The 57135-nt window shown below is 36.2% G+C and overlaps 1 protein-coding gene across 1 annotated transcript; it reads right to left on the reverse strand.

Moving 5' to 3' along the window:
* Positions 1 to 22223: 22223 nt before the first annotated feature.
* On the reverse strand, positions 22224 to 28950 carry LOC132112046 (G-protein coupled receptor 26-like). Its single transcript, XM_059519640.1, has 3 exons — positions 27468 to 28950; positions 23934 to 24047; positions 22224 to 22872 (listed from the first exon to the last, which is right to left on the reverse strand). Exons 1-3 carry the CDS (start codon positions 28136 to 28138, stop codon positions 22608 to 22610), a joined length of 1050 nt encoding a protein of 349 aa, XP_059375623.1. The 5' UTR covers positions 28139 to 28950; the 3' UTR covers positions 22224 to 22607.
* Positions 28951 to 57135: the final 28185 nt, after the last annotated feature.

Here is a 57135-nt window from a genome sequence, read left to right on the forward strand (position 1 = left end):
ATTTTTCACTACTGTTTTATAAAATTTATAGCTTGAAATAATTCAAATACTTCAAATTAGTGAAACAGCTTTAATATTTAGCTATAAAGAAACAAGAAAAATGATTTTTTTTTGTAGCTAGTTTTGGGGTCCTTGAAATATAAATGCATGATGATATTGCAGCTGCTCCCTCTGCCAAATAAAGACCTCAGCCCATTTGCATTCTTTTCTTCTTGTTTTTGCCCTTCTTCTACTAAATCTTTTTTAAATTGCATCAACATTTTAAGAGAGCATTTCTATTTCTATAACAGGTCAGTGCAGTTACTGAGTGGATTATTAGCCTTTTTATTTCACATAATTGAGACATTATATCTCACAAATAATACTTTTTTTCAGAATTGTCAATTGTTCGATAAATCTGACTCAAGTTAGATTTATCACATACATTTATTTTCTCAAAAATTCAGCTTTATATCTTATAATTGCAACTTTCTTGTAATTGTGACTTTTTTTCTTGTAATTGTGACTTTATATCTCACAATTACATTTTTTTCTAACATTTACTATGTTTTGTATGTAGCTGCAAATCTTACCTTGCAATTTGTGTCTTAACTTTATTCAGAATTCAAGGGTACAACATCATGATATATATATTGTGGAAAGAAAAATAGTTACTACTTTTAAAGTAATATTAGACCTTATTTTACTCATATATCTATTACTCATCTCTTCTGGTTTCAGGACTACAAACTGAACCACTAACTGAGCTTTACTCATTTAATGAGAGCTGGTGGAATAAAGATAGAGGAAGCCAAGAATATGTTTCTGATGCTTGCACACACGCTTGTAATGATGCCTGGCCGTTAGAATGTCTACCTACACATGTGGCCTGTGATAAAACTATGAGTCATTCATCATTGTCTTCTTGGAATTTAATCTCTGTCATAACCCCTGTATTCCCTCTTCATGCTGACGGGAGCTGAAAGGATAAAAACAGAGTGATATTTTAACCTCTCAGTAATAGACTGTTGTGTGGAGTCCTTGACATTAACGTCCATAACATAAATGTCAATTGAAAATGACACATTAAGGCTTTATCAAAGCTAATGCACTTCTGAGAACACCAGCATACCTGAGATGACCTCATACTAAGAAAAAGCTATTATGGGTTGGGGGTTACTGAAATTCATAAAGGTAAAAAGTTTTTTTCTTGATTTTGCAAGCTCTAATTTTGGTTGCTTTATTCATCCTGTGTAAAAATAACTTTATAATTTTAAGTTTTTATTTTTTTTTATTTTTTATTTATGTATTTTTTATTTTCTTTTTTATTGTAGAATATGTATAGTTTCGTTAAATGCTCTTAGGGGCAAATTTGATAAATATCCACATGTGGAAGTGTACTGTACAGCTGTATATTTTTTTCTGAAATATCTCTAAAATAGTCAGTACTTTTGGATGAGAAAATCTGATCACACATTTTCTACTATTTTTCATACCACTGTTGAAATGCATTTTTCATATTGCTCTGTTAGTGTGGTTAAAGGAATAGTTAACCCAAAGTGAATGGGGTGCTATCAAACTGAGAGTCCAAACAGCTCATAAATCAGAATAACATTAACATCTTGTAAAATGAAAAGATGTGTTTGAAATGCATCAAGCTGTTTTAAACTTCAAGTCATTGCTCCCAGTAATAATGAGCCTTCTATTCACAATATTGCTTTTTAAGGTAAAAAAGTAATATGATCTAAATCAGCAGAGAAATATGCACAGATCAAGCATCGTTTACAAGCATAAACAGCCCAAAACATGTTGGTGGATTTTGATGTGAGAGTACAACAGGGGATGGACTTTTTCTTGGGATTATTGAGGATTATTAATCCATATTTTTCCCAGAAGTGTAGGATTGATGTTGAAATGGCTTAATAATTTTCTTTTATACAAACACAGTTTTTCACTTCACAATGCATGAATTGATGAACAGGAGTTGTGTTTTCTCCAAATTTGTTCAGATGACAAATCAAACCTATCTACATCTTGGATGGACTGAGGATGAGTAAATTTACAGCAAATTAAATTTTTTGGGTGAACTATTCCTTTAATCTATTTTACTCTCACAGCAAACAGCAGTCTGCAAACTAATAAAGTTTCTGCAGCAGAGTCGCCTTCTAGAAACCAACATCATCACAATACTGAATTGCTATTACACTGACAACAAAAAATGTAAAAGTAAATTTAAGTGAACAGAATAAGTCAAGTGGATAGCTTTTGAGTATGAATAGCTAATTTATGAACCCCAGATGTCACAAAAAAAGCAAGTTACTAAATATAACAACAAAAGATGAAATGAACCTCAAAAACAGTGAAAAATTCAACCTTATATTAATTATTCATGCCACACTGCATGATGGGAACACTAAAAGTTCAAACTTTAATTTCTATAAGCTTTGAGTACTTATATAAAATTCACTCTTTTTTAATTCTTGTCTGAACTACATTATTTAATGCAGAAATTACTTTTTTTTGTCGTAGTATTTACTTTACCACAGAATCATTTTAATTAGTGTAATAATTTTTATTAGTGTAGGGTTCATAGAGCTTCAGTAGGCATCAGTTTTTTTTTACCAATGTGGAAAAGACTTTTTGCCATTTAGCTAAAGATGTGACTATATGAGACAGCAGGCTAAAGAAAGAAGTGAAGACACAATAACTAACCTTCATTAGAGTTTGAGCAAATGCAATCTGTTGAAGTTGAGCTGAGGTACGACTTCATTTCTGAGTTCATTCCCACGGCATCACTTTAATTAACCTGTTCCATTCTCATTTTCTGAGAGGCTTTGCAAAATTAAAATTAACCTCTCTGGAAATAAGAGACTGTGCACATATTAATTAACTAATCAATGTGACATCATCAGGCATCTGTTTAGAAAGCATGGGATGGAGACGTTGTACTTCTCATAACCTGACACTAATATTTAAAGCGGAAATTTAGTTTGTATGGCAGTGTCATTAAATGTTTTATTAATTTTAGTGTTACTTCTTACATTTAATGTGATTAAAAGCAGATTAATTTGTGCAATATCAAAAAAAGAAAAAAAAATGCACTCCAAAGGTTGCTTTTAGAAAATAAATATAACTCGTCTTTCAGTAAGTCTAAATATTAAAAAAAGAAAGTTGAAGAAAAGAACTACGAAAAACTTGCTGTCTGCTTTAAATATTTTTACCATAGCAACTGTCAGTATATACCCACATCCACCTCTTTTGTATATCTTTCACTTCGATTTCTCACCAAGCTCTAACTTTTAATGGTAACTGAACCAGATGACTGTGGTTGTTCAGTCATGAGATTTACTCACTGTTCCACCTTGATTTCATTTATTTACTAAAACCACACAACCATTATTTTTTGTTAACAATCTGAATGCCAACCTACTATGAGCATTGAGATAGAGCTGGCCGTCTGTTAGCATCTCAGCTCAGACATCAAACTGCTTCTCAGTTAATCACACAGGCGTATGACTCCTCAAATAACCTTATTAATGATCCGGTTAAAATAAACTCCGAGTTTTCTTCTTTCTATTCTAATCTTTACAAATCAGAAGCTAACGTAGACATTGCTGTTATTCTGTCTTTCCTTTCCCAATTAGAGATACCTAAGATAAGTCCTGATATAACCAACAGCCTCGATGAGCCTATTAGTCTGGAAGAGATAGCCTCTTGTATCCTAACCATGAAAAATAACAAAGCCCCTGGCCCTGACGGCTTCCCAGCTGAATTTTTAAAAAAGTTTTCCACTCAGTTATCCCCCTTATTATTAGATCTGTACAACCACTCCCTAGAACAAGGCTTCCTATCATCATCCTTAAACCAAGCTTTGATTTCCTTAATATTAAAGAAAGACAAAGATGCAAAATTTTGTGGCAGTTGCAGACCTATTAGCCTAATTAATAATGACATTAAATTACTAGCTAAAATATTGGCCAAACGTTTGGAAGCTCATCTCCAGTCAATTATATCAGATGACCAAACTGGTTTTATACTTGGTCGTCAGTTGTCTTCTAATATACGTAGACTCCTAAATGTTGTCTTTACTCCATCTAAGTCATCAAAGCCAGAAATGGTTATTTCGCTAGATGCGGAGAAGGCTTTTGACCGGGTGGAGTGTGATTATTTATTCATGGTTTTACAAAAATTTGGGTTTGGACCTAAAATAATTTAATGGATTCGTCTATTATATTCCACTCCATCAGCTTGTGTGAAAACTAATTCTGAAACGTCCCCTTATTTCTCTCTTTCTCGTGGCACCCGTCAGGGTTGCCCACTTTCGCCTCTCCTCTTTGCCTTCGCTATAGAGCCTCTCTCTATAGCATTAAAATCGTCTTCAGTGTTTTCAGGTATTTATAGAGGAGGAAGGGAGCATTGTGTATCACTGTATGCAGACAACCTCCTGTTATATGTCTCAAACCCTCTTAACTGCATAGATAGTATAATGCACCTGCTGAATGAGTTCGGTTTAATTTCAGGTTATAAGTTGAATTATGCTAAAAGTGAGTGTTTTCCCATAGGTGATTTGGCGAAACAAATTCCTCCAGCTATGCTCCCTTTTCACATGTCCTCTACAGGTTTCCGTTATCTAGGGGTTCATATTTCAAACTCATTCAAGTCATTGCGCAAAGAAAATTTTACTAAATTAGTGGACCGTATTAAAGTAGATCTTCAGCGTTGGAACAATCTTCCACTTTCTTTAGTAGGCAGGATTGAATCAATTAAAATGAATATTCTACCAAGAATACTTTTTTTATTTCAGACTATTCCTGTTTTTCTTCCTAAATATTTTTTTAAATCATTCGACTCCATTATATCCTCATATATTTGGGCTGGTAAGCCTCCGCGTGTACACAAGTCAACTCTTCAAAGAACTAAACAGGATGGGGGTCTCGCTCTTCCAAATTTTCTTTTCTATTATTGGGCAGCTAATATTCAGAAATTATATGCATGGTGTAATTCTCTGAATATTGATTGGTGTATAATAGAAACTAACTCCTGCTTATCATCCTCATTATTGGCATTAGTTTTTGACCCCAATTTGAAACGCCCTTCTAAATACACCACCAACCCAATTGTGCTCTCATCACTCAAAATTTGGAAACAATTTTGTCGTCACTTTAAATTAAACGCATTGTCCACCTTAATGCCTATTTGCAGTAACCATCTTTTTGTTCCTTCTACTAGGGATGGGCGTTTTCCACAAATATCACATTCGAATATTTGAGCTCACAAAAAACGAATATTCGAATATTCGTTTATTTGAATTAAGTTTGAGACAGACGTTGTTTTTCAGCAACATTTATTGTTTCCGTCATTTTGAACAAGCTTACACACAATAAGATTGAACATTACACATCGTGTTTTGTAGCTGAAAACCTTTAACAAAGCGTGCAAACAAACAAAAGTACAGATTAAAAGCAAAAAAAAAAAAAAAGTGAACCAAGAAAAAAAAAGTGAACACAGAAAAAACGTAAAGCAGCCTGCAGCAATTAGGCTATTGTAGAACGTAGCCTACACTTAACTTTGAAACTTTTAAACTGTCAGCAAATCTTTTTTGCTTTTTTCTATTGTTGTACATGTTCTTGTTAAGAAACACAGGCATGTAAACATGATCGGGGGAAAGTCGGCTCCTTAGTCCGTTAGCAATAAGGCCGGCCGCGGAGAAAACGCGCTCTGACGGCACAGACTTGGCGGGACTCACAAATAAAAGTGTGCTAAGCGAATATGTTTTGTGAAACACTTCGTGTTGTCGTTTCACCACTGAATGGGATCCTCATCTGGTGGAATACATGGCTCCAGCAAGAACTGTTCCCACTCGTCTCGGCTGGACTTTCTGTAATCATCGCTGAAGAACTGGCTCAGCCTTTTCCGATGAATGGGCACTGCATCCTCTTCATCGTTGGTGATGCACCACTCGCAACAAGGAAAATGTTCTAGGCTCTAAATGTTCAAGGGTCTAGGCTCTAGGGCAGACGTGAGAAGAGGAGTTTTCACTGCATTCTCCAAGTTAGCTGTGTTTATTCGTTACTGGAGAGATGCCGCAACAATGTTCTTGAATTCGGTCACTTTCTGTGATTTTCCACGGCATATCTGAAGTACTGTAGAAGACCGTAGTTCTTGGGGGCCGTTCACATATTGCGTCTTATGCGCGCTCAAGTTCGTTATTTGCAATGTAGGCGCGCGGTATGCACGCTCATAATGGAAGTGACGCGGTCGCGATGCGCACGCAGTGCGACACGCCCGTTTTTTCCAGGCGCGTCCGCACCGCATAGAGTTAAAAACATCTCAACTTTTCAGAATGGCGCAAGCGCACCGCGGGTCATGTGACAAGAACTAAACATTCAGCTTCATCCTTTCCTGTAACAACGTTGAAAGCTCAGCCAAGATGAAGGAACAGCTGATCATAGCTGTATATGGATTGCCATTTTGAAATAAATTTAGTAGCAGAGCTACTGAAAGCGATTTTTGTGCTGCAAATCCATTTATCCTTTGCTGAAATTTCCGCGTCTTCATGGAGAGAGCACGTCATTGTTACTTAGCAACGGCAGACGCCTCAGGAGTGCTTCTGCCCGAGCGCATTGGCAAGAAGGAGAAAGCGGCGCGCCTAGCGTTTTCCACGCGTTTTTAGGCGCGATATGTGAACGGCCCCTTATTCATTAATTAATTATTTTTTGCTTGCATATATCTTAAAATATGTCGTGGAGAATCACAGAAAGTGACCAAATTAGGTTTTATTGTGAACTTTTTTTTTTTTTGCGAAATTCGAATATCATTTTTATTTATCGAATTATTAGAGCAGAAGGAATATTCAAATGTTCGACTATCCATGCACACCCCTACCTTCTACTTTAGATTCAACTTTTGCACAGCTCAGAGAGAAGGGCCTAGTTCTATTTCATGATTTGTTTCTTGATGATCATGTATTTGCGTCATTCAACGATTTGATGAGTAGATTCAAAATATCTAGATCCAATTTGTTCCGCTACTTTCAATTGCGTGACTTTGCTAAAGCACACTATAACACCTTCCCTCACCAGCCAATGAAAACTTTAATTGAAGATATAATGTCTCTCCTGAAATTGCATAGTCATATCTCCTCAATTTATGACTTGTTACGATCTTCGCAATTCCCTCCTCTCTTTGCACTCAAGGGAACCTGGGAGAGAGAGCTGGGACTGGAGCTTGACGAGGAACTGTGGAATAAGGCTCTAGCTAAAATTAACTCTGTCTGCATTTGTGCTAGCTTGAATCTTATTCAGTTTAAAGTTGTTCACAGAATTCACTTCACCAAAGCTAAATTGAAGAAACTTTCTTTAATAGAAGATGATAGGTGCAATAGATGTTCACTTTCCCCAGCAGATCACACTCATACATTTTATACCTGTCCTAAATTGTATTCATTCTGGTCCTCTTTTTTTTCCTCATGCCCCCCTTCTAATTTTTCTTGGCTGAAAGACTTTAATGTCCTTTCTACACCTGGAAAAAATTAAACACTCCATCAGGGACTCTGTTAACTCATTTTATAAAGTGTGGAATCCTATTATCTCCTTTGTTGAGACAACACCTTCACTGGAGATTTGAATTATTATTATTATTTTTTTTTTTTCTCTCTCTCTTTTTTTTCTTTTTTTTCTTATTATTTTGTGTGTGTGTGTGTGTGTGTGTGTGTGTTTGGGATGTTTTGGGTTGGGTAGTGTTAAGAGTGTTCTGTATATTTGTATATTTGTATATTTTTTCTTTATTCATTTCTATTGATGTTAAAAAAGCAGATTGTGGTGTTTTTCATTTGTCATGCACATTGTCATTTAAAATTCTGCTTAATAATAAAAAATATATATAAAAAAAACAATCTGAATGCCAAAGAGAGCCTTTAAACTAAAAAAAAGCCCATCCATTTTTAATTCACTCCATTTATTTTTTATTTTTGTTGTATTTAGGAGCACCTGTCTAATTGACCATTATTCAGTGTATTAGTACCATGAGTCATGCAATGCAGGGGTTGGCTGTTGTCTTTTCAAGGCCAAGTGAAAGCATTTAAAGATGCGTTGTACAAAGGAAACTAAGAAATAGATATTGTTTTCTGGCTTCTTTAACTTATACCTTGTCATCGATGACTTTACAAACTTCAAAAACTAGTCAGTTGTCATAATGTTTGAATTCAGGGTTAAGGCCCGTTCACACCAAGAACGATAACCATAAAGATAACTATATTAGTATTTACACCAGCGGACGATGTTGTCTGTTTATTCTATAGCTGTGGTGTGGACTGTATACTTTTAAAAAATATATTTTTAAAACTATATCTATATCGTTATCTTTGTAATTATTGTCCTTGGTGTGAATAGGCCTATACTCATTTCTATTCCTTCCTGTGGAGTTCAGTTCTGTGCTGCAAAATAACTGGCAGCTAATTTCAAGTAAACCTTGTCTGTTTGGGTGCGTTTAATTAGTGGAACTAAACTCTGCAGAAAAGTCACTCTCCTAGAGCAACCCTGATTTAATCTGGTTCTCAATTATGATCCTGGGGTCCGTTCTTTGTACCTCGCTCAATACGTATGATATGATTTGACAGATGCCTAATATTTTAATCATGATAATTGATCTCTGGCTAATTTGTTTCTTCAAACAAGTTTGTGGATTTGATTAAAATATCTGGATTAAGTTTTCTAAGATTACTGCATGTTCTTGTGTTCATTATTTGTACACTTGAATCCATGATCAGCAATGCAGCGATTGGCTGGCGGCAAGATAGCAACGTGATGACATCATATAATTAAGCTCGAGAAAGCAAAATGACATTCAAGTCCTAGCTAACAGATAAATCTAATGTGTAACTGTTTGTTACATGATGTCCAATTTTTATTTTTCAGGATTTTTAGTATTGTGTATAGTATTTTTAGTGTCTTTATACTTTTCAGTGTAAAAAGTATTGTAATTATCAATTCATTTCATTTTGCCTTTGAAGTGGATTTGCTACTCGACATCATTAAATTATTAAGTTTCTTTTCCCCGTAAGACATAAATGACTATTCATATTAATTTCATATCATAAAAGCATTTTGAGATTTGAGAAGTCGTCTGCATTTTCCTGCGCTGCATCAAGCCACCCGCATAATAACTGTCACCATTTAAATTGATGCACTTCTCAGACAAGTTGTACGTGATTGTATGTATGACTCCAATACAATTATGAGATAATTGTTCCATCAAGGATAAATTCCTCAATGAGTAAAACTGTCCATGTCTACTATTACAGATTACACAACATTTTAATTGTTCTAAAAATTCATTTTAATCTTTTTTTTATTGTTATTATTATTATTTTTTTTTTTTTATTCAGTAGGGGTACACTTGTAAATAAATAGCAGTGGCTGGGACAGACTTGCAGCATCAACTTCACTTAAAATGATACAATATAATCCTGTGTTTGTGAAATATCTTATGGACAAATCATCAAATCGTCAACAATAAATCCAACTAACTAGGTATTCAATGTACGAAGAATTTTGCATATGTCCCTTATTTAACACACCTGATTCAGATCATCAGCTTATTAAAAGAGCAATCCATGAACTGAACCAAGTGTATCAGATAAGAGAGACATACAAAATGTACCCAGGACTGGAATTGGGAACCACTTAAATTTATTTTTTTATTTTTTTGAGCAGAGAACTTGTCTTGTCTACATTTGTCCTTGAGTTTTTTTTTATCAGTTAGCAGACTCTTTATCCAAAATACACCTATTATGGGGACATATTTGCTAATTTGCTGTTTGAAAGCCTCAGATTTATTTATTGACCGGAGAAAAAATTACTGTCTGAATGGTGTTAACGTCTGCAGGGTTTGACACAGCACATTCTTATGTGAAGAACTGCCTCGATCATTTTTATGCTGAAGGTCACAAACACATAACCACAAGCTCCATTCTCCTATGGGAGCCTTGTTGTGACATTTATAAAAATGAACAGCAGACTGTTATTCAGAAAACAGAGAGAACATTTTTATCCTCAGCAATGCAACAGTTCTTCATAAATTGATGTGTCTTTAATTGATGCGCAAGCATTCATCTGAGAATGATGGGAATTGCACCTGGGCAGGATGAGGGGACTGGGGTTAATTGATTTTAGGGGGCAGTTAGATAATTCCTGGCTTCTCTCGTTGGCATTCAGGAGTCGTGAATTTCAGCATTGAGTGAAAGAGTGATTCAGAGCCTTTGTTTGAACTCAGCATACAGATCTGAATAAGACTTTAACAAAAGCCAAACGGATCGTATAAAAAATAATGAAATTGTGATGGGTCTGAGCATAATTATAGTACAATCTTGATTAGTAGAATTTAGCCAATATATTTCAATACTGATTAAGTAACTCAAATGAGCGGTAAAACATTCTTCAACAATCCAGTTGCTATATGGAAGCTTGTTTCTGACAGTAAACTCTATCGGTTTATAGCTGTCTGCCTGTTTGGCTACGTTCACACTACAGGCAAATGTGGCCCAAAAAATCTTTTTGCTCACATTTGATGTGACTCGGATCTGTTTTTCTCATGACAGTGTGAACAGCACAAACCACGTGGAATGTGATCTTTTTAATTCTGATTTGTGCCACTTCCATGTGTGGTACTATATTGGATACAGGTCAGACATTTTGGAATAAGACCACAGTGTGAACACAGTGACTTTTACGTCACTATAGATCAATTTTTGTCACGATTCTGTGCTCATGGGAGTCACTTTAAAGGGACTGTAAGTAGGAATTACTCCCATCTAGTGGTGAAATTGTATTTTGCATTCAAACTAATTTTGCTCTCCAGCGCCTCGCTTTTTCAAATGCGCGTTGCATCTACGGTAGGCAATATGTACCAAAAAGCTTTGACAGGATGTCTTCTAATAGCACTTTAGTCGAGTTTTCCTTCAGGTGAACAGGTGTGTTATTTCAAACAAACTGCAACATGACAACTAACAAACGAATGTTACAGTATGAATTACTGACTGTGGAAAACATAAAATATTGTAATTAGTAGTTATGTCTTCTTTATTCGTTATATTTTCTGAATTATGTGCATTGTTAGATATCATCATCAGATGATTCAACAATAGGGAGAGGAAGAGGTAGAGGTAGAGGACAGAGAGGCAGTGGATCAGTGGATCTAGGCGAGGAGGTGGACGAGGAAGAGGAGAGCGAGAGTCAATACCACGACGACAAAGATGCCCGGCAGCTACGAGAGACGATCTTGATAGAATTGAAAGTTTACAAAGGCAGAGAAGAGAAGCGACCGAGGTTTGTACAATTTATGTCTAGCAATAGCAATGAATTTTCATTGTATGTACAGTTATATGCACGTAGCAAAATATTCACAACTTGAGCTAATGAATTGTTTTTGAAAAAGTAACACTGACTTACCTGTCGAGAAGAAAACAGGCCACTTCAGCGTCTCTTTTGAAATCTTTATCCAGCATTAGCTCTTTCCACCTAGAAAAAGCTTCCCCGACATTAAATCTTGTTTTCTGTAATCTACGGTCACGTTTCCTTTTACGTTCTATTTTTGACTGTTTTGGCGACGATGTTTTCTTCTCCTGTGGTGCGGCATATGTATGGTCCATAATAAGAATGCAATCCAGACTTTTAAACTTGCCGGTGCAGTTTCAAGCGCCTCTCACTGCTCTGCACCTGCGTTTCTGGCTCTGACCGAAAACGCGTTGTGGAAACGCGTTGGCTTAGTACTTTTTGTCCCTCTCTGCTATTATAGTTTTGCAAGATGGCGGAACTACATGGAAGCCTCCGTCGACCTACCCGTCCCATGTATATAAAGATAATAAATTTTTCATTTACGAGGATTAGTTGAAACATTGGCATAGGTATTTGTACACCATTGAGGGCATATTTATGAATAAAAATATTGATGTTAGATAATAAAATACCTAAAAAGTTACTTATTGTCCCTTTAAAGATTTTACATAGCCTTAAAGTTATCAAGACAGTTGCGTAAGGTATATACAAGCAAAACTCTGCTCTCTTCTGTCACTTCCTTGTCTTTATTTTTCATATTGCCTGCACATAATTTCGCTGGCTTCTGTGGCAGATCACACTATAAATAAACACATAATCACTCACTTTATGTCCTTTGTGTTTTCTTCCGAATGACAGCGAGCTGCACAAGTGTTGTCAAGTCCACAGTTTTCACACCGAATTGGGCTATTTTTTCATCGTTGTTGGGGGTTGTTTTTCAACTCTTTGGGTTAAAGCAACCCAACTAACGCGATATATAACCTCCAGAATGGGATTGGGCTAGTTTTGGACTAGTTTTGAGAAGCAATTGGGCAGTGGAAAATCTGGACAATGGAAATCTGATATTGGCCACATTTAAAACGACAATGTGAACAAAAAAAAAAAGAAAAAATCGGATCTGACCAAAAACTGAGCACTAAGGCTCGCAATGTGAATGTAAACAATTGTGTGTTGGTCGATCTATAGAGAAGAGTCAAAGAATGATTTAAAGCATATTTTAATAAATTGCTGTTAGTTAAATTCTATCAATCGGTTCTACCAAACAAATAAAGAGAAAATACTCATGCATATAGAGTACTAGGAAATATGAAGTAATTGCTACTGTTAAATGATACATTTTGTTTTTAGTGTCCATTTACAACTGTACACGGTTTAATTATTTAAAGCTTGCTGTCTTTGATACAACTCCAAATGTGTTTTTTCCAAAGAAACAAATTATATTTTCACATGTAAATCATGCAGGTTCCTGCTGCAAGTGAAAATGTCATTAGTCACCTTTATGGTATCTTGGCAGCTTATGACAGGAATGTTAAACAAGTCAATTATGCACAGATTTCCATTACTGCAGACCCTTAAGGCCCCTTACATAGTCAACGCGAGAAACGCGAGCAAGCAACGCGAGCGACGCGCTCCCTTTCATAGTCTAAACAGTGGATGCAAGCGTCACTGGCGATGCGTGTATGCAATACACCGTTCACGCAACAGGGGGTAGTAGAGTCAGGGTGATATTAGTAGAGTCGGGTCGCGTGATATTCAGATCACAATGGCAACTGAAGAGGAGTGTATTCTGTTGCTGATTTTACATCGGCGGCAACAAAGGCAACGCAGAGATAGGGCCGTTAAGTTCGCATAATGTTTCCTCTTCGCCCGCCATTGTATTCAAACCTTCTTCTTCTGTAAACACAATATACTTGAATTAATGTACTATACTTGCAATGTCGCCCCCACCGACAACACATAGTATTGCGTGCATCGGCGTGTCGCGTATCAAAAACTGGGACGACACTAAATGGCACTTTCCAACTCTTGTCGGAATATCTGCATATATGACAGATTCTTTTTGATTTGTAATCAGCAGTTTCCTCTTTTGTTCTCTCTCAGAGACCTGGTTCTGAGTCACTGGCCATATCTTAGATTAAATCTTCTGATGAGAGCTATTTCATTCAAAACTATGAAAATACTTTGTTCTTTCAGTGATGGTTATTTTATCAAGAGAGCTACATCAGCGGGTGTGCATGGTTCAGATGTAGTGGCTTCATCTAGTCTATACTGTCATGAGAATCAGCAAGTGCATGTCATTGCTTGAAACGTCATTGCTGACATGCTGCGGCAGATGCAATTATTTGCAAATTGGGATTCATATTTTCCTGTTTGATTAAGTGATTAAAGTGAGTGTTAATTAATATAGTCGCTCACACACACATCCACATTCACTTTCATGCACACACACACACACACAAACACACACACACACACACACACACACACACACACACACACACACACACACACACACATAAAACCTACAGTACACACACAGAAGGTTTAGTAATTATGAATCCTACAGGAGTCAGTCTAATGGCCACTGCTTTAGAATCTCTTCCTTTTCTTTTTCTTTCCTTTATATATCATTTAGCTAATTGCATATGTTTCACATTGGCTCTTTATGTTTCTTCTCTGATTTCTGTCACATTTTATCCTAAGTGAAAAACCCTTTTTGAGTTTTTAAATAAATTCTTATATGCCCACTACCTCTACAGATGCACAAATCACTTTTGAACCAAATATCTTGGGGCAAAAGGTAGAGCGCGAAACTTGTCACTTGAAAGCGAAAAACAGTGTTTGAGATTCATCTCAGCAGATTCAAGCAGCTGTAGTAATGTACTTGTGTTTGTGTTAGAAAAATATACAAGACATTTCTGAGAAAATATTCTACAAGTGTGCAACTCTCATTGGATGAATTCACGTACTGATTTGCGAATGTGCAAAATTTCTCCACGACTTCACATTTCTTGATGCAGGTGTGTAAATACGTTTTGCACCATATTCACTGCAGAAATTGTATCAAAAATGTGAGCGTACGAGTTTCTTAATTTGTGATTTGTAGAATAGGATTTGTGCACCTGCAATGAAGAATTTGAGAAGGTGTAACTGTTGTGTTGTGTTTGTGGGAGAGAAAAAAATAGTCTACAGGTTTGCAACTCTTAAAACATTTCTCTCTGTGACTTCAAATTTACTGATACACATGTGTGGCTTTTCTCTACAACTACAAATTGCACTGTCACAGGTGTTCAGTCGTTTTGAATCAAAAATACCTTCATAACCGGAGAATGAAGCCAAAATTTGTACAGTATGTGAGATATTTTGAAGAGAGGATTTTCAGACCTCAAAATGTTTTGTGCTCAAACATTTATTACTATCAATATTCAAATTAGTCTTTGCTGCTTAATATTGTTGTGGAAACCTTGTTACACTTTGTTTTCAGTATTATTAAAGTCCAGTAGTATTAAAGTCCAGGCTTATTGTAAAAGGTACTTTAAAACATCCTGTAGACCCTACTGAATCCTTAGAACAGTAGTTCATCTGTCATCTTTAAATATTTTAAGGTTTTGCCATACTGATCTTTATATGAATGAAAGTAGACAGTACAGTAAGTTAATAGATAAATAGTCTAAAATCCTCTTTCTCCAGTGAGTCTAACAAATGACTTAAAGGTGAAGTGTGTAATTTTTTTTTTGGATGCTACTATCTCCTCTCTTTGCTTAATATGAGACTGCTATACTGTCTGAAGCCTTTTTAATTTGATAGCCCCATAAAGTGCAAAGGCTTATAAAAGACATTAGAAAACCCTTCAAAGAGAATTGCACTGGTAAAATATCTACATTAATAAAATATTTGCCATTTTAAATTATGTTTGCAACATTCAAAAATATTCTGCACTAATTGATACTCACAAATAGAGAAAGCCTGATTGTGTGGATATGGCCAGCGCAATGCTACTGTACCTACTCAACTAAACTTTGTGCCTTAAATAGCATCTGGGATTAGATTTACTGTATCCCAAATCATATGTTAAAATGGGAATTTCAAGGTACTTGGTCTGCTCTTTTTGAAGGTTGGATCTGTGCATGTTTTTGATTTAATTAAATGTTATTGCCAAACCAGCCCTAATGATAGTGTAACCAAGCACAAAGGCTTTTCAGTTCCTATATTTTATTTACATTCTGTATTCAGTAATACAACCACTGGTCAGTAGTACTGAAGCTGAACAAAAACTCTGTAGAAAGATCCTCCAACCCAGTCTCACGATGGACATGGATTTGACCCAGTCAGACAGTCATGTGAATCTGAAGAGTGCAAGAGTGACCCTGCCTTAACCGACTCCTTAACCTCCATCATATCAAATTTCACCTCCCACGGGACTGTCAGGAAAATAATGGCTATGTGTGTGTCTGCAGATAATGAAAACAGGTTTTATGTGTTTTCAGAGCGTGTGTCACTGCAAGGCCGATTGTGAGTATGTTAGTGTGTTGTGATCCTTCCCTCAAGCTTCCTTCCAAGATTTAGGTGCTATTATTAGAGATTTTGACCGTATTTTCTGAACCCTTATCAAACATGGCAATCAAACACAATCATGCAAACAGCATCGCCACTATCACTTCCCTGCATGCATTATGTAATTCCCTCAGTCAGTGTGGATCATGGGGTTCATAAACTCCTCACTGCTGACCTCTGGATCTGGCCTGATGAAACTTTCATCCGCTTCACTGACTCTGACCATTTGGTGAGTCAATTATAATACCATTCCTGTATCTGTGTTTATTAAATGCAAAGTGATGAGCAGAATGACAGATGTTTCTATAACGACTCATACGAATAGATCATTAAAAGATGGATCAGATGTGTTTGTGACATGGTGCGACTTGTTAAGATTTGATCTAGTGGATGAACAAACACCTGTTCATCCTCATAGCTGAAATGTGTTGTTTGAGCTGCATAAGTTAACTTATTTCTCATATATTTACCTTAGGCATTACTTTCTTTTATAGTGCACTAGACATGTGCCAGTATTCGGTAATGCGATATATCTTAAATACTTAAAGATTTAGACTTAATAGGATATTTATTTTCAAACTTTTTAACATTTTAATCTAGACTACGACATACCGTAGATATTGTTTGAAAGTGTTTAGATTCTTTATTGTTCATTCACACTTTACATTAGGGCTTCATTACTTAACTTTAGTTAATTCATTAGTTAACATAAACTGCCAATGAAAAATTCTTCTGAACATACTTTAATCTTAGATATTCCAATATATAACACATTGTTAAAATCGAAAGTTGCAACTGTGTCATTTAATGAGCTAACATGAACTAAGAGTTGTATTTTTTTTTTTACAAAGATTTATAACTTCTGTAGCAAATGTAACTATTGTGAATGTTAATGCATTAACTAACTAATGAGATCTTATTGTAATGTGATACCTATTGCTCTTTATAGGTCTTTTGCATTAATCAGTGTTAAACTTTTAATTTTAAATATTTTTCTGTATTGCTTTATTGCATAGTTATTTTTGGTATAAGAAAAAAAGTTCTTAAACCTGTTATACTGTATTATGTAGTCTGTATTAAATTTGTAAAAATGTGAGTAAATTACTAAAGGTAATCATTAAATCTCAATTATCTGATTGGTCTTGTGGAAATGTGGTCTTTTTAAAGCATCTATAGATGCAAGCCACTACTATGTAGCTCGGTCCTACCCCTGGACATTTAAATTCATATGGTTTAGGTCCTTTTTCAGTCAAACATATAAAATGGCTAATCAGGGTCCTTGGTTTCACTTGAACAACTCAGCGGGAAGCTATTGGCAACTTGCATATCATTTCATAATGCGTACTTGTGAGGGAATGTACAGGGGAGGAAGGGAAAATCGCAATTATGGACCAAGTTTTGGCTCCTTCCTACTGGTCTTTTGGGTTGCTATGGAAACGATGAGCACTAATTGCTTGGATGCTGGGGATATCTCTTGAACAACCTATCAAGTTTCCGCGTAGGGGTGTGTGCGCGTTTGTGAACACTAAACTCCTGACAACTGGACACCACTTGCCAGAGCTATTTTAAACTAAAAGCAAAGTTGAGTAATGTTGGAAGAAGGTAAATTTTGTTAATTTGTATAGTGCATCTGATTGCAGCTTTAACTGTCGTGAGTAAATTACTTTCCTCAGATGACAAAACAAGTTCCTGCCAAAGTGGAACGAGAACCATGTGTTCATTTGCATTGACTGTACCTATATACTTGACTCAAAATCCACACTATTGCTATGAAAACATTTCCTTAAAGGATGTACAGGCTAGTACTCTACAGTACTATGTGGGAAGAAAACTTAATAAAACCTACATCAAATATGTAAAAGGCTATTATGAGCACACACAAACAGACGCTGCAATTTCTGTCTCTTTTGCAGAGTGTTTTCTCCCTGTGAGGAATTGGTATTTTTAGTCTCTTTTCTTCTGTCTGGATCTGTACTGTCCTTGGAGTGAATTGAGAGCAGCTTCTTTAAAAGACTTTTGGATTGTCTGTGCAGCAGACACTGATATAAGCTACAGTAGTACAAGAACATGTACTATGCAAGCTTTATTAAAATCTTAGTTTTCTTTGTTTCTAACAAACTTCACATAACATTTAAAAAAAAAACGGTTACAAACTTTAACTGAAAAAAAAGGATGCATAATGTTTCAGTGTCTTATTGGGCTATTTATTTATTTTTAATCGGTACAGGTTAGATTGACCAGTATTTAATTGTTAATTCTCATTTTCTCCTAATTTTACATTTACATCATCATACCCTTATTTTAATTAAATGTTTAAAAACACAAATAATTACGTTATCTGAAATCTGTTAAGTATAATCTTAAGCAAACCTCAAAATGCTGTACATTATTCTACATTATGTACTGTATGTGTAATGTAGTAACTTTATAGAATTTAAAATGATTAATTATAATTTTTAATTTTTAAAGTTTATTTGGACACTTTATTATTGTATTCTAATTTCAGCCATAAGATGAAAATAATTATGAGCTCATAGGTATTGGCCAGACATTTAATATCAGTGAATCCATATTAAAGTACTAAATTCTAGTATTAAGCATAGAATTACAACTTGGTAATACATTTTATCTGCATACTTTCTGATATAATTATAAATCTGTTAAATGTAATATTTAGCAAATCTCAAAATGAATTCATTTATATAAATACTGTACATTACTGTTATGTATAATTTAATCAATTCATTTATAGTATTTATTTATTTTAGTTCTGAGGTGTTTTGTTTTTAACTTTTAGACAAACTATTATAGAATTTTAAGGTGTATTCACACCTGTCTTGTTTGGTTTGATTGAATTGAACTCAAGTTCGTTTACCCTCTTGGTTCGCATCTTTTAGGCGGGTGTGAATACAGCAATCGCACTCGGCCGAAGCTGAAGAGGTGGTCTCGGCCCAGTTCAAAATGAACTCTGGTATGCTTGAGAATTTCTGTCCAATGAATGGATGACCTTAGCACACATGGTTTTGTTTACAAATTTCTGGTTTACTTCCAAAAAGGACAGTGTGAAAACGAACCACAGCAAACATAAGAAATCCACATTGTATTTGGTCTGGACCAAAGCAAGTGAACTAGTGGGCTTTCCTGGTGTGAATACACCCTTAATTTCAGCCATATGATGAAAATAATTATCACTTTATCTGTATCGGACAGAATTAAATCTCAGTGCAACCCAAAACAGAAGCGCCATCGTTCATGTTATTGCCCTAATTCAGATTTTCCTTTCATTTGTCCCGCTGTCTCCTGTTATCTCTTACAGACTCTTCACATTGGTTATTTCTCCAGGGATTTAGCTGTATTAGCTAAAAAAAAAACTTTAGCTCTGTTCATTTATAATGGAGCCCACAGCTGTCATTCTCAATATACCATAAGTCGGTGTATTTGTGTCTGCATTGATCACTCTAAATGCCCTTCTCATGTGGATGTTTCATGTTTCAGAGCCTTAAAAGATCCCAATTTCAGGTCCCAATTTCATTTTAGCAATTACAGCAAAGAAGATTGGTGGTCTGAGAACAAAGCATCACTGCATGATCTCCTGCTATCTCCAGACAATGATTTGATGTAGTCAGTAAGCAGAAACACAACATCATCTTTAAAAGATTGTGTTAACCACAAAAAAAATCAATCTTTAAATTGATTCCTTTTTGTTCTTTGAAGAACCATTATTGTGGTGTCAGAGGAGATGCACATCATTTAATCTTGACCATGTTGTGAAGCTGTGCAGTTCATGAGTGGAAATAAGACCACAAACTGACGTTGCTCTGTGTTTTCCTTCTCTTTTTTACCCCCCTCTGTCTGTCTGTCTGCTTGCTCAGTTTTTAATTGGGCTCACTGCGTGTGTCCCTAGAGAGTTCTGTGCTGTGTTTGTGTGGGTGAGTCTTGGAGCAAATTATAGTAATTTAGGAATTTCGACTTGTGTAACAGTTAAATGTTTGTACATGTATGTCCCTGAATTACTGTTTATAGTTTCAGTCTGCGTGAATGTATGTGTAGAATTGTGTGGTTTATTATTTCATCAAAGCTATAGCCCACATATACTGTTCATCAAAAGCTAATGGTGGGATTGAGGGTATTTTAGATGTATAACAGCAGGAACCTTTATGAAACAAGGAAACGTGTAATAACATGATGCTAAAGTGCCTTACAAATGAGGAACATCACAAGCAATTTATCATACTAGACCAAACAACACTTAGTATGAGACTCTAAGATGGAGCACAGAAACTAGAGAAGTGGTAAGTATAGAGAAAATTAAGTTTTTTTTCATATACAGAATTTATTTATTGCAAATGCTTTGGTTATGGTTTGTAATCTTGGGTTTAGTCATTATCATTTTCATGATAATATGTTGAACAATCTTTCAATTAAGCAGTGAAGAAACAAGTGTTTTTTTTTTTTTTTTTTTATTCCCAGTAAACTGTTAGAGACAACAGATTAGGTATTTTCTTTTGTGCCACTGGTTATCTTCGAATTAGACTACTCAAGTATTGTCAGTCTACTAAAGCTATAACTAGAGTATTGGCTGTTTATTAGTACTTATAAGAACATTAATTCCTTATTCTGCATAAACATATTATAGATCTCTTAACTCTTCTGCATACCTAAACATAACTACTACAACAGTTAACCTTACTTTATATCAATAAGCAGTAATTAGCAGTTTATTGAAGGAAAACTCTTGTTAATAGTGAATATGTGCTCCCTAATCTGAAGTGTTACTGAATATTAATATGTAATTCACACATAATATTTTAATGTTTTTTTTGTTGTTGTATTTTTTTTTTTTTTTTTTTTTTTTTTTTTTATTATAGTTACTAAGGCTGCATTTAATAAAAAAAAAATTTTGTCTGACATTTGAAATTGTTTGCTAAAACTGAACTAAATGTAACTGTATATGTCCTATAAGTGACCTACAATATACTGTATATATAAATCTATACACTATACAGTACATAAAAACTGTGATATTCTGAAATCTCCTTTTCTATTTGAATTATGTTTAAAATGTTATACACTGTGTGATGGCAAAGCAGACTTTTTTAGAAGTCATTACTCCGATCTTCAGGTTGACACCATAGACTGATTTCTGAAGGAACATGTCACATTCTAACCTTCTACATTGTCAACCTTCTACATTCTAATATGCTGAATTAGTGGTCATTAAACTTTATTATTATCCATGTTTAAAACAGTTGTGCTGCTTAATATTTTTTATAAAAACTGATATACCCCAACCAACACCAAATGCAGCAGATATGCAGAGCGTAAATTGGACTTTTTTGCTTGCATTTAATTTCTTCTGTGCTTTGTGCTCTGCAAAAATCTGTCAAACAAATAACAAAAAACACTGTGCTCTTTTCAAACGCACTGTTTATTGTCATCAGAGTCACAAAGATATTTATGTAGCAAAATTTAAAACGACATTATTTCCTGTTTAACAAAAATAGTTGTTTCTTCCCAAGGCTTTTCATTTGCACGAAAGAAAAACATACAAGTGTGATAATGTTCCCACTTCCAAATGTCATATATTCCCACACATATTCATACCGTACATACACACTACAAAAAATAAAACTACATATTTACTATAGAGTGACATTCAGATATAAATTACCCTGTAAAAATGATTTACTCTTTCAAAATACAAATGTATATGCATATATACAGTACATAGAAAAAAACTCAACAAAACGAATATGGAAAGAAAAATTTTGACTTTTTCCATTTTGCTCTTTTGCAAGTGGTTTTTTTTTTTTGTATCTTGTGGCCAGTGCTCCCACACAGAGAACATTAATTAAGTAAACCCATATGACAGCACTTCAGGCACTTGCACAATATTTTCACAGATAATTTTCAGAGGCAAGTACATCCAACATTTTCTTTTTAAGCTGCATTGTTACACTCTCAATAAATACGTTTTTTTTTTACCCTTTGGTTTACACAACACAATTTCTCTACAATTTTCTGCTGAAATGAGCTTGTTATCTTCATGAACTTCCTATAAAATTCAGCCTATGCAGGTTTGGTTTTAAATAAATAAATAAAAGGCACCATAAGACCCAAGGTCCACCCATTGCTTTTTAGCTTCATATCTAAACCCTGAAGAAACAATACATGCTACAAAAAAATCAAAACCACATGCCGTTGAGTTCCACTAAAACATCATCTAGAAAATATTGTTTCTTATTCTGTTTTGAAAAACTCACAATGCGATCTTGTTTTCTCACATTTGACCATGTTTTACAGTAAGTCAAAGCAGTCACCTATTCAAGTCTAAACCGCACTAAGTGCACTAACCGCACTAAGTCTAAACAGCACTTTATCACTATAACATAAGAGATAAATTAGACCAATATATATAAAAGGCCCTACAGATTCTCTTTGAATATTGGCTAACTAGCAGCTTTTGTGGATTGCAGCTTTACAGAAGTTTGATTTAAGAATCGATGAAAGAAAGAAAGAAAGAAAGAAAGAAAGAAAGAAAGAAAGAAAGAAAATAATTGAATAAATACTTTTATAAAAAGAATCTCTTTGCTACTAAATCTCTTGCTACAGTTACATCTTGAATTCTTTTTGAGTTGAGAAATGTCCCGCTGTTTCCTCTGTCTTCACTGATCTCTCTCTCTCTCTCCAGAGTCAGAGCTCTACCTTTGTGATCATTCATCTCTATAGCAACAGGAGTCCTCAGTTTGTAGGTCTGGTTTCGACTTCCCCATCTTTTATGATTTCCTTGGCCCTCCCAATCTTTCCATTTACCTGCTGATGCCCAGAGCCATTCGGGGAACTGCGTTTCAAGAGTCGATTGATGAGGTCACTGCAGGTCTTCCTGTACTGGTGTCGCAGAAGAGAGTAGACGAAGGGGTCACATGCAGCTTTGCTGTATGCCAGACACTTACACAGCACGCCCCAATATGGATTAAATGGCTCCGTCACAAATAGCTCCACAATCCTAAATGCATGACACACACATGGGCAAGATATGGAAGGTTATACATTTGTTTAGCAGAGGTATAGGGTGGGGGTGAGGGGACACTTAACAGAATGGGACACTAACAATCGATCATAAAAATGGCTTTTGATGGGGCACTGAGTAAGAAAAGCTGCAGCAAGAGTCAGGGATACACCAGTCTATCCTTCTATCTTCTCTGAGTTTATCCAGGTTATGTAACATGCCTGGTCAGAAGGCCCTTCTTCATTTTGGATTATGAGTCAGGTGGACATGCATGACCAGAGACATTACTACGAGAACTACAGGCTTCACATTTCATAACTTGTAGGATACTGTAGGGGAGACCAGGTTTTGAGAAATGTTTACAAAAAGAAAGTACTTGTAATCAGATTATATCACATTTTAAAATCCTTTATATATTTTTTATGTTCACATTTTTATGATTTTAGTTGATTAGCTTTTCATCAAACACAGCAGTTCCTTCACAAACCCCAGTTTGGGAAACCATTTTTATTTTTAAGCCAATATGGTACATAATAATTTTATTCAAATCTATGTGATAAACCAGTTAGGTCAAAATAAATCTAAATGTAATGAATAAGTAGACACATTATATTACCTAAAATGTGTAAACTAATAGATTTACATTATAGACTACAACTTTCATTAGGTACTTTGTAATCCGTCATGGTCGGCATTACTTATTATTTCAATCATTTAAATTATTACTATGTGTTTGATTTGATCTATATTACTGAAATTTTTCAATTTTGCTTTAAACACACATTGTTCATTATAGCTAAAAGAATTAGTACCATAAAAAGGTTTTAATTAAAAAAACTATTCAGTAATGTTCCATAACAAAATGTAAAATATGTTCTGAATGCCCCTGGTTTGCTTAAACAATACACAGTATCCTCCAGCTTATTAGTATTACATCAAGCATACAGCTAATAACCTCCAGGGATCTCAACCTGGCCAACAAATTAAAACTTTAATAACAGCATGACTGCACAGATGCTGAGTCTTCAGGAGCCCAGGGGAGAAAACAGATGGCTCACCTGGTAATGACATAAGGGGTGAAACAGACAACGAAGGTTCCAATGAAGGTACTAATTTTGCGGGTGGCTCTCTGTCTCCTCCTTTTCTGCTCTTCCAGATAGCGCTGACGAACACTGGACAAAAGTTATGACCTCAGTATTATGATATTATGCATATCAGACAAGCTCACTGGACTGAATTTTATCTAGCTTGAAACATATGTTAAATAAAACTTTATCCATGCACCAGATTTACATACTTTACCAATGACAACATTAGTAACCTTTTAAATATTCTGACAAAACATTCAAGAGCCCTAACAGCTGTTCCCACAAAGTGAGGATGTTTGCCCAGTCTGTTTCAGTGAATCATTGAAATGTCAGATTAACTTCATCACACCTGCAGTGGATTATTTAACACTTGCTCACATGGTCACATCAAACAGAAGTATGGTGTGATTGGTTGATTGCTATATCATTCTATAAAAAGCTTTTTGTTTATTTATTTACACAGCTGCCAGTCATTTTCCTTTCTCTTTGCATGTGTGGAGTGCTCTGATACATCCCCTGGCTGAACACCTGATGTGCTCATTACATGTGGTGTGTAGGGCTATTGTGATTTGTCATTGTTGGTTAATAAGTTATTGTAGACAACATGTTGCTATTGAAAGTCATCAAAGTGGTCATAATACAGTATAACAGGTTTAATAACTTTTTTCTTATAACAAAAATAACTATGCAATTAAGCAATACAGAAAAATATATTAAGTTAAATGTTTTACACCGATTAAGGTGCAAAAGAACTATGAAGACCAAGGTATCACTTTACAATAAGATCTCATTAGTTAACCTTAGTTAATGCATTAACATTTACAAAGAGAAATAGTTACTCTTAGTTCAATTACTCTTAGTTCATGTTAGCTCATTAAATGACACAGTTGCAACTTTCGATTTTAACAATGTGTTATATATTGGAATACCTAAAATTAATGAATGTTCTGAAGAATTTTTCATTGGCAGTTTGTTAACTAATGAATTAACTAATTTAAGCTAATGAAGCCCTAATTTCAAACAACATCTAGGGTATGTTGTAGTCCAGATTAAAATGTAAAAAAAAAAGTTTGAAAATAAATAGCCTATTAAGTTTAAATATTTAAGTATTTTACGCTGTGATGAACAACACAGAAAATCCACAAATCTTAATGGATATTTAAATACATTTTAGAAAGTAAAGCAGCTACTTTATATATGGGGTTTCCAGGGTAAGGTCTGCATTCTCTGCAGTTTAGCGCCATCTGCTGTCAGAGAGTGAATGTGCTTCTCTCACATGTTCCCCCATGTGCTTCTCATGCGTGCATGTTTACATCATCTTTTAAGCAGCATACAGCAGTGTTGTGCAGTTTTACCAGTTGATTGGGAAAAATATTCTTAAAATGCATTCCAAATTCGGAATAATTTGTAATATAGAATTATTCACGGTATTTAGATGTGTCCACGATAACAATATTGTGCATATTAATTAACGTGATATATCGCATTAACGAATACCTGCACATGTCTACTGACGAGCCTGTCCTCTAACAAAAAACGACCAAATAGGTTGTAGGTTTGTGCAAGCACCTTATTACCTATATTTACGTTTTAAAGTTAAGTGGCCTCTAGTGGGCGTAAAAATAATGACAGTATCACGTTGCATCTGTCGTCATGAAATGACTTATAACGTCATTACCAATCAAAACGCACGTTTATTTAAATGCAATGTGTGGGCTTTTTACACCAATCTCACAGTATTTCCTAAATATTATACTAGGTGGCTTATTCGTTCAAATGACCACACCTAACCCCACCCCTAAACCTAACCCTCACAGAAATCATGCTAAATTATGATTTATTGAGCATATACATTTTCGTGCACGTCCGTTCTCTGGGATCAAACCCATGATAGCATGATTACATATCAAGATATAACGCAATAATCTACCAACTGAGCTACACGAAACGCAAACCAGAGTGCAAATAAAAGAGTACAAAACATTAATATAAAAAAACTACCTTTTGCCGATAGGGGCGCAATTGTAGTATCGCTCTGATGGGTCTATTTCAGGGATTTGGACAGACGACCTATACGAGCGTATTGGTTGGAGGACAGGTTGCTAATGACGTATGTCTCTTGACTGTTGGCACGTGAGAGAGGTGTTTAACCACAATATTTGGTAAAAGAATACAAATGTCACATTGTATTATTTAAGGTCATCATTGATTGATTTAAAAGTAGGAATTGTTGATCACAGTCCTATTTGTTCTGTGTCATTGTACCAGTTACATTTGGGACAGTAATTTAGTTTGAGGGGTCCAGTTTGAGTTGCTGATGTATTTTTACAATCTGTCTTTATTTCATGTTGACATTTTTACATGGAAACTGTGAAAAGTCACATGACCGACCTGTTCAATTCTAGTTTGATCCATTAAAATATGATGCCTTTGTCAATGATCAGTCCGGTCTCTAAATCAAAGGACATGTAAAGTAATTGCAACATTTTTTTTCAGCTCTGTCTGCCACTATATGTTAAATTCATTAATTTATTTCGAATATGTAGTTTGTTTCTGTGATATATCCACAGAATAAAATACATGTTCACTTAGTTAAGAATTTAGGATTCAGTAGATTAAAATCCCTGTCAGATCAAGTAGTTTCTGTAGTTTAGTGGTAGAGCATTGCGTTAGCAACGCAAAAGGTTTTGGGTTCATTTCCCAGGGAACACACACACACACTGGTAAAAATAAATAAATAAATGCATAACCTGGATGCACTGTAAGTCGCCTTGGATAAATGTAAATGTACTCGGAGTAGAGGGCTGTGGACCAAAGTTGTGGTGCTGAAACCCAGCAGCTCTAGAGTTTCCCTGGGCTCTTGCATAATCGAGTGCTTAATATGTGATATAATATTTATTGATGCATACACTTAAAATGAAAAGCAACATTTGAAGGGAATATTAGAAAGTTTAACAATAAAAAAAAGTTAATTGTTATATATAAAGAAAAAGGATAACGGGTAATTAGGGAAAGGGGCAGTTTCCTGTACAAACATTACTGGTGTTGTTGGTTATGTACATTTGTTTGGTTTTTGTTGCATTTTAATGTTATTTATTTAGAGCTTACGTTTGCTAACATGATGTTTGTTGCAACATTTAAATTACTGACTACAGCTGTTGCATTTGACCATTTTTGATGAAATTATTATCAGCATGGTCTATGCATACATACGTGTGGTTACCAGTGCTTTGTTAATATATAAACTATTTAATTAAATAGCGTATTGACAGTTAACGTAGTCTGTGTAAAACAGGCCGTAGCCATTAATCCTTATCATAGTCACTGTATTTCTAAAAAAGTTATTAACTCTTTAACTGCTGCCAATATTAACTTTTTCTTTCTTTCTTTCTTTCTTTCTTTCTTTCTTTCTTTCTTTCTTTCTTTCTTTCTTTCTTTCTTTCTTTCTTTCTTTCTTTCTTTCTCTTTAACCGTAAAAATCTGAATATTCACATTCATTCTTACCTCGGGTGAATGTCCACTAGCAGTACGAGCGTTTGCATGGTTATCACGTCTATGCGCTTACAGTGAAAGCGCGCGACTTTGAGCACTTTTAGATACGTGAAACAGAGCACCACCGACACCAACAGGAATGTGAGCGAGTGCAGCACCATGGTGTAAATCGCGAACTGCGTCTTGGCATTGACCGCCCTGCCGTTACAGAGCGTGCACGAAGCATACAGCTGATGGTAGCCCACCCAGGAGAGGCACGCGGCAACCACAGAGAATGACAGCGAGTGCACCCACGTGTAAACCAGAGCGATTACAGCGTCCCGGTGACGGATCCTGGAATGGTAACTGAGAGGGAACACCACTGCAACCCAGCGGTCGATGCTCAGCGCTGCCATACTCAGCATGGAGTTGGTGGTCAGGAAAGTGTCAAGAAACCCGACCACCTGACAGAAAATTTGTCCTCCGGGATATGCTTTGCTCAACACCCCGAAAAGAGTCAACGGCATGCTGGAGGCGGACAGAAACAGATTGGAGAACGTCAGGTTGAGTATAAACAACCCAGGAACCTGCTTGCGAATTTCTGCATTGTACAAGAAGCAGATCAGCACTAGCACGTTGGACAGCAGCGACACACCGATGATCACGACAATTAGGAGAGAGAGCGCGAGCTCCGCTGTGTGCATGATGTTCCCCGCTCTTAAAGCCCCCAACTTTGAACTGCAGCTCCAGGACAGTTCATGACGAGGAACTAAATTGCATCAATACAACCTGTAGATCCCCCAACGCGGTATCCACTTGTACATACGCGCGAGATGCACGGCTTTCCATGACTCCGACCTCCGTTCAGTCAGCGAAGTGTTAGGGAAATCCATCTAAACGTTCTTGGAACGCGAAATCTCGAGAGAGGACGAATAATCCACTCTTCTTCTCAACCCTAAAGGAGTGCCTCGCGCAGGGTTTTGCGTGCACTGGTAATGCAGAATTCGCCCTTGAAACAGCTTTATATGTCAAAATGTCACCCTCCTCCCCCCACATACACTCACGAAATGCGCACACGTGACTAGCGTCAAAGGAATCGTCAGGGAATTAATTGTGTGGAGAGGACTAATTTTAGAAAGTGTTTATATTTATCGAAGGGAACATTTTCACGTCACGATGAGGCGAAAGCCCTGGGTCTCGTGGTACAATTTTGTAACTCGCTCGCGCGCACAGCTTTAGTTCCAGAAGATCTGGACGAGCAGTAGGTGCTTTCATGCCTTTAGAAACCCGGTGGTTTGTATAATTATGCGTCTCAAAGTATTATATAATCCACATTTCCCTGCTGCAAATGAAAGAAGTTTAGAAATCTACTGCTAATTGTTAAACAGTAAATGTCAAGTACAAAGTCCCCAGTAGTGTACACACTTTAAAAACATGGAGGTTTTAAATAAGCATGCATGAATTTATTGTGGTAAATTTTCACATATGCTTTTATTAAGATATTCATATCAGGCACATGTTGGTTTAATGTCTGAGTTTGGCTGAAGACATTTTGTCCTCAACATTTAACATGCTGAGATAAACCATGGAAACTCAGAACATTTAATTTTTTATTTCAATCTCTGACAATCAAATGTTTGATTCGTATCAAAGCATTACTAGATAGAGTGAAAAATAATCTGAACAGCTCTTTTCAACAGCAAATGGGATAGAGACAGACAAAGAGAAATAGAGTGAAGGAGGGATTTGAAGTCTTGTGACTTCTAATGAAAGCTTTATTAAAATAGTGATTTAAGTTACCTTGGGGAACAATAGGCTATATTTATTGTTCAGGCCAAATCATTTCCACCATACACATAATCTGTGTTTATAGCTAATTGAACAGGTAATCATGTTATTGTTGGATTCTATTAAAGTAGATTGCACCGTTTTGAGAGTTTAAAATTTGTGTGTACAGTAGTTCATAATGTTCACAATCACACATATATTTGAAGATTGTTTAATGGGTTATATTAAGGTATGTAAAACATGCCCTTTTTAACATGTTTTTAAAAGTGTGATCTCTCAATAATACAGATAGTCTACCTGTATTACTAATATGAACAGTCAATTCTGTGACTTGGCTCTGCATTTGAATACAAAAATAGAGAGAGAGTTGTAGAGGAGAGCCAGGCTTGATGCATTGGGCTCCTGTTTGGCTGGGGGATGTCAGATGAATTTCCAGTCACTTTGTCTACATGAATCTGTATGTGAATTTGTACATGTGGATGATTCTGTGCGAGTTCACGTGTGTATGTTTGCATGTCATCATGTAGAGCACTACTTCATTTAATAGTATTTATAATTATAGCACTATTTTGACTGGAATGAGAATGACATTTGAAATGTTTTCCTTTTACCCAGATACTTTACTAGGGAATTATTTTAGTTTTGGGTCCTCCTATTAAATTAGAAAGCAACCTTGATGTTTACTTTTACTGAACCAGAAGATCAGTACACACACACACCCAAGCCCAGATTCTAATGTTGGATGCATTTCTAACTGACCGCAGTGTCGCTCTTACAACATAAACCCCTGTTTGCACTGTACTGCACTTGCATGCATACACACTCTTACACTCGTTAGTGGCTCACTGAGGCTGTGTAGTGATCACTGCTGCCCTCTGTTACCACGGAAACGCCCACGCTGTCTGGGCAATGGGTGTGTGGTGGTCCATCCCATAATCCTTTGTGACAGCATGAACGATTCTGACCAATCAGTGGAGCAACTGCACACATCTCGTTATTCTTTTTGAGGGGGCGATATGGACACCTTGTCTTGATGTGAAACATCGTTTTTTTTCTGCATAATTCCCTTTTTTAGAGCTAATTTGTGTTTTAAAATATGAATAGTCAGGAATAATTAGACTTTAAGTGAAGGCTAAATCATTTTGGCATCTTTCATGTGTATTATGTGATTGTCGTGTATTATTATAATACTTATATTATTAAAACAATTATACTGAAGGTAATTGTGTAATTTGTTGATGCTATTGTTTCCATAGCCTGAAATATACAGCCTGAGATGTGTGTGTATGTGAATGATGTACACATGATCTGAACGGTAAATACCACGAAATGCTGCCCTGTGGACTAGATGCATTGCATTCTGGGTCCAGTGATTCTGATTCTGCCAGACTGATTATTGTGTTGCTTGTTCCATGTGATGAAAGGCTTGATTTCACAACCCAGTTTATGACATATGACACTTTCTATTTTGGCTAACTTAGGTTGTATTATTCCGGTCTGCTTTAAGTCCAAATTTTCAGAGAGAGAGAGAGAGAGAAAAAAGGGAATGAAAAGAAAGGAAAATGGCTGCGAATAATGCAATACATCGACCTATGAAGTGAGATGTTTGTTTTTGTCAGTTTTAAAGGGGTCTTTCTAAGGGTCTCCTCTGCAGCTGGGGCTCCACCTGGTGGTATAACTGGCTAAATGCTTGTCTGCAATCCTGCAATCAATGCAGTTGCTTGTTTTGGATTTGAGTTTGGTCAGAATGCTTTTAATTAATTTTATTCAGAATAACTTTTATTTCTTTATTATAATTTTCTGTCTGTTTAAGGGACTGTTTTATATCCTGTGATTGTCTCCTAGGCATTTTATCTTTACTTTGACACCTAATTTATTTTCAGCGGTGGAACTCCAACTAATCAAAGCTAGTCTTCATTTGAAAATATGTTGTTTTGAAACTAGATATGTGATTTTCATCCTAAAAGGATGAAAACCCCTGCTCTAGATATTTAAATGTGAGCTACTTGTTTTCACCACAAGAGGGAGCACTTAACCTTCACTAGGGAGTACACTACCTTCACTTCACCAATTCTTGTCCCACAAGTCTGTCATCACTTCTGAACAAACCTAATAAACACATCATCAGCATCCTAATAATACTAATACTCTTGTGCGTTGTCTGGGCACAGACCCAGGGGGCAGAGTATAAGTGCTGTTTGATCTGTCCTCAGAGGTCACGGTCAGAGTTAATCTGTAATGTTTAGCAGAATCATGAGGGCATTTTTGTTTTGAGTGTAAAGCAGTAGGTCACACAAAAATAAAAATTGTCATCATTTACTCACCATCATGGAGTTTCAAACTTAAGATTTTTTTTTATTCTGTAAAAAAAAAAAAAAAAAAAAAAAAAAAACAACAGAAGATATTTTGAAGAATGTCTCTTTTACTATCTATAATTGTCCATATTACTGTATGTGTTTAAAGTGAACGTGCAAAGAAAGTCAAATACACTTTACAAAAAAAAGGGGGTAAAACAACGATTTCAGATGATTTTGACGTTGGAGGAGAAAATGAGATGGGGGTTTTCACCCTACCTTTTCGAACCAGAATACACAGACGAAGACCTTTCCAACATGATTATGGACATTGAACCTATGTTGGCCACCATTTGTAAGTCCATTAAATGGAGAAAAATCCACAAAAACCTTAATTTCTTTCTTTGCGACTGAAAACAAAAATATATGAACATCTTGGATGACGTGTAGGGGAGTAAATTATCAGGACATTTTTATTCAGGAAGTGAACTATTCCTTTAAACCTTTGTGGTTTCTCTAGACAGCTGAAAATGTGGTTACTGTTTAATCAAAATTGTGACCATTCAAGTATTTGGAGATTATTTGTGTGTGTGTGTGTGTGCGTGCACGTGCAAAGAGATTACTTTTTTGTTTTTTATTGTTTTTAACATCAACCTGGCAAGGGACTATGGATGAAAATTCTGATATTTTTCACACATTGTGTGCCTTATTAATGTGCATTGTCCCTCGTTAAATAAAACAAATAATAATAATAATTTAGATTTTGGGTGAGATCTTTAATCACTATGCTGCACCATCTCAAAACAAAATTACTCCATTCAGACAGGAACCAGCAAAGAAAGATTTCAAAACGCATACTGTTTTAAAGAATCTATTTTAAAGAGTTTGCATTAGTTCTGCCAGCATTTTTTTTTTAAAATATAGTCAATGTACTTCTTGTTACAGTGTGAGCCGCTTGCAAGGGGAAGTGAGGCCTCTTAGCTAAACACTGATGACCTTTCAAGTGTTGCAAAGGAATGTAAGTAGATCAGGCAGGTATGTGAAAGAGATCGTTCTTGTGAAAACCGGGCTTGTTGGAACAATGAAGCTTCGAACGGAAATCTGTAATTTAACTATTGAGGAGGAAAAGACAAGATAGAAAGGTTGGCAACTCTTAAGCATCATAACTGTCCCAGATTTGAGTAGTATGTCCAAAACTGTTTCTATTGCCTTAATAATTTACTGTTAGCTGTGACTTGAGTTGTTTATGAGTAGACTTCACTGCTTAAGAGTTTTTTTCATCTTTTCTTCTGCCAAATGTATCTTTCTTTCTCTCTCTGTCTCTTTCCATCTCTGTTTATCTGTGCTCGGGTGAAACAGTTTGGTGAATGTGCCACTGGGTGTAAGATGATATTTTTTTCTCCTCTGTCTCCCTTCTCAGTGTCTTTATTAGCATATTACGTCCAAAAAGAGGATTAGAGGAGGAAAAAGAGAGACATGGTCCTGTGAATGGATGAATGGCATAGATAGGATGGTTAAAGGAGGAAAGGAAGGTTAAGGGAAGGAGAAGAGGAAAGAAGAGATCACACTGCTTGGGGATATTTGGGGGGATTTATCGTATTTGTCAGACGTATGTGTGTCAGACAGAAAACTCTGGCAAATACTTTCTATGAAAGTCAGGGTGTGAATTATGGTCAGAAGCTACAAAATAAAACTGGAATCCCCCCAAATGAAGACAAAACAAAAGGTTAGGGGATAATCCTATGTTTCTACAGGGTTTTCTGTGTTTTTATTTATTATATTATTTGAAATTGCACAGAACTTCATTTGAGCCCCGTACATGTCAAGAGAAAGAACAAATAGACATCATGGCCATAAATTAAGACTTAGTTTTTGCAATGTATTAATTTTAGTGAAATTGTGGACTAATTGATTTTTTATTATCAATTTAGTTAAATCATGGCTCTGTACAAAGGCACCACTGATTTAAATTAAAAAAAAAAAAGGATGCTCCACTTAAGACACTCTTTGATAAGACGTGCTCCAAAAAAATAACCAAATAGTCGAAGAACTGTATTAAAAGCTAGCCACTAAGGACTTCCTCTGACATGTAACATGCCCCTTGCTTCTTCTGATCGAGATTTTAAAAAGTTCACAGTTTCAATGCAGTTCGATCACGTTTATTTGTATAGTGCTTTTCATGATACAAAATCGTTGCAAAGCAGCTTCACAGAAAGTGAAAGTTTGAGGTCTTCGGAGGGGTTGGCATAATCTCTTCTCAGGTGTTTGGTCATCTCATATCTTCATAATGGCTGGATCCAGACTGAAACTTGTGTAATTCCTAGTTACCTCGGGATTCCCATCCTGTGGCAGAAACAGAGAAGCAAATAGAGAAAAAATTGCATAGCTGCTATTTAAACCAAGCAAAAAAATATGATGTGTTCAAACCAAGCAAAACATTAAAATGTGCATTTGATCAGATATAACTGGAGTAAAAGAGATGTGTCTTGAATCTAAATTTAAACAGAGAGTGAATCTGAACCACAAACATTATCAGGGAGGCTATTTCAGAGTTTGGGAGCCAAACATGAAAATGCTCTTCCTCCTTTAGGGAACTTTGCGATCCTAGATACTACCAAAAGTCCAGAGTTTTGTGACCTTAGGGAGTGGGATGGGTTGTAGTGTGATAGAAGACTGGTTAAGTATGCAGGAACTAAACCATTTAGGGCTTTATAAGTAAGTAGTAATATTTTGTAAATGATACGGAATTTAATAGGTAGCCAGTGTAGAGATGGTCAAATTACAGTAATATTTTCTTGACCTGGTAAGGACTCTAGCAGCTGCATTTTGGACTACCTCTAGCTTGTTTATTGAAAGTGCAGGACAACACCTAGCAGTGCATTATAACAGTCCAGGCTTTGTAAAGTCTTTCATTAATTGACATTAAAAGACATTAATTGGTGGACTGGAGTTATGTGGATTACTCGTGAATATTAAAGTCCATGTGAACTAGAAGTTGCTGCCTACTTTATTTCAATATGGTGACGTATTTCAGAAACAGAATATTGACTGAAGGACAGGGTTTTATTTTTGCGCTCCTCCTCTCATCCCTCACTCGCAGCAAACTAATGTTGGAGGGGCATGGTTAAGAATATTCTGGCCAAGTCATGGCTAAAACCATCAAACTGATGTCATCAGAGAAGGAATGCCATTCCAGAGCGGAAGCAAATGATCAGATTTTGTTTAAAGATTACTAAAACAAACCATTTTTTTTTCAGTGGATTAATTTGCACAGATTAATTGTTCACTTTAAGACTAGCAATGTGTACTAAGAAAATAAATACTGAACATTTTGATTTCATGCAGACTTTAAGAAACTTATGCATATTGTTGTGAACAGGTCCCGTAATGAAGGTCTTTAACCCAGGTGTACACCAGTTCTGGATAATTGAGGCTGTAAACTTAGCCATGGTATCAACTTATGGTCATAGCTCTCTGATATTTTCTTTTTTCTTGTTAACATGTTAGTGTGGCCACATTCAGAATATTACAATTTTTTGAAAAAGGCAGTTTACCTATTCACTAAAGAATGGCTCGCACTGTCAAAAGATAATTTCTTGTAAAAGCTCTTTTTTCATCACTTATTCCTAACTGAAGCTGGTTTGAAACTGATTCATTGTGGAAAACTATAAGTGTCTCTCCTCTGAACTCTCCACCTGCGGAAGTGTCTACAGCTTTAGTGTAACCTGCCCTTCTGGAGCTTAATGTGAGGGAAATCAGATTTGGGTAGGAGGCATCTCTAAGCCTTTGGAAAGTAGAGGAGCAGCGAGTAAGAAAGAGCTTTTTGTGTTGTGTGAAGACTGACCGCTATGCTATATGGCCAATTGACTTCTTCTCCAGTTCATCAAATGCACTGTTTACCTAATCTGCCATAGCATTTCAAAACGCATTAAACCCACTGGCAGATAAGCTCAGAATGCCTACTCCTGAGTCAGGATAGTCTTACCTACACCAAAAAGGTGAACCATTTCTCTCTCTCTCCCAGAGGATTAGCTCTTGTGTGAAATGCATACTGTAAAGTGCTACCACATCTTGCTTAAGGACAATTCCACCCACTCCTTCCAGATAAATAAAGTATTATTGTGCAGTTAAGGAAGATAAGAAGTTAGAGCAGGGGGTTGGTGCTTGTGGTTTGGGGATTGCGGATATCTGAAATTGAGTTTAATGCCACGCTTATCAGAATTCTTCCCGTCTCTAATAGTGCACACAGAGGAAGCGAGGAGACGGCGTCGTATTCTCTACAGTAGGGCGCAAGAAGGAAATTGTGAATTGAGTTGCATTAAAGCCTCTTTTTGTAAAACAAGACCAGCAGCAAAGGAAAGGGCCAGATGCAAGGTGTCGGTTGCACATTGAACTTGGACGGTAAGCGAGAGGCCCGTCAGGTGTTATACAAACTGCATTACACATTCATGTCACTAGGGAACAAGATAAATAAGGATGTGCTGTTGCACCATATTTCACTTATCCCTGTGATAGACATTTTCCAATGAAAAAGTGAATTCTGCCTTTATTTTCTCATAACTTCACATTGCTTCAACCTGTAAGACTTACTTCTGTGAAATACAAAAACTGTTGCCTGTTTAGAGCAGTTGTTATGTTGACTTTCACTGCATTGACAAAAACTATTTGGTCAAAATATTTTCCTTTGTGTTCTACATAAGAAAGAAAGTCATACAGGCTTGAAATTACATGAGGGTGAGCAAATAATGCCAGAATTTTAGGGGGAACTATCCCTTTAACAGCTCAATATGAGACTAAGTCATTGAAGTCAAAAGCCACTCAAACTGGCTTGAGGTCTGCAGTGTTATTCAGATGGTGACTCTCCACTATTTGTGATTTCTATGGGTTTCAACTTTGAACTTTTAATCAGATAATCTTCATTTCCTTTTGCTCTTTTCTGTGGCAAGCCAGTTAACATGGAAACAGAAGGCCAATGTGGCCAAGAAGGGCTTATACCCTGTGCCTGAGCTGTTTGGCCTGTTATCACAGAGCGCGCACACACACGTTTCCAGGTAGTGTTGATTGATTGGCTGATGATGAGAGGTAAGAATAATCTGAATATTTAGTTAAGGCCATCCGGATGCTATTTCCTTTCCCTGCAGGCATTTCTTCTGGAAAGGGAGGGGATAAAGTGCGCTCCTCTGAGGTTCATTTCAACAGGCACTTATTTAGGCGTGCAATGCTGCTTTCTGCATTCTCACTGTGCACTGTATAACTCCAGACTGAGCATAATATGAAAAAGAGGAGAGGAAGTACTTATGGATTTTCAGTACTCATGTTAAACAAACATTCAGGGCTATTGATTGAATTGTTTTGTTTTTATAAAGTCACCGCTAGTGTCATATAATACATTTAATTTGTGTTTGTAGGTCTTATATATGAGCGTAAGGGAGGTAAATATTTGTCATTCTTCAGGCCGAGAAGAGCAGGAAGATATGATACGAGTACAAAAGACTTACAGTGACCCTTCACCGCAAACAGACTGAAGCCGATGAGGGATATAATTAGGGAACGTTCATAAAATACCCATTTACGGTCTCGTACATGTAGCGACAGAATCAAAGCTGGAAAGAGATCAAAGAAGACTGGCATGATGCAGCAGATCTGATTAAAAACATAGCTCGATACTGAAATGTGCAAACTTTTTCATAGGTTCCTTCAAATGCATTTTTGAGACTTTTTCGTGGGCTTAGAAGTAAAAGAAAATGAAAAACGTGCCAACAATTAGTAATCCGAGCAAAGTTATCACTAAAAATTTCAATCTGCCATCCACTGCAACCTGGCAAGCAGCACAATCTGATCATACTGTCAACCAAGTTTATTAGAAGAATGTCCATGCACTGAAAGACTGACAGGGGCTCTCTTCCCCTGGCTGGGCTGAAACAGAGGTTAATTGACAAAAGAAACCATGTGTGTGTGTGTCAGTGCATGCATGTGGGTGGAAACGGCTGTGTGTCTGACAGGGTAATTGCCTTGTTAAAAGAGAAACGGAGGCAATATTTTGAAAGAACCACATCCCCATATAATCTGCCTTTGAGAATGATGAAAGAGTGAGGGATGCCTCTTAGATCAATTGTACAGTCATTTCAGTTATTTAGAACCAGCTAAATTCTGTTAGAAGAAGCCATTTTGAACCAGACAGAAATCCACTTTGTTCTTTCTGTCAAATCATTATTTTCTTTCTACATTTTCAAAAAGATTCATTACAAATATATGCATTGATAAATGTGATAAAATATCTCATTTAAATTTTTTATGCACCAAAATGGGCAGAAAATCTTAATTACCAGACATTAAAATTTTTACTTTTTTAACTTGTTCAAGTTATTGCAACTGTTTCCTTCTGTTATTCCACATATGACACATAGGTGGCACTGTAGTTATACACTTTTCTCATGTTTCTTAAATATTTAACTTATCTAACATGGCAAAAATATATTTGTAAGAATACACACCGTTTTAGTGCACCGTTCATTTAAGAGTTAAGTGGTGTTTCTTTGATCTGAATTAAGTAAATTCCATATTTATAATCTTGACAGGATCCCATTAGGGAATATGATTCCATCAATAAAAAAGAAACATTGAACTTGGATATAACAGTTAGTCAATTAACAAACCATCCATTTCTTTCTTTATCTTTACTTTATCATTCAACTCTGTAAAATGTGTTATTTCCATACAGTCTACCTCTGTAAAGTACCATGCATTCTGCTGTTGTTCTGTTTCCTTGAAAGTCAGATTATTATCAGCTGTTCAATCTATCTGTGCAAAACCCCAGTATTAGTCGATCTATTCATTCCTCGCTTCACATTCACGCAAGCTATTCACACTATTCAAATCTTTAAATAATTACAAAAGAGCGCAGAGGCTGAAACAGGTGGAGAAGATAGAGGATAAAATTAGAAAAATAAGTGCAAATGTACATGTTCATGAATCAGATGGCGCAGCGGTCACAGGGGTATCACTTTCTTTAAGCTGCAAAGACAATTAGGTCCTGGATTTACCGTGCGCCAACTCTACTGCGATCATAGTATGACAATGCACAGTATTCGTTGTGTAAATAAGCAAGACTCTTTTAGCATCTCTACTATTTGTAATTACCGCTTATTTGCATCTTACTGAGGAACCATAACCGGATATGCAAACAGAGAATGAATAAGACCATGTAATATATAATACTAATGTTTAAAACCAACTTCTGAAGAAAGCCACGAAACACTATATTCCAAAATTGACTCGTATCCAGCTTTACTATCCGTTCTGAAATGGTTTATCTTTTTCTCTTTTCAGAAGACCTGTGACCTAGTCACTTAAACCCTGACCCCTGGGAGCCGGTTGACAGAAAATGAGATTAACTCCCATTAGTTGGCTGCTCAGTGAGGTTTTGCGCTCCTCAGGCTGTAGTTCTTCAAAGTAAAATGCTTTTCATCGTTGGAGGCAGTCAATTGTAAAAAAATAAAGGTCAGGAGTCCACCATGTCAGTGTATTTCAGTTTGAAGAAACGATTCAGGTTATAAGCCGAAAGAAAATGGTCTTTGTGCTGTAATTCAAGGATGGAAATGTAAAGTGAAACGATCTTAATCTCAGCTCCTGAACTGGCCATTTGGCTTCTGTGATGTGGATGCATGTGATCAGTTCATAGGCAGATAGTTGCCGGTCAGAGGTGAGGTCAATACGTTCCCAGCCTTGGTAAAACAGGTGTACACACAGCCTAGGTTACATAAATAGGAGTGTGAGTGTGTGTGTCCCAGAGGACAATGTTTGACAAGGGGGGGACAGTGTGTTTCCTATACCCAAAAATGTCTTTGACTAGATTCAACCTAGTGAAACATGGCCCTCACTCTTGAAACCCTAACTACTCTTAACACATGCACACATGCGGATACAAATGCATGTGTCTCTTCTATTAACAGGTTCTTATGAATATATCAGTCAGTATGTGCACATAAATGCAAGTGTGTGCGTATAAAAAGGAAAGTTTGTTAGTGAGTGAAAAAAATAAAGCTCAAGTCACTAGATGCCAATGTGAACAGGCTCTTTCCCTTACCGTTTCACTCTGTGAATTCAAACAACACCGTTATTCATCCACCAAGTTCCCCCCGGCAATTCACCCACCCCTCATGCAACTCTTCCAAACCCAGGTTGGGCCGTAAGCATCGCTTCCATTCTCTCAGAATGTAGCCGCACCTGAACTGCTTCACCACAGGGGCTTGTTCAGAGCAGCATGAGGGGTGGCGAGGCCTGAAACCAATCCCTGTTAGGTATCCCACCACTTCCTCTCAATTGTTCCCAACAAAGCCGGACAGGCATAAATGGGCTGCTATCTGTGTCACAGAAAAGTGGAGAGCAGTTTGTTTCCTATTAAACTGGACTGTCAGTTCAGTTTCTCCTCTTGGTTTTCTCACTTGCTGTCTTCACTTGTGTTTTTGTTTTGTTTTCATTGTTTCTGCCAGGCCAAAGTGTCACTCCTGAGGTTTCCCCCCCACACCTAAGTGGCCCGGACCCCCTTTTAAACCTGGGAATGCACCTGTTTCACCCACACAGGTAATTGTAAGGATGTAGAAGGGAGACCTTAGGGGTAATGGATTCAGAATAGATGCCCGAACCAACACAAACACACACACAGCTTGAATATGGCACTGAAGAGGCCTGTTTTGCAGTTCTGTAGGCTGCACCTGCTAAGTGGGTGATCTGTCTACCCCCAGTTCATGTGAGGGTCACAACAGCTTAATGTGACCCCCATCCTCTCCCTTTCTTTCTCTCCCTCTCTCTCACACACACACACACACACACATACAGTCTCAGCACAGACCACATCTGCCGTTATTCTGCCTGAGGTGAACAGTTCAGTGCGCACAGACAGCCACAGTAGTTAATAATGGTTTAAATTGACATCTTCGCATCTGTCTTTACAGCACTGTTGTTATTTCATTCTAGTCTAGCATAGTACATTGTTTGTGACATCACCGTTCCCAACTAAATGAATGTCGCTTTATTCCATATCAAAGGGCAAACTAACTACGTTACTGTTCAAAAATGTTGAGGTTGGGAAGATTTTATGAATACTTTTATGCAAGGACACATTAAATTGCTCAAAAGTGAACTTTCTATTCATAAAATAATCCAGATTTTTTTTTTATTATGGCTTCCACAAAATATTACCTTTTTTTTAACGTTGATAATAAGAAGAAATGTTTCACCAAATCAGCATATTAAAATGATTTCTGAAGGATCATGTGACATTGAAGACTGGAGTAATATCTGCTGAAAATTTAGCTTTGCTATCACAGGAATAAGTTGTATTTTAAAATATATTAAAATAAAATAAATCCTATTACACTGTTTTAACTGTATTTTTGCATAATGCAGCCTTGGTGAGCATAAGAGACCATAAAAAACACGGTAGTGTAGTGTTTATGCACTATACAGGACAAAAACATTGTGGATGGATCAGAGAAATTGATTTCTGCTGAAATGTATGGAATTCCCCATTACTTAACATAACTGTGGGCCTGGCGACACGGAAACAAAGTCCGTAGCTTTGCTGAAGGTATGAAAGACTCTCACTGGTGTGATATTTGCATAGAGATATTATTGAGTCAATAAAATTGACTCGTATCCAGCTTTACTATCCGTTCTGAAATGGTTTATCTTTTTCTCTTTTCAGAAGACCTCTGACCTAGTCACTTAGGTGTAAAAAATAAAATAAAATAAAAAGATTAGAAAATAATCACCTATAAGTAGGTTTTTATGTTAAACAATAATAAAAACTGCAAAAAATGCAGCATATGTAAAGCCTTTTCTCACAGCCCGGGTTGCATGTTTGCATATACATATTGCCTGTGGAAATGCATGTAAATGGTTTTCTAACAATGATTTGTATTGTTACTTCAGACAAACACCTGACTTTTGGCTTCTACTGTATATATAAAGTATCTTAGTGGGTACCCTGCTCCATTCAACAGACGTTGTTTACTTTGTGATTTAAGACAAACACCTGACTTTTGCCTTGAGATTTACTTTAATTAAATATCTATGCAATGATTAACAATACTGATATCAATATTGTTTACATCTTTATACCATTACATGTATGTTTGTAATGGAAACTCCTGCCCCTTCCACCAGACTCCATGGCACTACATTAACTATTGAACACATATGGTTCAGTTCATTTGCCACTGAGCACCCTTAAAGAGGTACGATGGATGGAGGATTAAAAAAAAGGTTTGGGGAAAAAGGCTGAATGAAAAAATGACCCTCTCTCCACTCTCCTTTTGTGCGGGGAGTCTGAAACCCCATCTGTGCGAGAGGAGAGGCGTGAAATGTTCTGTAATTACTGATAATGATGTCCTAAGATCAGAGACTGAACCCAAACAAGGTAATTACATGATAAATGTGTGTATGAGCACACTGACCTGGAGTCAGCAGGGCCTTTGAGACAGGCGTATGATGGACAGCTAACAAAGATATCTGCTCAAAAGGCCCACTGAGACCTGCATAGATCTCTTTTGTCTGAAACACTGTCTCTTGGTAACATCATGTATCAGGGTTCAGCTAAGGAGGGGTGTGTGTGTGTTTGCGTATGTATGTTTGGATTTTCTTCTAAAAATACTTTAATATTTACAAAAGATGAGGTGGAGGTGTGTGTGTGTGTATTTAATTATTAGATTTTTTTGTTTTTCTTATATAAAAATATATAGAATTTAAATGGAGTACGGATAATTAGAATGATATTATTAAATATTACTATTTTATTTATTTAAAGTACGTAATGTTTTTTTCTGTACTAAAATACTTTCATATTTACAAAAGTGAAAAATTATTTTATTTTTTAATTAGATTTTTTTTTTCTTTTTGTCAGTTATTTTATATATATACATATATATTAGTGGTGGGCCGTTATCGGCGTTAACGTGCTGCGTTAACGTGAGACTCTTATCGGCGATAAAAAAAAAAATATCGCCGTTAATCTATTCTCAAAGTTGGGTTGGGAGCTGGGTCTATACTAGTCAAGCTATGATGACTTTCACCTTGATATTTTATATAACCGACTGGCTGAGGCCAGCCTAAAAAGATGCTCAGGACAGTTGATGGGCCATTGCTGCGCATCGTAACGAAAGCTTATCTTTTTCACGTGTTTTTAAGCCTTACCGCTTGTCGATTTAAACATTAAAGCATCCAAAAACAAGACGCGGAAAAGCTGAACAGAGTAGCTGGTTACTCGCGCGCTGTGTTCGGTGCACACGAGAGAGAGAGCCGCATATCACGGACAGCGACACTGAACCGAGCTCTCTTCTGCGAAGTTCTCCTCGAAGTCCCTCCTGCACCTGAACGAACAAATACAAATCGCAGTTTGAACAAACAAAAGGATGTGAAAGAGCCCAATTCAGTATCGTGGTTTTCAGGTGTTCAGGGCTCACGCAGAGAGAGGCATCTCAAAACACTTGAACATCGAATTTGCTTATTTTTGCTCTTGTGCAGACAAATACATACAAAATATGTCTAAATATCCAACTTGGAAATTATGCTCGAAAAAACTGTCAGTTATATCTTAAGTGAAAGTAAACAGTTGAGGAAAAAAATGGGATGTGTATTATATTGGACGCGTTCATCGTTTCTTAAAGTTACCGCGCCTAATTTAGCTTCTAGCTGCTGTAATGTTAATCCAAGAAAATGAAAATGAAAATCACTCACTGCTCTCGACTGAATTGCTTTGTAGTTTTAAGTCAAACCAAAAATTATTCAGATACCAGATATAATTTTTGATATATATACCAAAACTGTAATAATGTGAGAAATGTTGAAGGTGTCTGAATAAATGTAGGTTTGATTATATATTTCATTTTCACATTGAAGACTATCCAGTGCTATATTACATTTAATTATTTGGTTTCTGGACCTTGAAACCTACAAACTTGAAAAAACTTAAACATTGTGTAAATAGCACAAATAAATAAAAATAAACGAACATACAAATTAAAGAATTTCAAACAGGGCCCCCGCTGACCCCAGCTACAGTCCTGCTCACGCCTGTTTCACACATACTCCATCTGCAGTGCGTACGCAGTCTGTGTGCGTTACGTATGTGTTGCAGCACGGACTCGATGTGCTTTCACACAGGACGTGTTTGCAGTTCTTTACTCGGTACATAAACGATCGCTGCACTGCTGCAGACACAACGCTCCTGGAACGCAACTGGGATCCGTTAACATGGGAGCGTAAAAAAATATGCAACGCATACGCACTGCAGACGGAGTATGTGTGAAACAGGCGTAAGGTTGTTTGCACCTTGTCCAATGTGGAATTAGTTTACAGCTTTTTCAAGCACTTTGTGATGCATTTTTGAAACAGGAGATGAGCCCCTTTTCTAATGCACCACCTAGCTTGATCAACCCCTTCTCAAAGACTTACTGTTTGTCAATTTTATTTGGGTAACACACATATTTTGAATGCCTTCGGCAGAATTCGAATGAGTCATTTTAATCTAGATTAATCTAGATTAATTTCAAGATCACAGTGAGATTAATCTAGATTAAAAAAAAATTAATCTATGCCCACTATATATATATTCAATATTATTTATTATTATATAATGGGTTTAAATGTAATAAAATGTAATATTAAATGTTTTTTTTTTTTTTTTTTTACTATTTATGTTAGTAACTATTTTTATTTTTAGTTCTATACATAGGAAGATGTGGAGGGGGTGTGATTGTGCTGAGCAGATGTCAAGGGTTAAGTGCCTTACTCAAGAGCATAACATTAGTGGTCAGAGAAGGGAAGATCCTCAGGGATTTGAACTTGGATCTTCTAAGTTATAGTTTGCTATCTTTATTTAGCCACCGGTATATTGCTTTGGCACATTTCAGACTGCTGGGTTAAACTTTATACATTTACATTTAGTCATTTAGCAGATGCTTTTTAGAAGCTATATTGTATTGTAACATCATTCCTATAAGAGATGCACATCATTAACCTCTATCAAGTAGGTAAAGAGTGCACATTTATTTTCATTTCTAAATTTGAGTATTTTTGTTTGATTTTGATATTACTAAAGGACTTCTCAGGTTCTACGTGATTGGCCTTGTTTTCTTAAGTTAATGCAGAGATGAATTGCCAGCTTTACATTTCCATAGTCTACAGTACATGGTGTACCCTAATCGATGTAATGTTACCTAACTGTGTTTTCAGACCTGGATTTGACTAATTTGTCCATAAATATCCTTGTATTAAATGGATGTGGGGACAGAAAGCTCCAAAGAGACAGTTAGTCCATGATCACAGAGGCCATGGCAAATAACTGATCCTCTAGTGCTTCACTTTTTAAATGCAAATAAGGCCCTGCAGAGCAAACAGGTCACATGTTTTCTTTTGTCCTCTTTAGGTTTAGAGTTGTTTGTGACATATTACTCATCTGTTTTCGAGAACGGTTTCGGCGACTTTACAGAATGCATGGTAATAAGATCATTTAAATTCTAACACCTCGTTCATCAAAAATCTGATAGCCATGCAAAAAAAAAAAAAAAATTAGACTATTACGCTGACTTCAAATGAGGAATCATAGTCAAGAAAAACCGCCAGGATTTGCCTGAGATTTGCCTAACCTCTAAAAAAAAAAACCATGCCATCGATGAGTATTTTATGCTCCGTAAGCTTGGATGCCGTTATACAAATGACTGTTGTATTGCACTCTGGTCAACTTGAAAGAGGATTATCACATTTGATCTGTTTATTCATTAGCCCAATTCCATTCCAATATGCCTTGACATTTTTAGGGGGAAGCAGGCCTTCTTTTTGTCCTGGATTTTACATCTGCATTATTATTTACTTAATACAGAAAATGTCATGTATTTGTTTAATTTACTAGGATGTAATAATGCATAATGCAATGATAAATCTGTAACAAAGAGTGGAGATAACGATATAAAACCAAAAATATTATGTTTAGACATTTGGAGTTGACCCACCAATACCCCATGTCACCTATAGATGGCGAGAGTGCCTAATTATCTGTGCAATAGCTCCATAGGAAGGATAAGATTAAAAAGCCCTCTCACTATTCCTACAAATGATGGGACTCCAGTTCCATTGAATTACATGTATAGAGTACATTTTAATTTTTCTTTAGTTTTAATTATTATTATTTTTATTAATATACATATATTTTTCAATCAATTCATTTATTTATTTTTTGCAAGTATTTCTCGGAAAGGCTTTGCTCCCAAAGTGAATTTTATGGGCAAATAAATGTAAATAGGTAAAACAAGATATGGATACCATGTAAATTACCTGATTTGTATGGATGATAAACTCTCATATACTCTTCTAAACAAACACAAGCCTCGTAAAGGTTTATGTCTGTTAGTTTTATGCTGAGAGAGAGAGAGAAAAAGAGTAGTGGTGCCTCGTAAACAGATAAGATACCTGACATACTCATTAGGGAAATGACAGTACACACACACCACAAATCTTTGTGAGTATAAAGTCAAAAGAAAGGACAGCGACGAACAGAATAAGGCAGAAAATGAATGAGAGAGGGAGAAAAGGGACAATTTGTCGAAAAGTCACCCGTGTAAAGGCTGAGAAATGTGCGAAATGCAGTAATTGCGTAAAGCAGTCAGTGTGTACTGAATGGAAGCGCTGTGGAGTCGGATTCTGTTTCTGTGATGCGCGTGATCAGAGGCATCTTCAAGAGCGTTCGCGTGCATATGTTACTCATTACCGCGGGCAGATAAAAAGCCAGAGAATGCAGAGCGATTGTTCTGTAGTGCTGGAGAAAGACAGTCCTCCCCTCTTCATTAGTGCTGAAGAGAGATCAGGGAGCGAGTGTAATGTTTACCCGGCGACGCCGGTGAAGTTGACGGCATAGCGCGCGCGGTTTCCCGGCAACTGCATCTTGTGTGAAGCGACAGACAGAGACTCGTGTTTTTGGATAATGAAAAGAGAAGACAGTGACACAATGACTTAAGCCACTAAATGAGTTTCTGTGTCTGAATATGCTGTGAAAAATCACTGACAACTGAAGTGATTATTTTAAATGTACAAGAATCTCATCTCTAGTTAATGATTTACATTTTTTCATTCATATATACATACATACAGTACATACACAGAGAGGGGTAGGGTAAATCTTAATTTAGAGGTTTTTCTGCTGATGTGGAGAGTCAGTCACTCTTTAAATATATTTTTTTAATTGGCATTTCTTGTTCCATGAAGAACCTTTAACATCCATAGAACCTTGCCACTGCACAAAATATTATTTTAGTGTATAAAATATTTTTTTTTTACAGAATTTGCTGCAAAATCTCCCTTTTAGAACCTTTATTTTTAAGTGTACTTTGTTGAGAAAAAAAAAATCTTAAACCAGCCTAAGATACTTAATTAGATGCTTAGTTGGTCTCCTTGCCTGGTTAGATGGATCTCCTGGCTGGTTTTAGAGGGATTTTTAGTTTTTTGTCTATGTGACAATTTTAAACCAGCTAAGATCCATTTTAGTCTGTTTTAAGTGTATTTAAGTGTTGTAGGACAGTTGTATTGTGTGATGACAAGGTAAACATAGAGTTTTGCAAAACATAAATAGTAGTGTGACTGTGAATATCAATTAATCTTTAGCATATTTCCAGACTGGACACACCAACTAACCAGTTCATATAGTAAAGACATTTACAGTACTGGTCTGTAAGGGAAACCAACTCCTAGATTTGTGTTTATATGGGACGACAGAGGAGTTTATATTCCATTTTATGAGAATCAAAAAAGCATAAAGAAAAAGTGACCTTAGATGGAGATTTTGACTACACAAGCCCCCAGTAGCCCTCCTAATGGTGTGTATGACAATGACAGCATGTGTATGTGCGTTGCTTTATGGCCTCAATGACTTCAATCACTCCCTGGAAAAACAAATCTGATCTGGTCTACCTGCCTCCATCACGCCATCCTCCAGAACAATGATAGATAGATAAAAGCCAGTGTCTGTGGGTTTGTGTATTAAATAAAAAAGACGGATGTCCCCACGGCTTGCTGTTTGGCATTGCCTGATGCGAGTCATTTATCTAAATGTAGCCGTGGCAGCCAGGGCCCTGGGCTGACAGAAATGACCCATAATTTGCTGCTAACTGCAGTAGCGGGTTCTGTAATAAAAGCTTTTCATTAGGGCTGAGCAGCCTGCACCAAGCACAACTTAGCAAAAGGGCCCTTCCTCTAATTGCTAACCATTACAAATATGGTCCATTTGGTGGAGAGAAAGAAGAGGAGGAGAGAGAGAGAGCAGAGAGGAGAAGAGGGTGTGGGATAGGTCTGTGTTTCCCCTTCACAAAGCGCACCAATAATTGAACAATTAAACTTTAGCAATGTGATTACCAATCACCATAACTAAAAGCAGCTGTATGAACGGCACAAGGCCACAGTGGGTGGAAATGTGGAGTTTGTCTGAGAACGCCGAGCTTGGGATGGAAGAGGTGTCATCGCCGGAGTGTGATTACTTGCTGCTTTGAGCCTCAGAAATGCCAGCTGATTTGTGTGATTAACAAAAAAGTGGACATAAAATAGAGGCAAAGCCTTAATAACATAAAATAAATCTGCGGCCTGCACATAAAAAAAAACCATTAGATTATATGAGTGATGTTTCTCTTCCTTCTCCTTATTTTTGATTTCACATAAAGAAAGGACAGCCACTGCATCCCTCATCTCTCTTGTTGGAAAGCTGATGTTATTTAGAGATCTGAGCCACTTTCATTTTCTCCATAAATCCTCAGTGGCTTGATAACATACCAAGGGTACTGCTGCTGACACAGGCCTGATGAGGGTGTGAATGCAGCCTTTGTTTACACACGACACTGCAATCATAAATTAGCATATAACACAGAGATGTGAAAGCACATAAGTTTAATGTGCTAGAAATGCTTCTGTCCATGTCTGGTCTGTGGTCTCCACCAGAGATGCTCTTTTGTATGCATTTATGTGCATGTGCTGACCTTTTCTTTTACAGTTAATGAACCCCTCAATAATCTCCTCACACAAAATATAAACAGAGCGCAGCATCCTGCTGCCAGCGTTTGGTTAACAGGTTCTGATTAGAAACAGCAGGTGTTCCTCTCTGAGCTTTCTGCTGCAAGGAGCCATGAATGGTGGTATACAGTAAGGGCTGCGACCTCCTTATTCAAGTATACAAAGACACTGATACTGCCAAAGATCCTGTCATTACATCCCTTCCCTCCCTGCCAATTAAAAAACACTTGTTTGATGTCCCAATTAGCCTGGAGTTCAGCGTTCCAAATGCTGTGTGTACGTGTTTGTGTTCGTGCATACAAAAACAGAATATCTTTCAATTAGTAAATGCATGGTTAGATGAAATGAGAGAAACACTTGAATGCAGAATTACTGAGCTTGATAATGTTGCCATTTACGCTGTGCAAGGTATGTAGAAGTACAATTTGGTTTCTTGGTGCAGTATTTCATGTACGACTTTGCCAAAGCACCACAGCAAAAGAAGTCATGTTGTTTTGAATGTTAGTTTGTTCTCTATGTTGATTATGATGCAATAAAAATACTGAATACCTCGAAACATAGGAAAAAAAAACATCCTTCTATAGTCATCAACAACATCTACAGCATAACCAGTGTAACTTGATTACTGAAATAATTAGCTTTTCTGAGGTGGTTCTTATTATTGAATCTAAAACACAGAGTGCGGCTAGTGTAAACTGATTCCCGATCAAATGACTTATAACAGTTGGCTCTTTTTAGAAAATCAACAACATCTTATTCTGACTCTTATTGAGTTCTTTGTAGTAAATCACAAAATTATCGGAACGTTATCGGAACCAGCCGATAAAGGCTTAAAATGCAAACATTGACATTGGCAGATTTGAAAAAAAGTAATGCCGATATGCCTTGCAGGTAAGATGAATAGCACATGTGCTCAGGATGCGCTAGTGATAAGATCAGGTCAGCAGTGTGGTCATTTTTAAAACTAACTTTTGCCTGAATGAAGATTATATTCAGTGTTTTGGATCGCTGCATTGAATTTGAGAATGCACGTACAGAATGACGTGTCTGGTGTGCAATAGAGTCTGCAGTAACCAGCGCATGCTGCAACAGCAACAACAGCTTCCCCTGCCTCCTAACCAGTGTTGGGGAAAGTTACTTTTAAAAGTAATGCCTTACAATATTGCGTTACTCCCTAAAAAAGTAACTAAATACGTTACTTAGTTACTTTTTATGGAAAGTAATGTGTTACATTACTTTTGCGTTACTTTTTAAATATGAGCAGGGCTTGATTGTTTTTAATATAAGAAGTTCTATTTATAGCAAATGTAAAAGCCCTTTCACACTAAAAAGTGTAATGAATAAACCTCAGGCTGAAGGAAAAGTAAATTCACGTCTGTACAGTAGAACACAGGAGAAGAAGGTTCAACACTCTTCAGCAATAAAAAAAAAAACAATGAAGCACAATTGTTAGTTTATCTAAAGTCATTTTTTAATTATTAGTATGGTTGAACTGGATCATTAAAGGTCAGCAGGAAAGACACTGTTAATAAAATGGGAATAGATACATTTGTGTTATTTAATATATTTAGTTATTGCAGGTTTGCGTCATATTCTGAGTTTGCATTTCACTGTTTTGATTAATTTTGATGAATACTAAATCTGTTTTGTTTTTTGTGTTTTTGTGATTGGGATGAATTAATGCACATTCACATTTAGTCTAGAACTACAGTAACATGTTCACACAGCGCACACAACGCCTCCATACTTCCGATTTCTCCCAATATGGGAACAGGAGGCTTGTCAGTCAAAAAATGGGAATACAAAGTAACTGGCGTTACTTTTTTGAAAAAGTAACTCAGATATTTTCTTGTAAATTAAAAAGTAATGCGTTACTTTACTAGTTACTTGAAAAAAGTAATCTGATTACGTAACTCGCGTTACTTGTAATGCATTACCCCCAACACTGCTCCTAACGCTGTTCGGTAAGGTGCTGTAGGCCTATTTGTAATAAAATTTACGTAAAATAGTCCTACACAAATAACATTAAGATGCTTGTGTTTCTGAATAAATAAAGCGTAATTGATGTCATAAAATCACAAGTCTCTTTTGATTTAAAGGTCAGAAGCTATAGCTTAAGGGAATTAAAAATATATATTCATTTCTTACAGTTATTTTCAAAGCTTTCAATGTACTCTCATTAAAAAAAATAATAAAAAAATGTTAAATAAAAGTAAAAATGTTAAGTTCTAACAAATAAGTGTCTGTTCAAAAGTAAATAAAATTAAACAATTTGTTTAGCATTTCTGCTCAGGAGAGACTTGGTGTTGTTTCAAAACAACAGGAAATATAAATCGGCATCTGCTATTGGCCAAAATGATTAGAAGAATATCCGCATATCAGATATTGGCAAAAATCTAATATTGTGCATCCCTATCAAAAATATACAGCGCAAAAAGATTAGTCTAATTCTCAAACAAATTAATCTTCTGAGCAGCATCTTTTACTGAATAGTTTAAAAAGACGAGTTAGTGCTTTGAGTGGTTAGTGAATCAACACCTGACTCACTGAACTGTACCAGTTTTTAAAATCTTAAATAATTGTTTATATCATAAATATTATATTGAAATATTATATGGATTTTACCTATTTTTTTTCTTATATATTTTATATACTAAATGCATTAGAAATATTTCTTAATTTATTACAAAAAAACTTGCAAATGTTTATCCTTAACAACGTTGTCATATGGAAAATTACTCAGTAATGTAGTTTGAAAAAGGAACACCCCCTCCTAAAAATGACTTGTGAACTCAATCAGTTGTAGCTAATCACCTTCTCAATGGCACACAAAGCCATTTGAATTTTAATTGTAATTAGCTGTAGTCTTTATTAGCTGAGGATATAACACAGATGCTCGCTGGATTGGGACGTCACTCCAAACTGGATGAAAGAGCCAGGAGTAAACTGGATAAAGAGGCCTACAGCAACTCTGAAGCAGTTACAGGAATTTATGACAAATAGTGTTCATTGTGTATGTAACAATAATATCACAAATTCTGCACAAATGTGGCTTGTATGGGAGGGTTGCAAGAAAGAAGCCACTCCTCAAGAAAGGCCACATGCATTCATGACTGAGCTTTGACAGAACGCAACTTAAAGATTCTGAGGCAGATGAGACTGAAATGGAATTATTTTGCCTCAACACCAAACGATATGTCTGGTAAAAATCCAATCCAGCTCACCATCCAAATAACAGCATTAACAACGCATTAATAACTTTTTCCAACTCAGTGATTCATTTTTTTAAATATATATATATACTGTTCTGACATGTTGATGTTATATCTTTCACTCGGATGTTATAAGCTGCACTGAGTAAATACAGCTGAATAAAACAAAAACTGTCTTTATTTCAGGCTGCAAATCAACAAAATGTGATTATTTTAAAGGGTTATCCATTTCTATACTCACTGTGTGTATATATATACAGACACACACACTTAGAGAGAGAGAGAGAGAGAGAGAGCCATATTGTTAATAATAGTGCGCTTACATGAACAAGATTAGTGTTGTAATAGCAGTGTGAAATAATATTAAATGTATTTCATGTATACATGTACTATAATTATAAGTGTAAGACCAGCAGCTCAATGCGATTTCTTATGACCTGTGACTTGCAACACTGATCCATGTACTGTCATCCAGGCAATTCCTGGGACTCTGCAACAACTGTCATCACTCTAACCTGAACCGTGCTGAAGAGCGCTCTTAGACACATTTGCTGTAAATGGCAGTCATATCGGAGTCAGAGAAAGATAAAAATCACCATACCAACAAATTTGTTCTTGCATTTGCCTATCAGTAAAAGTTCTGGATAGCAGGGCTGCTCATATCACATAAAGTTTCAGTTAAATAGCTGATGGTTATTATTGTCGGGCTTTAGAGAGAACCATGCAGTTTTGCATTGCTGGGGCCTGACATACAAATACAGTTTATATATGCAAAGTTACTGGTGCTACATACAAAACAAAATCCCCTTCCCCAACACCAGGAAATTCAAACTTAGGCTGGATTAGACTAACTTTCCCCCTTAGAGCCATTTGACTATCACTGAAAGAGTCACTCAGGTATGGAACAAGCTAGCGATTGTTCACTTCATCTTCCCTCAAAAGAAATAAGAGAGAGCAAAAGAGAGAGGTTGATCATATACAGAAAATTGACTAAGACCGAGAATTCAATAATTCACAACAATTAAAAAAAAAAAAAATTGAGAAATGGACATTTATAGGAAACTTTAAGTATCTTTTTGACTTTATTTGATTGTAATCAAAGATAAAAAGGTGAAGGCTTTATAAAATCATCTTCTTGTAGGATTCAGTGAAGGAAACAATGGATCAGCAATGGATGTGAAAGTACGATACTCAACACTAGGTGTCCCTCCTTCTCTTCTGGACTGTGTAATCGTATGCCTTCATCTGAATGCCACCTTGTCTATTGGCAATACCTGTTGATGAGACATTAGTAATCTACTCTTGTAGCATAAATTAGTAGCTGTGGCAGATCATTCCAGATTGTTTTTTTTTAGATTGGATTTATAACACTTTATTAGCTTGAAACCCAAAGCCACAACCAAGGATAAACTATTGCTATACTTATTGCATTTTTTTAAACAAATTATATCTATAAAAGCTCTTATTTATCTGTTTTTAGAGAGAAATAAGACTAATGTTGTGCAAGATTAGATGTTGTAGCCCTGCATCTTTTTATATTGTTTTTAACACTTTACAATAAGGTATCATTAGTTAATTCATCAGCGTTAAATGGTTACTCCACTCCAAAATGAAAATTTTGTCATTAATCACTTATCCCCATGTCGTTCCAAACCTGTAAAAGCTTTGTTCGTCTTTAGAACACAATTTAAGATAATTTGGATGAAAACCGGGAGGCTTGAGACTGTCCCACTGACTGCCAAGTAAATAACAGTGTCAAGGTCCAGCAAAGTATGAAAAGGATTATCAGAATAGCCCATCTGCCATCAGTGGTTCAACCGTGACGTTATGAAGCGATGACAATACTTTTTACATGAACAAAAAAACAAAAATAATGACTTTATTCAACAATTCCTCTCCTCTGTCTCTCCCCACATCACTGTGGTACTATTTTGGAGAATCTGAGCAGTACGCAGGCTGCCTATGCTCTTCTGTGTCATACACGTTTTCTACATATATGTATGCTTTGGTTTGAAGGAAAACAGCGCATCAGTGCAGCGTGGCTGAAAAGAGGAATTGTTGAATAAAGTTATTTTTGATTTCTTTGTGTACAATAAGTGTTGTCGTCGCTTCATAATGTTACAGTTGAACCAATTTTAATTTTAGGGTGGAATATCCCTTTAACTAACAATACATTTGTTACAGTATTTAGTCATCTTTAATGTTAGTTAATAAAATACAACCATTTGGTATTAGTTCATGCTAGCTTGGATCCATTAAGTAATATAACAAATATAATTTTGATTGTAGTAATATATTAATAAATGTTAAAATGATACGATTAATAAATGCTTTGGATTTTTTTTTGTCATTGTTATTTCATGCAGTTAACTAATGGGACAAATGGGACATTTTTTGAAGTGATACTTTTTAGCATTTTATTTCAATTTTAATTAATCAAGTTTTTTTCGTTTTATCTTTTCATATTACGGTTCCCTTTTCTAGGGCTGCCCAGCGGGCCTCTGTGTCATGTCAAATCCCTTGGAGCCCAAGCTGTAATGCTCATTTTGTCTGATGCTCAATGATCAGTTTATGTGAGGTAAGAAACTTGCTTGCCAGTTGCCACATTCTTACTACAACATACTGTACTAAAAAAATGAAAATTCTATCATTATTTACCCTCTTGTTGTTGCAAACCTCTATAACTTTATTTATTCTGTGGAACACAAAAGAAGATATTTTTAATAATTGGTGACTAAACATTGACAGAATGTAAATTTTTGGGTGAACCTTTACCAAGCTTTATAATCTTGTTAAGTAATCAGGTGCCTAATACAGTAGGTTACTCAAAATAAGTTCAATCAGCCAATGGAATCACTTTGGGGTCAAGTGCAAGTGGTAAGGCAATCGATGAGGTATGATTTGGCATGGCACTGGCCCCCTGCTTGAGGAATTAAGAATTTATCTGAATCAGGTGTATAGTCTATATTACAGAGGAAAAAGATCCTCTTCCCCCCTCAGACGGCAGCTGGGAGTGTAATTACCCCACCTGATTTATATGTGATTAACACGCAGCTATAACTTACCCTTCACGCCAAAGCATGCCCATAAGTTTCCACTACTTTTCACCAAACAGGCATGATATCGGAGCAGAATGGATGTGCATGACTCTGGTGGGAGCATATGGTATATTTCTCCATCATCAATAATTCACGCGAAATGAGCAAAAATTAGTCGGCCCGGTTACTGCCGAGTTTGTTCCGCATTAATTTTGCCGACGTGTTCTAAATGGGGTCGTTAGGCTGAAAACAAAGTGCCTCTCTCAGTGTATTTAAAATAGAGAATTGCTTCGTAAGAGTCTTGTTCACGATCTTACACCTGCTCTCTTTGTAAATAAGAGTATTGTTTACAACCCATGCAGGCTATGAAGTTACATGACTGATTATCAAATCTGCCATGCAATCCTAACCGATTTTGCAGCACGATCGTTTTAATGATGGACTTGTCTGCACAGATACACACACACACACACACACACACACACACACACACACACACACACACACACACACACACACACAGAGTCATATACCTACAGTGCACAATCCTTAGTGCTTCTGCATATTGTTGGCTTAACCCTGCATGGCCCTAATCTTTCTGTGCACCGGCTGCTTTTCTAGTGGCACTCTGTCACTCACAGTCTGTGAGGTTCAGCTGAGCAAGAAAAGTAAAAGAAAAGAACAAGAACAATACTGTGAGAAAATGTTCCTCTCAGCCCAGCCTGGCTCAAGTGCCAGCCATGTGTGAGTGAAGAAGAGAGCTGGAGAAGTGGAGGACCATTAGACCACACAGATTGTTAGATTTTTAGAGGTGGTATGACCCCTCCTGTCATCTCCTCCGACACTCACACTCATTCATGCACACCTAACCTGCCATGCCAAATGTAATGAATAGACTCTGAGAAATGTCACAGAATTGGATGTTTGAAAAAAAACATCCAGAAAAAAAAAGAGAGAAAGAGCGGTTCGGGGAGCAAAGGTCTGGATGTCACCTTCTGTCATGATCCCTAGATGATTTCTAGAGAGGTATTATTGTTCAGAATGGAATTACTAGTTACTGAAGGAATATTGTGAAGTATACACTTGGGATGCACCAACATAAAAAAATGGGCCAATACTGATAAACCAATATTTATTAATTAATTGTTTATTTGATTTATTAATTCATTTTTGAAATATATTTTTAAATAATTTATTATTTAGGCCAATAATTTGGGCCAAAAATACAATTATTGATAATGCATCTATTGTATGTATTGAATAATTGTATTATATTATTCTATATTACTTAGCATGAATAAAACACTAAAACTCAAAAATGTCAAATGTAATTTATTTAGATTATATGAATAAGATTATATTTAAACTATTAAATTGCTATATTTAAAATAATAATAATAATAAAAACTTTAAATGGTATACTGTAGGTGACGGCAAAGGTAATCTAAATGTAAAATGATCATGAAAAATTAAATATCTAATATCAGCCTATAAATACTGATAAATTTAAGTCTCTGATATTGGCACATAACAAATATACAAATATATGTTGTTTCCTTAGTATACACTGTGTATTATTGCACAATAAACGCCATTGTTATTGTCACATTTCCTCATCACACTGCATGTGAGTCACATGTGACTATAATTGTGTGTGTGGGGGGGGGGGGATATGTTTGATTAGATATTTGGCATTTATAATTCAGATTTGTATAGCTTGTCTTCATTTTGACAGTCTGATCAAATAATGAGTCTAGAAGAAGATAAAAAACAAATTGTGTACTTTACATTGTGGGATAGCGGTGTAGAATGCTCTGTTGTATACGGCATATTTTAATAAAAGTACTAAATGGGCTGTATTTTGCATGCAAACAGAATATTTGCATACTTTGTATGTACTGTATACTCAGTATGTTGGTACTCTATTCTGAACATAGCCAGAAGCTCAGCTTACAATATTTCCTCCTGCAGAGCTGAGAATAAGGGCCAAATGTAGAGGAGTTCATGCATTAAAAGAGAGTGGAGAACCCAAGGTCTCATTAATTTACAAATGTGGTTAGTTAAGCTCAGTCAGATAGATGAAAAAGAGCTTAAATCATTTGCCTAGCTTTACATAGTTCACACCCTTTGCTCATATCACTAAATACTCACTAAACCATAAGCAAGCAAAACTTTTAGCGCTCCATTGGTGCATACAGTATATTTCAGTCAGCATACAGGTTTGTCATTAAACACACAGGCTAATGTGAAATCCATCAGCCCACACCTGATGCATGCTGTACCTGCCTCCTATACACTGTTCGCGCTCTCAAAATTGCCA

Source organism: Carassius carassius, chromosome 31 (assembly GCF_963082965.1).
Source record: "Carassius carassius chromosome 31, fCarCar2.1, whole genome shotgun sequence".
In the NCBI taxonomy this organism is placed as follows: Eukaryota; Metazoa; Chordata; class Actinopteri; order Cypriniformes; family Cyprinidae; genus Carassius; species Carassius carassius.

Excerpts from the sequence above, each read along its gene's own strand:
- LOC132112046 (XM_059519640.1), bottom strand. The coding sequence starts at position 28,138 with ATGCACACAGCGGAGCTCGCGCTCTCTCTCCTAATTGTCGTGATCATC. Across the intron at positions 24,048-27,467 it reads CTAGTGGACATTCACCCGAG|TGTTCGTCAGCGCTATCTGG; the intron begins GTAAGAATGAAT and ends ACTTTTGTCCAG. Across the intron at positions 22,873-23,933 it reads ACCCCTTATGTCATTACCAG|GATTGTGGAGCTATTTGTGA; the intron begins GTGAGCCATCTG and ends TCATGCATTTAG.